The sequence below is a fragment of the Rhinopithecus roxellana genome, chromosome 12, assembly GCF_007565055.1.
Source record: "Rhinopithecus roxellana isolate Shanxi Qingling chromosome 12, ASM756505v1, whole genome shotgun sequence".
NCBI lineage: Eukaryota > Metazoa > Chordata > Mammalia > Primates > Cercopithecidae > Rhinopithecus > Rhinopithecus roxellana.
In genome coordinates this window covers 103,504,439-103,575,071 of record NC_044560.1, presented here as the reverse complement: position 1 = coordinate 103,575,071, position 70,633 = coordinate 103,504,439, and the positions used below count along the sequence as shown (strand labels likewise).

Genomic DNA, 70,633 nt, shown 5'->3' with positions numbered 1-70,633 from the left:
TGGGCCCATTCCACGAGTTGCTAAATTAGGAAGATGTGAGGCAGGAGCCCTTGGAGTCAAGACATGGAGAGGAGCCTGCCTTGCAGCCAGGTCAGCCCAAGGAAGGCAGAACCAAGAGACGGAGGGAGAATTTGTCCTGATAATGCTTGCACCCTGGGTCCAGCCACGACTGCACTTTGCGGTCACATGAGTTGTTTTTCTGTTACTCGCGATTGAACCAGTCCTGACCACGCTGCTGAATTGAGGAGGAGGGGTTATTTAGGCAAGGGTCAGGGATGCCGAATTCTCTTCTCAGAAGTTGCTTCCCTAATGAGGGTTGCAAGCTACTTTGCAAGCGTGGATGCCCAGAAGAAGACTCTTGGCTCCGGAGCCAGGTCTACATCCAAGATTAACCTCTGTGAAGACCACAGGCACGTTCTGAGTACCAATTCTGGCTCTGGATAGTGTTGGGAAACTTGCTTTTCCAGAAGGCAGCTGTGCAGAGGGTGGGCCAAAACATAGGGTACAGTGGCCGTGTGAAGTGCTGAGTACCTGATGCATGGCTGTATTGCTTCTGCATTGACAGGATTCCCTGTGGAAGGCGGTCCCCGGAACACAGTGCCATGTGGCCCCCCAGACACCCAGATGCCTGTTTCTGAGGCTCTGAGTAAAGGGACATATGGACCTCCACTATCTGGCAGCCTCATGGCAGGCACTGTAGCATTCAGTTTGTAGGGTCACTGGTAGGATGGTGCTGCTGCCCTAAATGGTCCCTGACCCATGCCTGGGGTGCCTTGTGCAGAGACCTTGGCCACCTGCTGACTAATAGCTAGAAGGGAAGGTCTGTGAAGGGCCACATTGGCTGCAGCCACGAAGAGCAGTTGGAATAGGGAAGGCTGGTACCTGTGGCAATCGAGACCACAAACAGGACGGGACAAGAGCAGATGGAGACCAGGGAGGGGAAGGCACAGTATCATGGGTGCAGATCAGGGTCCCTGAAGATCAGGACCCATCTTGAAAGAAGCCAGGAGACACCACGACTGCAGGGGGTGAGATTTATAGGAGGCTGGGGGCCCAGGGTAAACAGCCGAGGACTCTGGGGACTGGGCAAGTGGGACAGATGACAGACCACTTTGACGTGGCCAGTTGATGTGGTCGAGGCAAAAGTGCCGTGTCCAGATGTAGAATTGCCATTTATAATTTATCAGTGATGTTCCCATCACCATCCCTGGCAGATGATGGGGTGAGGCTTAGGGCTGGGGTCTGATTTGATCTGATTTGCTCACTACTTGGTGAAAGTAATTGCTTGACTGAACATTTAATGGTTTGGTTTGTAGGCTGTGTTAAATGTCCCTGTGTAAAAAAATCCTCATCAAAATGTCAGTGACAACTCACCCCTTATCATATCTCAACAAGCAAGAAGGCTTCCTTTTAATCTTGCAGTTAAGCAAACAGGTTTCTCTCATTGGAAGGAAGGAGGGGTGGGTGGCTTCCTTGGTGAGATGAAGAGGGGTGAGTATGTCCTCCTTACCCAATCTGGAATGCTCTGCTACTCAACGTATGGGTCCTGTACAGCCACATCAGCAGCCCCTGCGAGTTTTCTAGAAATGCAGACCCTCAGGCCTTACCCCAGGCCCAGTGAAGCAAGACCGGAGTTTTAATAAGGTCTTCCTGTGATTCATATGCATGGAGACTGTTGAAAAGTGCTGCTGTGGCGAACATCCTTTAGAGCATCTTCCCAGATCCCGGTGGCACTCTGTTCCCTCCAGCTGCAGTGGTGAGGCTGGTAGTCCTAGGGGTTGGGGCTGGCAGTCCTAGGGGTTGTGGTGGGCAGTCCTCGTGCATCCAACTGCAGTTGGATGACTCCTGGAGGGTCCCACAAGTGAATGTCTGCATCTTGCTGTTCCCAGGCAGGTCCTTCTGGAAGGCATTGTGCCTGCTCCTCAGTGTACAGCCACACCCCTGTTGCCCAAGCAGTGAGCTCCACAGCACATCCTTTCTTGGCTTTTTCTTCTTCCAGACTCACACTCTCTGCTCCTTCTCTCCCACTTTTTAGACTGACCCCCAAATAAATGACTTCCCCCTCTGTCCTTGCCCCAGGCTCTAATGAGAACACAGACTGTGCAGCTGTGTGATGCCAGCATCCATTTCCCTCACTGGGGCATAGACTGGGTGTTTCCTTGGGGAATTACCATGGTCCTCGTACCTTGTCATCGTTGGCTGAATGAATTAGGACTGCTTGTCTGACCCAAGCTGTGCCAATCTGAGTGTTTCTCTGGGAATTTGAATTAGGACTCTCTCTCTCTCTGTCTCTCTCTCTCTCTGTGTGTGTGTATGCATGAGAGAAAGAGAGAGAGAGAGAGAGAAATGGAGGGGGAAAGGAAGGGAGGGAGAGAGGGACAGAGGGAGGAGGAGAGAGAGAGAAAGAGAGAGAAAGTGGGAGAAAGGTGAACATCCTTTCTTTGGGTAGCTGCATATATCACGAATATTCGGGAGTGGGTCATTTTTCACCAGCTGCAAGGCCCTGAGTGAAGGAAGCCAGTAGGTAGAGAGAGGAGCATGAAGCAGATGTGTTAGACACTGGGTAGTGATGGTGTCTTAGTCCATCCAGGCTGTTATAACAAAATCCCATAGGCTGGATGCCTTATAAACAACAGAAATTTATTTCTCACCATTCTGGAGGCTGGGAAGTCCAAGATGGAGGCACCAGCAGATTTGGTGTCTGGTGAGGGCTTCCTGGTTCACAGACAGTGCTTTGTTTTTGTGTCCTTGGTGGAAGGAGTGAGGGTCCCTCTGGGGTCTCTTTTATAAGGACATTAATCCCATAGAGGCTTCATGACGTAATGACCTCCCAAAGGCCCTCACTTTCTTGAACCATCATTTTGAGGGTTAGGATTTCAACATATGAATATTGGGAGGACATAATCATTCAGATCATAACCCCACCCTTATGCGCAGGTGAATTCCACTCTTGGGTTCCGTGAGGCTCCCCATATCCTGACACACTACCCTGGCTAGCCTAGGCTGGCTTGAGCTGGCTCTGTCACTGCAGCTAACCATGTCAGCTGGGGATCTGGGCGGCACCCACAGAACCTGCCCTGTTCCCTTCCACTGGGGAGAATCTCTAGGTGGTGGTAGTGGAAAGGGGTGTCAGGAGATCAGGGGAGGTAGGTGGCACCAAGGGAGCTGGGTGGACCAGGAAGGAGAAGCCACAGCCAGGGCCATACAACAGGGACAGTTCAGCAAACCAAGCCCTTGCTCCTGGGGACCGGCAGCGAGCTGTTCCCCTCACCCATGCTCCCCTCCAGGGGAACTCGGTGGCTCAGGCATGAGTCAGTGCTTGTCCCAGAGGCGGCCTCGGGGATGGGGAAGCGAGCATCTGGCCACTTTGGTTCCCTCCTGGATCTGCCTCCCCCAAATCTGTGCACACCAAGGGCATGGTAATTCCCCAAGGAAACACCCAGTCTATGCCCCAGTGAGGGAAATGGATGTTGGCATCACACAGCTGCACAGTCTGTGTTCTCATTAGAGCCTGGGGCAAGGACAGAGGGGGAAGTCATTTATTTGGAGGTCAGTCTAGAAAGTGGGAGAGAAGGAGCAGAGAGTGTGAGTTTGGAAGAAGAAAAAGCCAAGAAAGGATGTGCTGTGGAGCTCACTGCTTGGGCAACAGGGGTGTGGCTGTACACTGAGGAGCAGGCACAATGCCTTCCAGAAGGACCTGCCTGGGAACAGCAAGATGCAGACATTCACCTGTGGGACCCTCCGGGAGCCATCCAACTGCATTGTGCTTCCGCAGAGCCGGCTCTTCAGCCAAACAGGCTATATGGCTTAGAGGAAGCCCCGGAAAGAAAATCAGAGAGGTGCGGGGTTCCCCCTTGAGTATCCCTTTTTCCTCTACAGGAGCCTGGGTCTGTCCTGGAAGCTTCCAGCCCAGCTGGGGCTGAAGTCGGAGAGGGCCGAGGGAATGTCGTGCACGGCACAAAACGATTCTGCTATCAGGATACAGCTAAAGGTCATATCTCTAGCCCTGAGTGCCTGAATAAGCCAGGTTGTGGGAATAGTAGACGTCCCCACACTGGAGTGGCTGAATCATTATCTGAGGGTCATTTGCATATGATCTTATAGCGAAAATTCCCCTTTTCATCTTTACCAGTGACATACATTGGGAAACCAAGAACTTCATAGCAACAAGCAGGGACAAAATCTCAACTTTCTCTCTGGTTTTTATGGATTTCTATTTTGTAGAAAATATACCTTGTAGCATGCCAAACTCTGTACACCTCTCTAATAAATGAAAACCAATTGCTAAAATATTTCCTGCTTTGATGGATCATTTTCTTAGTCCCCGCCTCAGAAAATTTAGGGGGGAAATGGCAAATTTCTCATTTATTTGAGTGATTTTAGCTTTCCACAGGGTCAAAAAATGTATCCTGTGGCTCTCTCTGACTATTCATTTGCAAAACGTCCACCCAGCCCTGTTTCTGTTGTCTCGGGTGAGTCTCTGTGCATGGAGAAGCCTGGCTTTGGCAAGGATAAGAGCTGACGTTTCTCTAGTTTCATTTGCCCAGAGTTTTCCTTGTTATTTTTGATTTGTGGTGTGACTGACTTACCCCACATCTGTCTCCATCATGACAGGTGCCCTCTGACTCACGCAGTGCAGCCACTCTCTCCCAGGCACCGCCTCCTGGAGTTGCTCATGCTGTACCACTCTCCAGGGCTGACTCAACCTGCCGCATATGCTGCCTGCCACAACCCTGTCCTGAGATTTATCCATGCTCTTGAGTGAGCTCCGAGACTCCCACATGGGCTGCCTCTGTCTCAGATGCCTCAAGACTCACTGGCTCTTGTTTCCACATCTCAACACGCCCCAGAAAGAGATGCAATGAGGCTGCCGTGTCTGGTGACAGCCGCTGGTGCGAAAGGATTTACTTTTGCCCAAACGACAGTGGCTCTGGTTGTAGGGGAGATCCAGCTGTCTGTGTCTAATAAGACTCTCCGAGCATCAAGGAGGGATGAGGAGGCCTCTTAAGACCCAGCTCAAACGCCACTTGAGCTCATTTCCATAAACATTTGATAAGTCCTTGCTAACTCCTCCACCCCCACCCATCACAATGAACTGTTTCCCTTCCTGAGTCCCTTGCTAAGCTCCCTACTGTGGGTTTCACAGTCCAGCTTGAATTCCGCTTAGCTGTGGAGGCGTTGATTCCTCTTACCAGACCACCAGCTCCCTTACCGGGGGTTAGGGGGTGAGCCTTGCATAGTTCATCTCTTTCTCCTGTACAGGACTGTTTATGGAGTAGTTATCAATGTATATTTGTTGAATAAATAAATGCAGTTAATGTCCAGGCGCTGCAGAGCTTTTGGGGTCCATGGTTCCAGAGGCATCCCACATTTCCAGTCTCTCCTTCCCCTGAGTCCTGGTTGCCACCAGGACAACTCTTGGTGAGCCATCTCTTCGTGTAGTGGGTGTGGTCGGGGATCACCCACCCAGAGGTGCCTCAAGCTCCCCACCCAAGTGATGTGATCAGAGCCTCCACGCTCAGTTACCGAGGAACGAGGACTAAACAGCATGTTCCTGGAGAGCCTCTTTTTACACAGCAAATGTTCTTTTGAAAACAGGTGGAGAGTTACATCTTTATAAATGGAATCTTACATTTTTGGGGGGTGGAATTGTCTTTTGTTAAATTAAAAATATTTTACTGCTTTTATCTTATTACAGAAGTAATAAATGTTCATCACAGAGAAGCCAGACCTCAGTCAAGCATTAAAGTACGTACAATCCCACTTAGACAGAAACATAAACTTTTAACACCTTGGTGTCTAACCTTCTAAATCATTATTCATGTGTGTGTGTGTGCTTCTCTTTCTCTGTATAATAAAATTGGGATTCAGATCCTATTTTAAACATGCTACAGGAGCTTGCTATTTAAAGGCATTCTGAAGTGAATCCTTTTGAAATGTGAATAATTCATTGGGGATTTATTTGTGCTGTTGGTTCAGGCAAAATCCAGAAGTCATAAACTGTTTATGGGTGGGGGGTAAGGGATGTTTGATAATCTGAACATTTGTCTCTCTCTGCCTCTATATCCATTTATCCATCCATCCATTTGTCCATCCATCCATCCATCCATCCATCCATCCATCCATCCATCCATCCATCTATCCATCCATCCATCCATCCATTCATCCATCCATCCTCTATTAGCCTATCATATATTTCCTAATTGAGCATTGAGAGATTGACATACAGACAGGCAGGAAAGCCAGGGCTGGGTTGATTGAGTACCCTCCGCAGGGAGCCTCACATGCGCAGCACCACATATTTATGGCATTCCCCAAGGACTGGATTACACGGCAAAAGATTAACATCCCTGCTGCACAAATTAAAAATGTTCTATTATTTGCAGCATGGAGCGGACTAGCTGAAGATCAGCATCTTCTCTTTGAGCAACGTAATTGAATGTCTCTCAGCCTGAACCCCTTGCTGTATTGATTTGAATTAATTTTTTGTGCATTTGTAATCTCCTGGTTTCCCCAGCCCAAGAGTGCCCCACATTGCAAGGCTGCATGGCTGCCTCCTCCCAAGCCGTCATTCCTAGTCTAGAAGTCTTTGACAGTTCTAAGGACAATTAATCAGTCAAACGGAATCAGTTTTTGCTGATAAAGGAGAGCCTTCCTTGTAAAACTGACATCCCATTTTATGGGAATTAACGTTTTGAAAAGTGACCGTGGTCTGTCTTAGTTAAAAGCACCAATTCGTTAGGGCACAGTTTGGAGAAACCATGGCAGATGGAGGTGGAGGGGAGCAAAATTTTACCATTGAAGGGCTTAGAAATGAGTCTGTGAAGGAGGCTGAAACAATAATGGCCACGTCTTTTGGTATTTAGGGAGCAGGAAGATGTCTGGTTGCAAACAGGGAGTTAATCGGTTATGCAGAGAAGAGTATGTTAGTAGGTTGTGTTTTAGACACACGCAGACCTTCTTTCAAAGCAAAACCAGAACATTCTGTATATATAATTTACCAAAATAAAAAAGCACAGAAAAATCTTGCACAGAAAAAGAAAACGCAGGTTATCTGCAATCTAATTTAACTTCTTTGCTGTGTTCTTAAATCGAAAACTGGATACATGTTATTCGAAAACATCAATTACCTGCTTCAGGAATGGGATTCTGGTTAACCCTAAAACTCCTTTTGCTTCAGTTCTCTTTGAGAAACACTCTGAATGGTGACAATGTTCTCCAGCCCTGTGATGCCAGTACAGTGACCACAGTTGGCCGAGGCTGCAGAGGGTAAAGGCAGGGTAGAGCCAGCGGAAGGACCTCCTGGAGTATCATGGGAACAGCTGTTACTTGGCACCCACCAGTTGTCACCACGTAGGAATATGGGCCCCATGTGGCTACATATTATATTTTTTTCAGGAGAAGCCAGAAATTTGGGTTTTTAAAACAAATTTCAAGTATATGTGTGTATTTGTTACATAGGCATATAGCATAATGGTTGGTATTGAGCTTCTAGCAAACCCATCTCCCAAATAGTGAACACTGTACCTGATAGGTAATTTTTCAACCTTCACTACCCCCTACTCTCCTGGCTTTTATAGTCCCCAGTGTCTGTTGTTCTCATCATGTCCATATGTATGTACCCACTGTTTAACTCTCACTCATCAGTGAGAACATGTGGTATTTGATTTTCTGTTTCTGAATTAGTTCACTTAGAATAATGGTCCCTAGCTCCATCCATGTTGCTGCAAAGGACAGGAGAAATTTGGATGTTTACACGAGACTTTCTGATATTGTAAAATAACAAGAAACATCCCTGCGAACGTCAAACGCAGCATGTCTGCAGCCAGATGCAGCCTGGCAAATGCCAGTTTGCAACCTCTGGGTGGGAGATTGAGTTAGATGTGAATTTGTCTTGGGGACTGTGGAAAAGAAAAGCTGTTACTTTGTTTTTGTTTTAATATAAATCCTGGATAGGACTCTATCATTTTTTCCTCCCCCCTCCCCTTTTTTTTTTTTTTTTTTTTTTTGAGACAGAGTTTCGCTCTTGGCCCCCCCAGCTGCAGTGGAATGGAGTGGTCTTGGCTCACTGTAACCCCTGCCTCCTGGGTTCAAGTGATTCTCCCACCTCAGCCTTCTGAGTAGCTGGGATTATAGGCACCTGCCACCATGCCCACAGGTGGGATTATAGGCACCTGCCACCACGCCCACAGGGTTTCAACATGTTGGCTAAGCAGGTCTCAAACTCCTGGCCTCAAGTGATCCACCCACCTCAGCCTCTCAAAGCGCTGGGATTACAGGAGTGAGCCACCACACCTGGCCATTCATTCATTTTTGATAACACAAGATGTACCCTAACCCATCATTCAGTTTGAAAACAAAGAGTTTGATGACAACCTTCATCCACTTGTGGCTCCTCACACCTCTGCTTCCCCACACCAAGGTAACCATGGTCCTGTATCCATCTTCATCTTTTCATTGCTTTCCTTTGAAGACAGTTTTATCTTAGCTACGTGTTTTCTTAAGAAGACTATCTGTCCATCCATCATCCATCCAACCATCCTCTATCTGTTGGTTTTAGTTTGGATTTAACTTTATGACAACGGTATTATATTGTAGGTAATCTTCAGGACTTTTTTGTTTTGTTTTGTTTTGTTTTTGAGACAGGGTCTCACTAGTTTGCTCAGGCTGGAGTGTAGTGGTGCTATCAAGTCAAAGCTCACCGCAGCCTTGACTTCCCTGGCTTAAGTGATCCTCCCACCTCAGCCTCCCACGTGCTACCATGCCCGGCTACATTTTAAAAATTTTTAATAGAGACAGAGTCTCACTATGTTGCCCAGGCTGATCTTGAACTCCTGGGCTCAAGCGATCCTCTCACCTCAGCCTCCTAAAGTGCTGGGATTACAGACGTAAGAGATGGCACCCTGCCCTGTTTGGGGGTTTTCCCCACCAATAGATGCTAAGACTCAGTGTTTTGTTGCATGTTCCTTGCAGTGCATTCACGCTGACCCTTGATGGAGTAGTTGATGTCGTGTTCATATCATCATGAGAACTTTCTACAGCATTGCCATCCTCTCTCCTCTCTCCTGTAGATGGGAACTCATCTGTTTCCAGGGTGTTGAATGGGGTTGCCTTGAAGTTTTTTTTTTTTTTTTTTTTTTTTTTTTAATGTTCCCCAGAGCACAAGAGAAAGAGATTTTGCCACTAAAGATTGGAATCTCTGGGTCACAGTATGTGAACGTTCACTTTTAACAGTTAGTGCCAAAGTGTTTTCCAGTGAGGTTGTATCAATTTACACTCCCACAGTCAATGCCTAGGCGATCTTGGAAATGCACATTTTCTCTAACACTTGGTTTATCAGACTATTATTATTTTTACTCTTTTTTTTTTTTTGAGGTGGAGTCTCACTCTGTCACCCAGACTGGAGTGCAGTGACGCGATCTCGGCTCACTGCAAGCTCCGCCTCCCGGGTTCACGCCATTCTCCTGCCTCAGCCTCCCAAGTAGCTGGGACTACAGGTGCCCACCACCGCGCCTGGCTAATTTCTTGTATTTTTTAGTAGAGATGGGGTTTCACCGTGTTAGCCAGGATGGTCTCAATCTCCTGACCTTGTGATCTGCCCGCCTCAGCCTCCCAAAGTGCAGGGATTACAGGTGTGAGCCACCGCACCTTGCCTATTTTTACTTTTTTAGAGATACGGTCTAACTCTGTCACTCTGGCTGGAGTGCAGTGGTGTGACCACAGCTCACTGCTACCTTGAACTCCCGGGCTCAAGCGATCCTCCTGTCTCATCTTCCTGAGTAGCTGGGACTATAGGCTTGCCATCATGCAACTGTATCTTTAATTATTAATTTTTTTTTTTTTGCAAAGACAGTAATATGGTTTGGATGTTGGTCCCCTCCAAATCTCATGTTGAAATGTGATCCCCAGTGTTGGAGGTGGGGCCCAGTGGGAAGTGTTTGGGTCATGGGGCGGATCCCTCATGAGTGGTTTCGTGCCATCCCTTTGGTGATGAGTGAGCTCTCCTTCAGTTAGTTCACTTGAGATCTGGTTGTTTTAAGAGTGTAGCACCCATCCCCTCCTTGTCTCTCTCCTCACGACTCTCCCGTCTTCGGCTCTCACTTCACTTTCCACCACAAGTGAAATCTTCCTGAGACCTCACCAGAAGCCAAGCAGATGCCAGAATCATGCTTCCTGTAAGGCTTGCAGAACCATGAGCCAAATAAACCTCTTTGCTTTGTAAATTACCCAGTCTCAGGTATTTCTTTACAGCAATGCAGTAACAATGGACTAACATAGATGAGGTCTTGCTCTTGTGCCCAGACAGGGTCTGGAACTCCTGACTTCAAGTGATCTTCCTGTCTTGGTCTCCCACAGTGCTGAGATTACAGGCATGAACCACTGTACCTGGCCTTTGTCAGACTTAAATCTTTGGTAATTAAGTGGGCATAATCATTGTGGCCTTGAATTGCATTTCTCTCATATCTATTGAGGCTGAAAACCTTTTATATTTTTTTCTGGCCATATTTTCTCTTCCATGATATGGTGGTTCACATCCTTTGTCCATCTTCCCATTGTATTGTTTGAGCATTTTTTTTTTTTTTTTTTTTTTTTTTAATGGCGTCAACTTGCTCTGTCGCCCAGGCTGGAGTGCAGTGGCACGATCTTGGCTCACTGTAACCTCTGTCTCCTGAGTTCAAGTGATTCTCCTGCCTCAGCCTCCCAAGTAGCTGGGATTACAGGCATGTGCCACCGGGCCTGGCTAATTTTTGTATTTTTAGTAAAGAAGGGGTTTCACCATCTTTGCCAGGATGGTCTTGAACTCCTGACCTGAGGTGATCCACCTGCCTTGCCTATCGGAGCCACTGTGTCCAGCCCATTTGTGCTTTTTTTTTACTGATTTCTAAGAATTCTTTGTACATGTTTGATAGTAATCCTTTCTTAGGTGTATTTTGTAAGTCTCTTTTCACTTTCTTTGTGATGGTTTTTGATAAACAAATGCTCTTTGTTATAATGTAGTCAAAATTGTCCATATTTTCTTTCTTTCTTTTTCTTTTTCTTTCTTTCTTTTTTTTTTTTGAGACAGTTTTGCTCTGTCACCCAGGCCGGAGTGCAGAGGTGTAGTCTCAGCTCACCGCAACCTCTGCCTTCTGGGTTCAAGCAGTTCTCTGGCCTCAGCCTCTGGAATAGCTGGGACTACAGGCATGCGCCACCACTCTGGGCTAATTTTTGTATTTTCAGTAGAGACAGGGTTTTACCATGTAGGCCAGGCTGGTCTTGAACTCCTGACCTCGTGATCCACCTGCCTTGGCCTCCCAAAGTGCTAGGATTACAGGCATGAGCCACCACGCCTGGTGCATATTTTCTAATCACTGCTTTTTCGGTCTCATTTAAAAAATCATTTCTAACTCCAAATCTAAAAGAGACCACATATACTTTCTACTAAAAGTCCACTTACCATTTCTCCCTTTTAAACAATCAGGTGGAGGGAACACATGTGATCTTTATTGGGTCTTTTCTAGTTGGTGGAAAGTTAGACTTGGTGTGAAGTCATGTTTTCTGTGACTTGAAATATATTTTTGGTGCTCCTTGGGTCTTTGTCATTTAAAAGGGGCCACCTCTGGTGGTGTTTCCAGACTCTACCTCATGTTGTGTCTGCAGCCACAAAGTGGGGCAGGTCCCTCATAAAGATCGTGGGATTTCCATGTGTTTCTAGGGCCCCTGGCATGAGGTAAAAGGTGGATTTATGCTCTGATGGGGTGTGCAGGTTCTTCTTGGTTGATGAAGGTAGGGAGCCCTGAGAGGCAGCAGCTCCATTGTGGGGAGATCGGGTACCCAGTTGGCTGAAGTTTCCCCAGTGCTGGGCCATTCCTGCTGCTGCAGCCTTGGCGGGAAGGAAAGAAATTGTGTCCTAAAGCAGCAGGCTGCTACACACAGGTGTGTGCATGCATGGGGGGCAAACGCACCAAAGCCTCTGGCCACCTGTCCCCCAGAAAAGTGGGAGTTGTATCTTCTGAAATGCAGGCAAAATGAATGCCCAGTGTCGCCCAAAGTGGGGATGGGCCCGCTGGAAGAAGCGGTGCAAAAATAGGCAAGAACTCTCTGGGCGCAGTGGCTCACACCTGTAATTCCAGCTCTTTGGGAGGCCGAGGCGGGTGGATTACCTGAGGCAGGAGTTCGAGACCAGCCTGGCCAACATGGTGAAACACTGTCTCTACTAAAAATACAAAAAAAAAAAAAAAAAAAAAAAAAAAAAAAATTAGCTGGGTGTGGTGGCAGGTGCCTGTAGTCCAGTTACTTGGGAGGCCGAGGCAGGAGAATTGTTTGAATCCAGAGGCAGAGATTGCAGTGAGCTGAGATCACACTACTGCACTCCAACCTGGGCGACAGAGTGGGACTCCATCTCAAAAAAACAAACAAACAAACAAACAAACAAACAAACAAAAAAACCAAAAGATAGACCGGAGAGTTAAAGTCAAAAAAAAAAAAAAAAAAAAAAAAAAAAAGTTAGACTGTATCCCTGGCTGGCAAAAGCAGAAGCCCCTTTAGTCACGAGCTCAGCAGCTCACAAATGGCTGTTTGCTGTATTCCAACCAAGGGCAATCTTGGATCAGACAGAGCTGTTGTTTTCTGAGCCAGAGCTGTAACCAGGAATGTGGTGTTGAGAGAGAACTGAAAAAGAATGCTGCAGCCTCTGCCCACACCACCTCTGGTCAAATTCTGGGAATTCCTATCCTTCCTTTCAGGCTATGCCCCCAAATACTGGATGCTGCCTGGAGGGCACAGGTGGGTCAGCATCACATGAGAGGCTAGAGTCAGGGACAATCCTCATCACCAGGCAGAGCAGGGCTCCTCCACGGAGGTCTGGGCGTGGCTTGGTCTCCTCTACCCCCCAGCCTGGCTGCACTCGTTCCTTTCCCTGCTGTCACTCAGCCCCGGGCTGGAGAGGAGTTTGTACTCCCTCTGGACTCCTGTCCCTCACTTTGGAGTTAGTTGCTATATAGACCCACAGCTCCACAGTCCCTTTAAGCAGGCGGGGGCACTCTCTGGCTGCACCCAAGCTCCCGAGGCTGCCCACCATGCATTTTTCCCAAACCAAAATAGATCGTCTTGTTCTCCAACCCCAGCCCATGTCTGCCAAGGCTGAAAGCAAACTCCAAAGGGAAAGGCAGTTTTGGGAGTCAGCACCATGCCACAATTTTTGTTTCTGGAGGGTGCTTCTCTCTTCTGGTTTGTATGCATTCCATAAAACACAGTGCAGGCCCAGTGTTCTTTGTCCTCATTTTCGGAGTGCATGAGACCCCAGAAAGCATGAGCCCAGGTCTCGTGGATCGGCACTGTGGATTCTTAGGGGTGCACTTAACTTCTTCTTTCTTTGTGTCCAGGGTCCTGGACCAGCGGGACTGCTGGCAGCCGCTCCTTGGGAGCCTGGGTCCAGAGATTGGCCTTGCCTTCCAGCCCGGCAACAGCTCCAGTCTCAGTTCCATTAACTTCTGCTGGAGGCCAGGTTCAGCCTCCCCTTCAGGGAACTTGCTCAGCCTCATGCTCGGCTTCCCACCTAGAAGTGCTCTGTTCCCAGGAGGCAGACATGAGGAATAATTTTCTGTGTTTGAGGGGAAGCCTCTTTGTGCAGAAAAGGCTGGTTTCTCCAAAGCACACCTGCTCCTCTCACTAGGGCCCATCACCCCAGCCCCTCCCCTGTGCCCATCACACCTGCCCCTCCCCTGTGCCCATCACAGCAGTCCCTCCCCTGTGCATATCATGCTAAAGGTTGGGAGCTTCCAGGCCGGGACCTGACCACCCGTGTTTGTACAGAAGCATCTGGTTTTGATAACGGGGAATGAATCCCCAGCCCTTCATCCCCTGGAACGATCTGGCACAACGTCACCCTTACTGACACATTGTCCCCGTTCCACTGGTATCCGGGAAGTACGGTTTGCTCTCCAGCACACTGGGCCAGTATTTAACGTGACATTAGCTGCCGCAGTATTGAGTTAACTATAAAAGGAGATGATCCTTCTGGACAGAATCACTATCCGCCAGACAGAGTGATTAAATTTACAGCTCGATTGGTGCTGATCAATATAAAGGAATTGTGAAACAAGTTAATGTACCCATCAGAAACAGCCGTCCCGACCGTTCTCTCCACACAGGCCTCCCCGGACATCAGCTCCACCCGGGGGTCTCTGTACACGTGGGACTGTCCAAATGCACAATTTCTCTTCCCCTGAGCTAAATACAGTCAATCAACTACACACTGAGCCAATCAGGACAGACTGGGTATGCTGCGATAACGTCCGAAGATGAGTGGGTGAAGCGGCAGGGCGGACTCCTCACGGGGCTGCACGATCCAGCGCTGGCCACAGGGAAGGCTGTGTTCATCGCAGTCACTCAGGGACCTAGACTGGCAGAACACTTGCTGATGTGAATGCTGCGAGTCGTCACGTTAGAGGACAAGTGCTTTGGAGGGCCTCACACTAGCAATCCTGTGCCTTGGACTAGGAGCAATGCGTGCCCCTTCTGTTCCCAGCTCATGCGCCAGAGCTGCGGCCCCACCCGCCACAGGAGGCCAGGAAGTGCCATCCTGCTGCGTGCCTGACCAGCGGAGAACGGAAGTATTTAGCGAACGACATCAATGACAACCACACTTATTGAAACTGCAGGTGTTAAAATCTGGCTGGGTTTGAAACAAATCCATGGGCTCCAGCTATCTAATGAGATGCTGTCATAGAATGAAGTAGACATAGTAGCCCCCACGCAGGGCGTGCCCGTTGCCTTAGGACATGTGTAACCTGCCCCAAACCCATGAGTTTCAGAGTCTCAAAGCAATCTTTAGATGCATGGGAAGGAGTGCGGCAAGCCCTACCTTCTCCCCAAATTCCCCCTTCAAACTAGCAGCAAAGCTAACCACAGTAAATACACCTTGACATACAATCTCCAAGTGGGCGAATGCATTGCATGATTCATTGAAACCAAGTGGGAAGCAGTGATTCTTGACTTATTTCACACCTCCTCCTGGTGATCTCCTTTCCTTCAGGACCCAGGCTGGGGGCTGGTCTCACTGCCGCCTCCATGAGGTGCCCTGTCCCTAAGGGAGGCTGGGCAGGTGCTCCCATCTGCTCAGCATGGTCTCAGCCAGGTGCCCTGGGCTGTCCTCCATGTCGGGTGACACCCAGCCAAAAGTGCAGCTGGCGTCAGAGCACAGGAGGGGACGGCAGGCAGCCAAGCTGCAGTGGGCACCAACGCTTGACATTCATACATGGCTGTAAAAAGGTTATTTCAAAGTTGTTTTTTATTCAACTGTTCTTCAGCAATATACAATACAATTTATAAACAAGTGCATGACCTTGTTTCCAATCTTTATTTAAAAATAAATATTATTGACAGTGAATTTTAATTATGATAAGATGTCTTTTTTAATCAAAATGCCTTAAAAGAAATAATTTAATAAAAAAGAAAAGCCCCCAAAGAAAAAAAGTAAATAAAAAAAAATCCTAAACACAATAATCTACTAAAAATATTTCGCTTTGTCAAAAGGCTTTGACCCCAACATTTGTACATATTATCCTAAAGATAACTGCTCAATAGTTCGTGCAAAATGAAGACTTGGAGGGAAAGTGTAGAAAATAAAACTACATTGAAGTAGAGAAATCATCGATTCCCATGCAGACTGCATGGGCCAAACTCCAAATTATTTGGAAACTAGATGCATTATTTTAGGTGTTCTACATTTGTGTAACTTCCCCAAAAATATGATTTATTTATTTTCCATGTGGACTTTTTCATGCGCCTCTCAGTCTCTCTGTGTCCATTCAGCGACGTGGTCCTCACCGAGGGCCCTGGGCAGGTCATGTGTGGCCTCTGAGATGCTCGGGTTGGCCCTGTCTGTCAATGTCCCACCAGCAGGTGCAGGAACTTATGCAGAGCTAACAGAAGCAGGGACAAGAGCGGGTCTGTGGTGGAGCTACGGCCGGTGCCTGCAGGGGATGAGAAAACAGGCAAGGTTAACAGCTGAGTCACAAGAACCTAGGAGCTTACAGCAGACCAGGGACAGTGAGGCTTCCCCAGGCCAGGGCGGCTCACACTCAGCACCCAGCTGGAGGCTGGTGCCTGTGGCTGCTTTGGTTTAATGATAAAGCATTTTGTTGCTGCACTTTGTAATTTACAGACCATACACTTTAGGATCCTAGTGAGATCAGACACAAGCGCCTGGCCTGAAGTGGGGTGTGAGAGCTCTAATGTCCAAGTCATTACCTTATTTTAACAAAAAGATGATATGAGCTGGGCATGGTGGCTTATGCCTGTAATCCCAACACTTTGGGAGGCTGAGGCTGGAGGATCACTTGAGCCCAGGAGCTTGAGACCAGCCTGGGCAACATAGTGAGACCCCATCACAACAAAAAATAAAAAATTAGCTCTGTGTGATGGCATGCACCTGTATTCCCAGCTGCTTGGAAGGCTGGATTGCTTGAGCCAAAGAGTTGGAGGCTGCAGAGAGCTGTGATCGCACCATTGCACTCTAGCCTGGGAGACAGAGTGAGACTCTATCTCAAAAAAAAAAAAGAAAAAAAAAAGACAATATGCTTCCTTCTCCCCAAATACACGCTGCAAAATGTCCTCATAATTTCCAGCCCTGCTTGTCCTCCTCCTCCATACAGGCTACATGATTGCACACAATTCCGTCCCTTGTGCATCCCAGCGTCCCCTCCACACCCCTGCCTAAACTGCACAGCTTTGCACTCCCATGCACCCTGTCTCGGGCATCCTGCTGCTGCTGTGTATAAGTCTTTTTTCCACAGCAACCTTGTCTGTTCACTCTTTGGGTTGCAGCGTGGAGCTGAGAAACCGCAGGTTGGTGGAGATGAGTGGGCTGGGGTCTTTGAGGAACGACCCCAGCAACATCTGGGTCACTTCCACCTGTCTCTCCAATATGATCATAACCTGGCCCCTGGCCTGCCATGGAGGCCGTAACACCTGTGCCTCACCCTGCTTCACCTGGGTTCCCCGCCTGGCTCCCCGTCGGTCTTTAGGGTCTTCATCTGTTGTAAGGCCTCCTGTGCAAATGGGGAAAGCCCACCCATAAACCCTGGGCTTCTCACCTGGAAAGTGGGATGCTCCCTCCAGGGTTATGAGAGGAGCAAGTGTGCAAGCACCCTACATGCTCCTTGGTGCTGCCGAAACCACAGGGGCACGCCATTGCTACTTGCTTAGTCAGCGGCATGAGTGGATGTGGTTTCCAGCCCTGCCCTGCTCACTTGCACCATCTGGAGGCCTGTCTCCTCCCTTCTCTTGACCTCACCAGCTGGGCTGCAGCCCGGTGCCTGTGAGGAGGGGTGCAGGAGACCCTACCCTGTGTCAATTTTCAGTAGGGCGGAAGGCTCAGCTGCTTTCACTCCACCACTGCAGCCAAGACGGCTGGTTCCCTCCAGCCTTAATAAACAGAGACTTGAGGCTTCCCTGACAAGGCTGGGCCTGAATGCACAGCTCTCCTCTCTCCAGGTAGCAGCACCCTTAGTCCTTCCTATCCAAGGTGTCTCCTGCTCATTAATTCTCCCTGCTCTGGCCATAGCTGTTTGTGTCATGGAGTTCATGTCCGGGCCCCCATCATCCTCTTTTTGCGGAAAGAGGAGGCTGCACAAATCATCTGGCCTGAAACTCCGGGATTCCACCTGACCACTGCAGGAAACACAGGCTGTGTTCAAACATCTGAATGCAAAGTGGGTGGTGCTGTCCGAGGGGCAGGTGAATTGTCCACAGACCATCGCTCCTGCACACAGTTCTGGGGCCTGGGTGAGAAGTATTAGAACACCAAAACTCCAGGTGCGCAGACCTTCCTCTACAGATCTTTATGCTGCAGGCAGACGTCCCTCCTGGCCCTCCTGCAGCACAGCTCAGGCTGGTGTTCTGCCTCTGGGCCCCTTTAGTGGGAAGAATCATCCTGTGGTTGTCGCTACGAAGACTCCAATCTGCTCTCATTCCTTGCTGTTAGGCATCACTGGGAAGGACGAGGGGTGGAAGCGGTGATGGATGAGTTGATGGATGCCCAGGTGACTGGGTGGAGTTCACCGAGGCTCGGGTGTTTGGAAAGTGGGGATCCAGCCAGGAGATCAGGGTACTGCCTCCTGGGTACTTCACCCACAGCCAGACTGCGCCCACGGGCCTCACAGATCTCCTGGCTCTGATTTAATTTATTAATTAATTAAGATGGAGTTTTGCTCTTGTTGCCCAGGCTGGAGTGCAATGGTGTAGTTTCAGCTCACTGCAACCTCCACCTCCTGGGTTCAAGCAATTATCCTGCCTCAGCCTCCCGAGTAGCTGGGATTACAGGTGCCCCATACCATGCCCAGCTAATTTTTTGTATTTTTAGTAGACACGGGGTTTCACCACGTTGGCCAGGCTTGCCTCGAACTCCTGACCTCAGGTGATCCACCTGCCTCAGACTCCCAAAGTGCTGGGATTACAGGCGTGAGCCACCATGCCTGGGCTTTTTAATTTTTATTTTTTTTAATTTTTTTGAGATAGAGTTTCACTCTGTCACCCAAGTTGGAGTGCAGTGGCATGACCTCGGCTCACTGCAACCTCTGCCTCCCAGGTTCAAGTGATGCTCCCGCCTCAGCCTCTCGAGCAGCTGGGATTACAGGTGCCTGCCACCATACTTGGCTAATTTTTGTATTTTTAGTAGAGATGGAATTTCATCATGTTGCCCAGGCTGGTCTCAAACTTCTGACCTCAAGTGATCTGCCCACTTCGACCTCCCAAAATTCTGGGATTATAGGCATGAGCCACCACGCCCGGCCCCTGGCTCTGATCTTTAGGCTTCTGTAAATCCTGACACGAAGGCAGGTGCAGGTGAGACAGAAATAATCCGCAAGAGGTGTTTAAAGGTGGATGCACCAGTGCATGGAACTCCAGACACTCAGGATATGCAGCAGCAGGGGAAATGGCTAATGGGAGGGTGAGCCTGGCAACATTAACCTTGCCTGGTGCCTCATGGGACTGTTGGCATGGAGATTTCAGGAGACATTTAAGATTGCCTCTAAGTACTCCCAACTAGTCATTGGCACTATCACAGCCTCACCTACTCATGTTTAAAAGGTTTTAAATTGCAAGGTTTTCAAAACACCGTTGATTGAAATAACCAGCCTGCCACTCTGTGCTGGGCCAGGGTGGAGGCTGCAGTGGCAGTGGGGCTGCAGTGTTGGCTCTTGGAGGCTGATGCCTGGGGAGGGTTCACCCAGGGCCTGCTGTGTGTCTGCTGGTAGATGTCTGCATGGTGGCCAGGGTTTGGCTCCTGGATGACACTTCATTGTCTCCCTGGCCCGGCACTGATGTTGGGGTGGGAGGGAACCAAGAGAAGTGGGATGGTGCAGTGGGCTGGCACTGGAGAGATGGGCTTCCAAGCCTAGTCCTGTTTCCAGCTTGCTATGTGACCCTGGGCAACATTCTTCATCTCATAAAATGGGATGTGCATAGCTCCATAAATTAATATGTGCATGGCATGTCTCACTGGGCAGGGGTCCAGATTAAGCAATATCATAGTGGTTGATTGCAAAAATGGCTACAAGTCCCCCTTCCCCATCCCAGCATCCCTATCATAGTGCCCTCCCACACTGACTCTGGGCTTGGCCACATGACTTGCTTTTGCTGATGGAACATTATCGGGTGTGAAGTGAGCAAAGGCCTGAAAAGTGCTTGTGCACTGAGGTTTGCCCTCTCTCTTGTGGCTCCTGGAACCCATTGTCACATGAACAAGCCTGGGCCAGCCTGCTGCAGGATAAGAGCCATGAGAAGTCCTAGCGGACGTCCCTCTAAACGAACCAGGCCTCAACTGAATTAGCAGCTGATTATAGGTGCATGATTGAGCCCAACAGACCAGCAGAAGAACTGCCCAACCGAGCCCAGCCCAAATTGCTGGGCCAGAATCCTGAGCTAAAAACGGCTGTGGTGTTCTGCCAAAGCCACTGAGTTTTGGGGTCCTTCATTATGTATCAAAAGCTAACAATACAAGCATGTAAACAACAGCACCTCAAACAGAGTCAAGTGCCATGCAAAGAGAGGTTACAGAAAAGGGTGACATAGCTTCTTCTCTAAAAGGATTGGAGAATAATCTTTCTCAGGTTGTAGATTTCCTTCTCTCAAGAAGAAAATTTTCCAAGCTAGAACCAGCAGGGCAAATTATCTCCTCAATCACCTACTTATTTATTTATTTATTTGTTTAAAATATTATTATACTTTAGATTCTGGGATACATGTGCAGAATGTGCAATTTTGTTGCATAGATATACATGTACCATGGTGGTTTGCTGCACCCATCAACCTGTCACCTACATTAGGTGTTTATACTAATGTTATCCCTTTCCTAGCCTCTCAACCCCCAACAGGCCCCAGTGTGTGATGTTCCCCTCCCTGTGTCCATGTGTTCTCATTGTTCAACTCCCACTTATGAATGAGAACATGCAGTGTTTGGTTTTCTGTTTCTGTGTTAGTTTGCTGAGAATGATGATTTCCAGCTTAATCCATGTCCCTGCAAAGGACATGAACTCATCCTTTTTATGGCTGCATAGTATTCCATGGTATATATGTGCCACATTTTCTTTTTCTTTTTTTTTGAGATGGAGTCTTGCTCTGTCACCCAGGCTGGAGTGCCATGGCGCAATCTTGGCTCACTGAAAGCTCTGGCTCCCGGGTTCACACCATTCTCCTGCCTCAGCCTCCCAAGAAGCTTGGACTACAGGTGCCTGCCACCATGCCTGGCTAATTTTCTGTATTTTTTTTAGTAGAGACAGGGTTTCACCATGTTAGCCAGGATGGTCTCGATCTCCTGACCTCGTGATCCACCTGCCTTGGCCTCCCAAAGTGCCGGGATTACAGGCGTGAGCCACCGTGCCCGACCTGCCACATTTTCTTTATACAGTTTATCATTGATGGGGATTTGGGTTGGTTCCAAGTCTTTGTTATTGTGGACAGTGCTGCAATACACGTATGTGTGCATGTGTCTTTATAGTAGAATGATTTATAATCCTTTGGGTATATACCCAGTAATGAGATTGCTGGGCCAAATGGTATTTCTGGTTCTACATCCTTGAGGAATTGCCACACTGTCTTTCACAATGGTTGAGCTAATTTACACTCCCATCAACGGTGTAAAAGCGTTCCTATTTCTCCACATCCTCTCCAGCATCTGTTGTTTCCTGACTTTTTAATGATCGCCATTGTAACTGGCATGAGATGGTATCTCATTGTGGTTTTATTTTTATGTTTCTTTTTTAAACATTTTTATTTTATTCCAAGTTCTGGGACACTTGTGCACAATGTGCAGGTTTATTACATAGGTAAACGTGTGCCATGGTGGTTTGCTGCACCTATCAACTCATCACCTAGGTACTAAGCCCCACATGCATTAGCTATTTATCCTGATGCTTTCTCTCCCAACCTCCCCACCGACAGGCCCCAGTGTGTGTTGTTCCTCTCCCTGTGTCCATGTGTTCTCATTGTTCAGCTCCTACTTATTAGTGAGAACATGTGGTGTTTGGTTTTCTGTTCTTGTATTAGTTTCCTGAGGATAATGGCTTCCAGCTCCATCCATGTCCCTGTAAAGGACATGATCTCATTCCTTTTTATGGGTGCATAGTATTCCATGGTGTATACATACCACATTTTCTTTATCCAGTCTATGATTGATGGGCGTTTGGGTTGATTCCATGTCTTTGCTATTGTGAATAGTACTGCAGTGAACACATGTGTGCATGTATCTTTATAGTAGAATGATTTATATTCCTTTGGGTAAATACCCAGTAATGGGATTGCTGGGTCAAATGATATTTCTTGTTCTAGGTCTTTGAGGAATCACCACACTGTCTTTCAAAATGGTTGAACTAATTTATGTTCCCACCAACACTGTAAAAACATTCCTATTTCCCCACAGCCTTTCCAGCATCTGTTGTTTCTTGACTTTTTAATAATCATCATTCTGACTGGCGTGAGATGGTATCTCATTGTGGTTTTGATTTGCATTTCTCTAATGATCAGTGATGTTGAGCTTTATATATATATATATATATATATATATAAATATATATATATAAATGAAAATATATATATATTTATACACACACACACACACACACATACATGTTTGTTGGCTGCATAAATGTTTGCTTTTGAGAAGTGTCTGTTCATGTCCTTTGCCCACTCTTTAATTAGATTTTTTCTCATAAATTTGTTTAAGTTCCTTGTAGTTTCTGGATATCAGACCTTTGTCAGATGGATAGATTGCAAAAATTTTCTCCCATTCTATAGGTTGTCTGTTCACTCTGACAATAGTTTCTTTTGCTGTGCAGAAGCTCTTTAGTTTAATTAGATCCCATTTGTGAATTTTTGCTTTTGTTGCAATTGCTTTTGACGCTTTCATCATGAAATCTTTGCCTGTGTCTATGTCCCAAATGGTATTGCCTAGATTTTCTTCTAGGGTTTTTATAGTTTTGGGTTTTACATTTAAGTCTTTTTTTTTTTCTTTTTTTCTTTAGATGGAGTTTTGCTCTTGTTGCCCAGGCTGGAGTGCAATGGCACCATCTCAGCTCACTGCAACCTCTGCCTTCTGGGTTCAAGCAATTCTCCTGCCTCAGTGCCCTGAGTAGCTGGGATTACAGGCATCCACCACCACACCCGGCTAATTTTTTGTATTTTGAGGAGAGACAGGGTTTCACCATGTTGGCCAGGTTGGTCTCAAACTCCTGACCTCAGGTGATCCACACACCTCGGCCTCCCAAAGTGCTGGATTACAGGCATAAGCCACTGCACCCACCTTACATTTAAGTCTTTAATCCATCTTGAGTTAATTATTGTATAAGGTATAAGGAAGAGGTCCAGTTTCAGTTTTCTGCATATGGTTAGCCAGTTTTCCCAGCACTATTTATTAAATAGGGAATCCTTTCCCCATGGCTTGTTTTTGTCAGGTTTGTCAAAGATCAGATGGTTGCAGATGTGCGTCTTATTTATTTCTGAGTTCTCTATTCTGTTCCATTGGTCTACGTGGCTGTTTTTGTGCCATGCTGCTTGGTTACCATAGCCCTGTAGTATAGTTTGAAGTCAGGTAGCATGATGCCTCCAGCTTTGTTCTTTTTGCTTAGGATTGTCTTGGCTATATGGACTCTTTTTGGGTTCCATATGAATTTTAAAACAGTTTTTTTATAATTCTGTGAAGATGTCAATGGTAGTTTAATGGGAATGGCACTGAATCTATAAATTGCTTTGGGTAGTAAGGCCATTTTCACAACACTGATTCTTCCTATCCATGAGCATAGAGTGTTTTTCCATTTGTTTGTGTTCTCTCTGATTTCCTTGAGCAGTGGTTTGTAGTTCTCTTTGAAGAGATCCTTCACTTCCCTTGTCAGCTGTATTCCTAGGTATTTGATTCTCTTTGAAGCAATTGTGAACAGGAGTTCATTCATGATTTGGCTCTCTTTTTGTCTACTGTTGCTTGTGTATCACAGGAATACTTGTGATTTTTGCACAGTGATTTTGTATCCTGAGACTGCTAAAATTGCTTATCAGCTTAAGTAGCTTTTTGGCTGAGACAATGGGGTTTTCTAGATATAGAATCATGTCATCTGCAAACAGAGACAGTTCAATTTCCTCTTTTCCTGTTTGAATACGCTTTATTTCTTTCTCTTCCCTGATTGTCCTGGCCAGAACTTTCAATACTATGTTGAATAGGAGTGGTGAGAGGGCATCCTTTTCTTGTGCTGGTTTTCAAGGGGAATGAATACTTTCAGCTTTTGCCCATTCTGTAGATATTGGCTGTAGGTTTGTCATAAATGGCTTTCATTATTTTGAGGTATGTTCCATTAATACCTAGTTAATTGAGAGTTTTTTAACATGAAGTGCTGTTGAATTTTATCGAAGGCCTTTTCTATGTCTATTGAGATAATCATGTGGTTTTTGTCTTTCGTTCTGTTTAGAATTGTGTTTCTTGCATCCCAGGGATGAAGCTGACTTGATTGTGGTGAATAAGCTTTTTGATGTGCTGCTAAATTCGGTCTGCCAGTATTTTATTGAGTATTTTTGCATTGATGTTCATCAGTGATATTGGCTTAAAGTTTTCTTTTTCTTTTTTTGCATCTCTGCCAGATTTTGGTATCAGGATGACACTGGCCTCATAAAATGAGTTAGGGAGAAGTCCTTCCTTTTCAATTGTTTGGAATAGTTTCAGAAGAAATGGTAACAGCTCCTCTTTGTACCTCTGGTAAAATTCAGCTGGTCCCAGGCTTTTGTTGGTTGGTAGGCTATTTATTACTGCCTCAATTTCAAAACTTATTACTGGTCTACTCAGGGATTCAACTTCTTTCTGGTTCAGTCTTGGGAGGTTATACATATCCAGGAATTTTTTCGTTTCTTCTAGAGTTTTTAGTTTATTTGCATAGAGGTGTTTACAGTATTCTCTGATTGTTGTTTGTATTTCTGTGGGGTCAGTAGTGATATCCCCTTTATCATTTTTTATTGTTTCTATTTGATTCTTCTTTCTTTTCATCTTTATTAGTCTAGCTAGCAGTCTATCTATTTTATTAATTTTTTCAAAAAACCAGCTCCTGGATTCATTAATTTTTTGAAAGATTTTTCATGTCTCTATTTCCTTTAGTTCCACTCTGATTTTGGTTAACTGTTTCTTTTCTTTTACTAGCTTTGGAGTTTGTCTGATCTTGGTTCTCTAGTTCTTTTAGTTGTGATGCTAGGGTGTCAATTTGAGATCTTTCTAGCTTTTTGATGTGGGCATTTAGTGCTATAATTTTCCCTCTTAACACTGCTTCAGTTGCATCCCAGAAATTTTGGTACATTGTCCCTGTTCTCATTGATTTCAGATAACTTCTTGATTTCTGCCTTAATTTCATTATCTACTCAGGAGTCATTCAGGAGCAAGTTGTTCAATTTCCATATAGTTATGTGGGTTTGAGTTTCTTAATTTTGAGTTCTAATTAGATTGCACTGTAGTCTGAGAGAATGTTGTAATCTCAGTTCTTTTGCATTTGCTGAGGAGTGTTTTACTTCCAATTTTGTGATCAATTTTAGAGTAAGTGCCATGTGTCACGAAGAAGAATGTATATTCTGTTGTTTTTGGGTGGAGACTTCTGTAGCTATGTATCAGGTCCACTTAATTCAGAGCTGAGTTCAAGTCCTAAATAGCCTTGTTAATTTTCTGTCTCAATGGTCTAATATTGACAATGAGGTGTTAAAGTCTCCCACTACTATTGTGTGGGAGTCTAAGTCTCTTTGTAGGTCTCTAAGAACTCGTTTTATGAGTCTGGGTTGTCCTGTATTGGGTGCACATATATTTACGATAGTTAGCTCTTCTTGTTGAATTGATCCTTTTATCATTATATATGCTTTTCTTTGTCTTTTTTGATCTTTGTTGGCTTAAAGTCTGTTTTGTCAGAAACTAGAGTTGCAACCTCTGCTTTTTTCTGCTTTCCATTTGCTTGGTAAATTTTCCTCTATACCTTTATTTTGAGCTTATGTGTGTCTTCACATGTGAGATGGGTCTCTTGAATACAGCACACCAATGGGTCCTGACGCCTTATCAGCTTGCCATTCTGTGTCTTTTCATTGGGGCATTTAGAGCTTTTACATTTAAGGTTAATATTGTTATGTGCACATTTGATCCTGTCATCATGACGCTAGTTGGTTATTTTGCAGACTTGTTGACGTAGTTGCTTCATAGTGTCATTGGTCTTTGTACTTCAGTGTGTTTTTGCAGTGGCTGACAACAGTTTTTCCTTTCCATATTTAGTGCTTCCTTCAGGAGCTCTTGCAAAGCAGGCCTGGTGGTGACAAATTCCCTTAGCATTTGCTTGTCTGAAAAGGATTTTATTTCTTCTTTGCTTATAAAGTTTAGTTTGGCTGGATATGACATTCTGTGTTGGAAATTCTTTTAGGAATGTTGAATATTGGCCCCAATTTCTTCTGGCTTGTAGGGTTTCTGCTGACAGGTCTGCCATTAGTATAATGGGCTTCACTTTGTAGGTGATCTGGCCTATCTCTCCGACTGCCCTTAACATTTTTTCCTTCATTTCAACCTTGGAGAATCTGATGATTATGTGTCTTGGGGTTGATCTTCTCATGGAGTATATTTCTGGGGTTCTCTGGGTTTCCTGAATTTGAATGTTGGCCTGTCTTGCTAGGTTGGGGAAGTTCTCCTGAATGATATGGTGAAGTGTGCTTTCCAACTTGGTTCTGTTCTCCCCATCTCTTTCAGGCACTTCAGTCAGTTGTAGGTTTGGTCTTTCTACATAATCCCATAGTTCTTGGAGGTTTTGTTCATTTCTTTTCAGTCTTTTCTCTCTAATCTGGTCTGCCTGTCTTATTTCAGTGAGATAGTCTTCAAGCTCTGAAATTCTTTCCCCCCTTGGTCAATTCAGCGATTGATATTTGTGATTGTATTGTCAAGTTCTTGTGTTGTGTTTCTCAGCTCTGTCAGGTCATTTCTGTTCCTCTCTAAACTGGTTATTCTGGTTAACAGCTCCTGTAATGTTTTCTCATGTTTCTTAGTGCAGCAAAGTTTGTTATTACCCACCTTCTGAAGCCTACTTCTGTCCATTCAACAATCTCAGCCTCTGCCCCATTCTGTGCTCTTGTTGGAGAGGTGTTGAGATGATTGGGAGGAGAAGAAGCACTCTGGCTTTCTGAGTTTTCAGTGTATTTCCATTGATTCTCATCTTTGTGAGTTTATGTAGCTTCAATCTTTGAGGCTGCTGGCCTTTGGATGGGGTTTTCTTGCTGGGACTTTTTTTTGTTGATGCTGTTGTTGTTGTTGCTGCTTTCTGTTTGTTTGTTTTTGTTTTAACAGTCAGGCCCCGCTTCTGTAGGGCTTCTGTGATTTGCTGGGGGTCCACTCCAGACCCTGTTCACCTGTGTTTCTCCCACACCTGGAGGTGTCACCAGTGGAGGGTGCAGAACAGCAGAGATGGCTGCCTGTTCCTTCCTCTGGGATCTCCATCCCAGAGGGGCACCAACCTGATGCCAGCATGAATGCTCCTGTATGAAGTGTCTGGTGACCCCTGTTGTGGGGGGGTCTCGGTCAGCAGGCATGGGATCTGGTACTGCTTAATGAAACACTTTGGCTACCCCTTGGCAGAGGGGGTGCGCTATGCTGGGGGAGGGGATCCCACTTGTCCAGACTACCCAGATTCCTCAGCCAGCAGGGGAAAAGACTAAGTCTGCTGATCTGTGGAGACTGCGGCCGCCCCTCCCCCTAGGGGCTCAGTCCCAGGGAGATCAGAGCTCTGTCAGTATAGCCCTGGCTGTAGCTGCTGAAATTCCTACAGGGAGGCCCCACCCGATGAGGAGGGATGGGTCAGGGTCGGGCCTAAAGGGGCAGTCTGACCGTGATCTGCCACAGCCACTGTGCTTCACTGTGGGGAATTCCTCCTGGGTCCAAACCACCTAGTCTCCCCAGCATTGGGATGAGAAAAACAGCAGACTGGAACTGCAGCGATGGCTGCCGCCCTTCCCCCTGGGACCTCAGCCATCTTAGGCAGCAGGCAGCCTCAGTGATGACAGCTGCCTCCTCCCCCAATAACTCAGTAGTCTTAGGCAGTCTCTAGCTGAGTGCCGTGCTTGGGACCCAAGGCCCTGGTGGCATGGGCTCACGAGGGAGATCTCCTGATCCACGGGTTGCAGAGATCTGTGGAAATAGCATGGTTTTCTGGGTACGGTAGCATGATCACTCACTGCCTCCCTTGGCTGGGGGTAGGTGCTCCCCTTGCCTCATATGGCTCCCAGGTGGTCCACTGCACCACCCTGTTTTTCCTTGCTTTCCACGGGTCCTGCCAATGACCTAGTCAGTCCCAGTGAGAGAACCCGGATACCCCAGTTGCTGGTGCAGGATTCCTCAACCACTTATTTTGAGACATCCCTGGATCTTTGGCAGAAGAAAGACCTAGGATTTGCAACATTTTACTACCTGATTCATCAGACATATAAACAATTTAGGTTTCCCAAATGAATCGAGGCACACCAAGGAAGACTGGCTTCCAGGCTGGCCCTGAGTAAGTGAGGTCTGTACATCAGCAATGGTTCAGAGCTCTGGAGTCTTGCAGCCCTGTGTCCACCTGCTCCCCAGGCATTGCCTCCCTTTCCAAATGTGACACAAGACCCAAAGAGGTGAACGATGTTGCCCAGGGTCACATTGTCTGTTCCATTGTCTAGCACTTGGCCTCTGCTGTCCATTGCTGTCCAGAATGGCAGGTCCCAGGCCCAAATCGACCCTCCAAGGCAGGGCCCAGAGGGTGCGTTCTGCTCAGCTGAGGTAGGATCTCATTCCTATCCCTGTAGCCTCTTTTTTAACACGGTGTGGAGACATCTGTGTTCCTGGGGGCCGTGTGCTGAGCAGGCTGGCTGGCATGCAGGCTGATGCATTGATTGGATGCTAATGGCTTCTTTATCTATTCCCTCCTGTCCTAGGGAGTACCAGGAATAGCGCTGGAGCATGTGGAACTTTATTTGTCATGATTAAGCTGCAAAATCAGGCTGCTTGAGAGGTGAGGGAAGCCCTCTGATGGAACAGTAGCTGATTCATTCCTTATATTAAGCAAGTATCATCATTTTGCTAATCATTCTTCTTAAAGAAACCAAAGCTTCTTTGGCTCAAGATTAAGATATCAATTAAGACATTAATTTTTATCATTCAGATAGTGAGCAGGATAAGAGACACGCTGGAGCCATTTGAAAGAGATGCTTAAAGAACACAACAGGCATCTTTACTTCCCCCTGCCCCCCACCCCATCATAAGCACACTAAAAGTGCCAGCCCAGCAGCTTCTGTTTGGGAAATTCCTCATTTCAATTTATCAAGCAAAAGCAGAATTCCAAATCCCTGCCAGAAAGTTGTATGACAGCTCTCAAGTCATTTTAAGCCTTGTGATAAAAGTAAAGGTGAAGGTTCCTCCAGGCTGTCGTCTGACACAAACTCTGCCCAAGCCTGTGAGTTAGCTTCCTGGAGAGTGGGGAGAAGGGCTGGTAATCCCCATATTGACTGGGACTTCCACAGGCATGGAGTATCTGGTCTATGCTGTGGAACGGAGTGCAGAGGGGGCCACTCCTCCCCTGTGGGCATTGGGATCATGGTGGGGGGCTCCCAGCTTACCAGTCTGCACAGCTAGCCAGGGCAGCCACTGCTGTCCATGTTTCTAGAAGTACGGATGGCTTCCCTCTGCTTTTGGGGTCATATGGGCCCCGGCTGTGGTCTGTGGCCCTTGTCCTGTGGCTGTGGCTTAGAAGAGAGCTGCAGCCCTCTCCACTGGAACTGAGAGTCTTTGGGCCTGGCTAGGTCCTTTGCCCCTGCAAACCTGCTGGTGGCCTGGGAGCTGCAGCTGGGCTCAGGGGTTTGCAAACAGTGCTGTTTTTTTTTGTTGTTGTTGTTGTTTGTTTTTTGTTTTTTGTTTTTTTTTCAGGTTTGAGAAGAGTAAGTAAAATGAAGACACATTTGAGGCCTGGCTCTACACACAAAAATGGACAACAGGCTGGTCTGGCTCTTGCAGCCTAGCTAAGTGGAGGCTCATTTCATAGGCTGATGCTGTAATGCTTCTCCTGTCTTTCACTTGCTCTGTCCAGTAGTGCACAGAATATTCACACATTGAGTACAGGCAGCCACTAGAGAAGAGCTAGTTGAAGGGAAGACATTGTCATCTTCAGACAAAGCCATTCCAACAGTAAGCTTGGATATTCTACCATGAGGACAACCATGGAGGTCTGACGGACAGGCCACTCCTCTGTCAAGCAGATCAAGGCCACTCGCATCTGTTCTGCATTTTGTGCCGTCATAGCACATTGATTGATTGACTGATTGACTGACAGGGTCTCGTTCTGTCACCCAGGCGGCAGTACAGTAGTGCAATCATAGCTCACTGCAGCCTCCAACTCCCAGGCTCAAGTGATCCTCCTGTCTCAAGTGAGCCTCTTGAGTAGCTGGGACTACAGGCACATGCCACCATGCCCAGCTAATTTGAAATTTTTTTTGGTAACAATGGAGTCTTGCTATGTTGCCCAGGCTGCTCTTAAACTCCTGGCCTCAAATGATACTCCCACCTTGGCCTCCCAAAGTGTTGGGATTATAGGTGAGAACCACCACTCATGGCTTATAACAGATCTTTAATCAGAACAAGGGCTTCTTGGCTAGAAAGGTTAGAGAACCAAGCTGAGGGTCCTGGATAGGGGCCCCTGAAACAAGAGGGCTGTCCCCAAGGGGCAATAATGGCCTTGATGGGCTGGACTTGAACATCCATTTAGCCATGGGGACACTAGCCTGTCTGCCTGGGGCAGCTGGGAACAGACCTGCTCTTCCCGATTCCCCATCACCTGCTCTGGGGCCCACTCAGGAGTGCAACAGAAGGCCATGCCCCAGCTGAAGGAGGAGGCTCCGTCTCTGAGTTTCCTGGGGGCAGGGTACAACTAGTTTCTCTGGGTTTGCAGGGGCTTGTGGAATGAGAGTAGGAGAGGGCATTTAGTAGCCATCCTGGCTACAGTCAAACCCCATCCTTTTCCATCTGGGGAGATGTATATGATCCAGATGCCAAGGTCAGGGTCAGGGCCAGCATTAGGGCCAGCATCAGGGGTCTCCTCGGGCAGCACTGGGGCCAGTGTCAGGGGTCTCCTGGGATAGCACTGGGGCCAGTGTCAGGGGTCTCCTGGGGCAGCATTAGGGTAGCGTTAGGGTTCTCCTGGGGCAGCACTGGAGCCAGCGTCAGAAGTCTCCTGGGACAGCACTGGGGCCAGTGTCAGGGGTCTATTGGGGCAGCACTGGGGCCAGTGTCTGGGGGTCTCCTGGGGCAGCCTTGGGGCCAGCATCAGGGTTCTCCTGAGGCAGCCTTGGGGCCAGCGTCAGGGGTCTCCTGGGACAGCATTGGGGCAAGTGTCAGGGTTCTCCTGGGGCAGCACTGGGGCCAGTGTCAGGGGTCTCCTGGGGCAGCACTGGAGCCAGGATCAGGTGTTTCCTGGGACAGCATTGAGGCAGCGTCAGGGGTCTCCTGGGGCAGCACTGGGGCCAGCATCAGGGTTCTCCTGGGGCAGCACTGGGGCCAGCATCAGGGTTCTCCTGGGGCAGCACTGGGGCCAGCATCAGGGTTCTCCTGGGGCAGCACTGGGGCCAGCGTCGGGGCTCTGCTGGGGCAGCCTTGGGGCCAGCATCAGGGTTCTCCTGGGGCAGCACTGGGGCCAGTGTCGGGGCTCTGCTGGGGCAGCATTGCGGGCAGTGTTGGGGGTCTGCTGGGGCAGCACTGGGGGCAGCATCGGGGGTCTGCTGTGGCAGCACTGGGGGCAGCGTCAGGGGTCCGCTGGGGCAACATTGGGGGGCAGCGTTGGGGGCAGCGTCGGGGCTCCCCCAGAGACTAGCCTTTCACTCTTCTTCTCTATTTCCCTGCCTGCCCCACTCCCTGATTTCCTGGTTACAAAACACTGTATTCTACAGAGTCCGGGGACAAGGTGAAGGCACCAAGTGGCCACCTGAGGGCTGTGTGGTTTGCAGAAGGGTCGAGTTTGGTGCACGCAGAGTCTTACAAATTGTAAATTATAATCTGGCATGTACAAATTGGGAGACTTCTACATAAAAGCAGAGATTCAGGTATTTCCTAGAAAGGCCCCAGAACCAGCAACCCCGGGCCTGCTTTTCCACCAAGCTACAGGACGCTGGGGCGGGCAGGGGCTGGCTGCTCCTCCCAGCAGAAATCCTTCCCCTCATCCCTCCCTGCTAGCCCCTAGCCTGGGCCCAGGGTGAGCTGCCAGTCCCATCCCCGCCTCCTGTGCAGTGGGCCCCTTTTGCTCAGCCAACCTGGCCCTTCGTGGGTGCCTGAATTCGCATTCTATGTGCCAGGCCTGGTGCAGGACCCAGGAGGCTTGGCTTGCATCCTATCTTTGTCCCTATGCAGTTGTGTGGCCAGGCATGCCCCTTCCTTCATGTCGGGGGCTGTCTTTCCTAGCTCCCACATTCCCAGCTTCCTGATGGGGCCCCTGAGCCTGTCCCACCCTGGGAGCGTCTGGTGGGATCTCCCAGGCCCTGCTGAGAACCTGACTCCCAGCTCTTCCCTGGATGCAGCACTGGCCCAGCCCGCTGCAGGGTGAGAACCTCTGCCACCTTGCAAGGACGCTGCCTCCCTTGTTGACATTTTATGAAAGCCTCTTCATGGATATTTATTCAAAGGGAGTCAGTGAGGAATAATTGAGCACTAACAGAGTTCGGATAGAATCAGTTTCTGCCATAAAATTAATGTGTACTGTAACTGGGGCAGAAACGAGGGGTCACTGATACAGTTGGGCTTTAAAGGAAATCGAGATATTTTAAAGAAAAGTCCAGTCTGGGGTGCAGACCTGCGAGAGCAGACAAGATGTGCACCTGTCCTCCTGCCCTGTCCCTCGCTCCCAGGCCCTGGGCAGTCAGCACTGGGTTTGCAGACAAGCTGTTCTCCTGGGGGTGACGTCATATCCCCTGGGGATGATGCCCAGATGGCTGCCTCCGTGTCCAGGCCGTGGAAGGAGCCGGAGCACTCCTGGGCGAATGTGGCCGGACTGCTTGTTCCCTGCCTGTTTTAGCCATTCCCTGCTGTGCCCTCTCTCCCCTGCCATAGCCCCAGTTGAGGCCTCCACCATGCCCAATGACAGCAGTGGCCCCTAAAGCACTCTCTTACTTTCGTAAACACCCATGCCCCACTCCGTCCTTCAGAAGCACCTGGATACTCTCCCTGTGGTGCAGAACCTTTGATGACTGCCCTCTGCCCACGGGAGAAAGAGCCACTGCCTGAGTGCCACAGTTGGGGTTTCTCCATAACCCTCCATCCCCCCACTTCACTCTGGCCACTCCCCTGCTGCAGCCATGTGCTCTGGTTCCCTGCAAGCATCTCCAGGCTGACCCTGCAGAACGACTAGCCCCCTACTTTTCCTTTGTCCGGATGCTGCCTCCTCCAGGCAGCCCTCCCTGAGCACCCAGACACAGAGGGCTTGGCACAAATGTCTGTGCTATTTGTTTAGGTGCCCTTTGCCTCTGCCTTCTTCTCTTCCACTACCCCATAGGTGCCTTCCTCACATGTCCTACCTCTGTTCGTGGAGGAAGCCCATGCGTGAGAGGGCTGGCCTAGGGCCTCCCTCTCTCCTCAGCCCTCAGCAAGCAGCCCCACCCACAGCCAGGACATGGCAATTGCCTGGTGTTGCAACTGACGACCTCCAGCTGAGAGCAGAGGGCAGGGACCAGACCAGTCAAGCAGACAGAACCTAGCACCTTTAGGATAATGAGGCAAAGGTTGCCAGCACTTATTAGGGCCAGGTACTGCAGCAAGTACGTGACCTACGTTAAATTCTATCCTTGTAACGGCAGGAGTTACTTTTACCCCTATTTTATAGTTGGGAAAACAGGTCCAGGGAGATGAAGTGATTTACCCCAGGCCTGGGGTTGCCAGATAAAAAACAGGACACTCCATTGAATTTGAATTTCAGAAAAACAGTGGATACTTTTTCGTACAAGTATGTCCCAAATATTGCATGGAACATACTTACGTTAAGATGTTACTGGTGGTTTATCTGAAATTCAAATTTAACGGGGTGTCCTATATTTTTATTTGCTAAATCTGGCAGCCCAACCAAGGCCACACTGAGATAAACAGCAGGACTGGGACTCGCTGTGCACACTCTGGCCCCTGTGCACACCTAACCACTGCCACATACACCACCTCTCCAGCCCAAAGAGCCGAACTCTCCTTCCCTAAGAATGCCTCAGCCCAACCCCGGCCCATGGCTACTTGCAAGGGAAGGAGAATGGGGATGATATTTTTTCCTGAATGTTAACATTCATGGTGGCTTTTAAATGTGGCCAACTTTGTCGCCACCTCCTCTCCAGTTTTCCACCTCTTTTGAGCTAGTATCTTGCCCCTAATGGCCCTTTAATGACGTCACTTAAAGTGGATGGCAAGCAGGCCTTTTCTCTGTGGTTGGGCAGCTGCTGTCAGAGGGGGCCACTGGCGGGCCCGACTGCAGTGAGCCCCGGGGAGCTCCCCATCAGGGACGGTGAGGCTGCCTCCCTCAGCGTGGGGCCCATTCCTCACCTGGAGGCCCTTGCCCCATCTGGATTGCTAACCTTCAAGGCTGTGGGATGCTAACAGGCACACAATTCTCAGTGCCCCCAGCAGTACTTGGCCCCTGCAAGAGAATTTTCCCCTTTATCCCTCTCAGCGGCCTTAGGAGGTAGAAGCCACTTTCCCCTTTTATAGGTGAGGTCCAGAGAGTTTGAGTGACTTGCCTAAGGTCACACAGTGGGTAGGTGGTAGAAGGTTATCTCCAGTGACTCCCTGGTACCTGTGAATGAGTCCAGGTTCCTTAGCTAGCTGGAAGCCCTTTCACCCAGTGGACAGTGCTGCCTTGCCTGTCTCCACACTCTTTTGAGTGCCTTGAGCTCCAGGTAAACAGGACTCCCACGCTGGGGGCTGCATGCACCCAGGCTCTCCTGCCTTCAGGCCTTTGCTCAGTCTGTTCCCTTTGCTAGACTCCCTTCCCGATCCTCTCCGGCTCTCTCGAGCTCACCCATCCTCTCTGGCTCATCCCAGAGGCCCCCACAAGGGGACTCCAACACAGCTCTGAATCCATCTACTTCCTGACCCTGCCATTACTCCATACCCACCCTGCCCTGGCCCTCCAACCCTCCCCTTTACCGCATCAGCTCTCACCTGGGCGGGGGCAGCAGCTCCCGACAGGCCGCCCTGCATCCACTGACCCCCCGCAAGCCAGTCACCGACACCCCAGCACTCTAATGTGACTGCCCGGAATGCCCTTTTCTGTTCTCTTTTTTAACTTTTATTTTAGAATCAGGGGGTACATGTGCAGGTTGGTTCTACCAAAAAGACACCTGCACCTGTTAGTTCATCACAGCAGTCACTATTCACAATAGCAAAGACATGGGACCAACCCAGGTGCCCATCAATGGCGGGTTGGATAAAGAAAATGTGGTGCATACGTATCATGGAATACTATGCAGCCAGAAAAAAGAGCCAAATCATGTCCTTTGCAGCAACAGAGTGCTCTTTTCTTTTGTTTTTTGAGATAGAGTTTCACTCTTGTCGCCCAGGCTGGAGTGCAATGGCCTGATTTTGGCTCACTGCAACCTCTGCCTCCCCGGTTCAAGTGATTCTCCTGCCTCAGCCTCCTGAGTAGCTGGGGTTACAGTCATGCGCCACCACGCCCAGCTAATTTTTGTATTTTTAGTAGAGACGGGGTTTCACCATGTTGTCCAGGCTGGTCTTGAACTCCTGACCTCAGGTGATCTATCTGCCTCAGCCTCCCAAAGTGCTGGGATTGCAGGCGTGAACTACCACGCTGGACCCACAGTGCTCTTTGCAAATGCAAAGCACAAATTTCTCCTGCTCCCCAAGTTCCCAGGAGTGTCTGTCTCAGGTTGAAGACCTAACTCCTCTCGCCTGGCTACCCCTCTGCCTGCACCCCTGCCTGCCTCCCAGTGCCATCATGAATCCACCCTGCCGACCCCCAGGGATCTCCCATTCACCCATTTCCGTCCTTCTCAGACCATGGGTCTCCTTCAGACAGCAGGCCCTCCCTGACCCAGTCTGGAGGCTCCCTTTGTCCTACAGGCTGCAAGCCAAGCTCCATTTCTTCGGGGCTACATGTTGATGGCCGTAGTGTGTTACCATCTGACCCCTGTCTTCTCTGCTAGAGGGTGTGCCTGAGAGAGTGGAGACCATGGCTGTCTCAGCTGCATATGTCCTCGTCACCCGGCACACTGCCCGTACCCTGAGAGGCTCATAAAATATTTGTTGAATGAATGAATGAATGAAAGTCTTTCTTAGACATCCCAGCTGGTCTAACCATCCATAATGCACCAGACATTGGGCCAGGTCCTTCAAAGGTGGCCTTGTATTTTTAACCTTCAGATACAAGGTGGGGCTGAGAGGCCTGTCTCAAGTTCCCTCTGGGGAGCCCAGGGCTGCCACAGTGACCTTGACCTGACCTTCCAGCTGCCCAACACTGCCAGCACACATGTCTTTGTCTAACTTTTTCTCAAGACCATTTCACAAATTCACCTTCATTTTCCTTTTATACCAATTTGTTCATTAAAAACTCTTCATTCTATTATGCCGCATTCAGTTTTACAAGCCACTTCAAATTCTTCCCTTAGAAGGTAGCATATATGTGAAAACTATTTGTATATTTAATATAATGTACATACATATTGGTATATATATACCCACGTGAGAACTATATGAGCTGCTTTTAAATCTTTTAAAGCAGTAGAACCCTATTTTCAACTAATGGCTGCATGGGACCCCAATATGTAAAACCATTAGAAGCAGAATGGCTCTGGTTGAAGTTGGGGTGGGGCTCCTGGGGTTCCAAGGAGCACAGTTTGGGAATCACTCACCCTAGGCTCTCTAAAAGCCCCTTCAAGATCTAAAACTCTGGGACTTGTGAATGCTGGAGTGCTGGTGTGCCCATTATGCAGATGGCAGAGCTGGGGGATCTGTCCATATTTTGAATGAGTGGAGCCCGCCCCTCCTTGAAGTCTCCTATACTGGCCTCATTTAAACCCCAGTTGTCTGGGGGTACCTCACCTCCCTGCTACAATCTTCCCAACCTTGGAGCCAGGGTGTACCTTGGATCTCCTGGGTCCGGCAAATAGTGGGTAGTCAATTAATGCCTGCTCAAGGAAGGCTGCTCACTGTATGGGTCCAGGCTTCAGCTCCTTGTCCTGCACAGTGGAACTTGGCCTGGCTGGGCAAAGGCAGGGATGGTGGAGCATGGCTTGAGGTCGGGGAGGAGGCTGTAGGTCCCTCCAGCCAGCACACACAGGACCTAACCACAGTCCTTTCCCATTGCAATCCGCCTTTGGGTTCCACCTCAGTGACACCTGGATATTTCTTTCTGTTTCACAGTGAGGACTTTTCTTTAGAAACGCAATTTAACCAAAAAGGTTAACATATTTTAATTGCCCAGGGATAGTGCTCTGAAAATTCTATAACATGTGCTCATTAAATGAAATTAGCACAGAGGAGCTGCCCGGGATATGTCACGCATTAAAATATGACGCTATAGAATAGAATGCATTATGAATTATTGCCTGGTGTATTTTTGTTACATTAGTCTTTAATGTGAATACAGTTGTTTATCTGCCCACCTGGAGATGAGATTTTTTAAATGCCTGAAAAAACATATCTACATTAATTTGTCCATGTACAAGAATCAGCAAATCTGGGCCAGGCTGCATCCGCCAGAGTACCCAGTGCCCAGCAGAGGGAGGAGGTCTGCTGCTCCCGTCCCTGAAGACTGAGGGGTTAGGGGAGCTGAAGCAGGCTGTGGTTGGCTGTGTCCACTCACTCTGCCCATCCTTCCTGTCTGTGTTCAATGGCCTAGGAACTGTAGGCAGAAGCATGGAATGGCATGGAATTCTGGGCCCTACCACCCCCTGGATACTTTTTTCCTATGGCCTCCTTCCTGGAAGACATGACTTGAGTGTGCGGTGTTCAGTTGCGGGAAACTCCAACCTTAGGCATGCCTGCAATCCCAATCCCACCCATCCTGCAAGCTTCAACTTGTATCCCAATTCTACCCATCTTTCCATCCATGTTTTGCATATTTATCCATTTCTCCTACTTTCTACTCTCCATTTACCCATCCACCCACTCACATCTTCTTTCCACCCATTCATCAGCTATTTATTTTTCCACCCATCCCCAATTCACTCATCCATCCATCCATCCATCCATCCATCAATCCATCCATCCATTCTCCCATCCATTCACCCATCTATCCACCCACTCATCATCTCTCTACCCACCCATTCATTTTCCCATCCATCCACCCATCTATCTATCCACTCATCATACTTCTACCCACCCATTCGTTCTCCCATCCATCCACCTTTCTACCCATCTACTCATCATTCTTCTGTCCATCCATTCATTCTCCCATCCACCCACCCATTCACACATTGATTCACCCTTCTTCTTACCCACCCATTCATTCTCTCATCCATCCACCCATTCACACATTAATTCATCCTTCTTCTTACCCACCTATTCATTCTCCCATCCATCCACCCATCTACCCATCCACTCATCATACTTCTACCCACCCATTCATTCTCCCATCCATCCACCCCCATCTACCCATCTACTCATCATTCTTCTATCCATCCATTCATTCTCCCATCCATCCACCCATTGACACATTGATTCACCCTTCTTCTTACCCACCCATTCATTCTCCCATCCATCCACCCATTCATACATTAATTCATCCTTCTTCTTACCCACCTATTCATTCTCTCATCCATCCACCCATCTACCCATCTGCTCATAATCCTTGTATCTATGCATTAATTCTCCCATCCAATCACCCATCTTTACATCTACTTATCATTCTTCTATCCAACCACTCATTCTCCCATCCATCCACCCATCTACCCATCTACTCATCATCCTTCTGCCCACCCTTTCATTCTCCCATCCATTCACCCATCTACCATCTACTCATCATCCTTCTACCCATCCATTTGTTCTCCCATCCATTTGCCCATCTACCATCTACTCACCATCCTTCTACCTATTCATTAATTCTCCCATCCAGCCACCCATCTACCCATCCACTCATCATCCTTGTATCCATCCATTCATTCTTCCATATGCCCACCCATCTACCCATCCACTCATTCTCCTTCTACTCATCCATTCATTCTCCCACTCATTCACCCATTCCCTTATCCTTCCTTCCACCCATCCAATAATTCTCTCACCATCCACCCCTCTATCTATTCACTCATCCTTCCTTCTACCCATCCATCCACCCATCTACCCATCAACTTATCATCCTTCTACCCACCCATTTGTTCTCCCTTCTATCTATCCATCTACCTATCCACTCATTTTCCTTCTACCCATCCATTTATTATCCCATCCATTCATCCTTCCTTCCACCCATCTATTAATTCTCCAATTCATCCACTCACCCACTCATTCTTCCTTCTACCCATCCATTCATTCTTCCATCATCCACCCATCTATTCATCCTTCCTCCCACCCATCCTTCATCATTTCACACATCCTTCCCTCCACTCACCCACCAGCTACTTGTTTCTCCACCCATTCACCCCAGCACCCATCCAGACAGCCATCAACCCATCCATCCAATGAGTCCAAGCCCCATCATCTCTTGACTGAATCACTGCCTCCAAAGTGGTCTCCCCCATCCATCAAATTCATCCCACCTCTCCAATCTCCACACTGCAACTAGAGTGACCATTTCTGAAAGCATCATGTCCTAGCCACTCAAACCCCATCCCACTGCCCTTAGGATAAAGCCAAAGCTTCCTGATATCTTCAAAAGGCCTTACAGTTTAACCCTGTTTGACCAGTAAACTCTAACTCTTGACTTAATTTCCCCTTTGCTTCCCCATCTTGCTTTCTCTGCACCCACCACAGTAAGCTTCTGTGTGGCCTTTGCATTTCCCCAGATCCCTATTGCCACAGGACCTTTGCATATGTGAGTCCCTCTTCCTGGAAAGCTCTACCCTCTCTCTTTACCTGGCCAACTCGTAACTTTCTTCCTGATTATGGCTCAAATGTCACTTTCTTGGTGAGCCTTCCCTGACTGGGTCAAATCTCCCTATTTTAGCTCCCATAGCCCATGGGCCTTTCCTTTAGAGTACCAGCCATGGCTGCTAATTTCCACTTGCTATGTGACTATTTGATCAATGTCTGTCTCTTCCTCTGTCACTTTCTCAGGACCTCATTAGTCTTAATCACATTGCACCCTCGGTGACTAGAAAAATTCTTGCACATAAAAAAATGCTCCATGGACATTTGCTGGATGAATGATTGAATGAATGAATGAACTAGTACAAAGTCTGATGAATATAGGACAGTGGGGAAACAACAGTGAGAATGAACCAGGCCTGCTCTCCATGGGCATCAGTCTGAATGGGGCACTCAGCCAGGTGTTGGCTGCAGAACAGGGCAGGAACTTCTGGGAGCCCTGAGGCAGCAGCAAGGCACATCTAGGTGCTCAGAATGAAAGAAACTTCTTTGGCTGCAGGGTCAGGAAGTCTTCTCCCAACTACCAGCCCACCCTGGCCCCACCTTTCTGAGTTCTTCCCAACTACAAATCCATCCTGGTAACCCACCTCTCTTGTGCCTGAGCTGAGCCCTGAGTTCATCCTCCATCCTGCATGGCCACCATAACTACACCATGAGATCCTCCCTGGGGCAGGGGCTAGGTCTGCCTGATGCTCTGGGTAGCCCCCTGCCCCTTCGCCTGGGCCAGACCAGATACAGCAGACCAGGAATCCCCACCCCGCCTCAGACTGAGCCTGCTGTAATGTCAGCTCTCCCTTCTATTGGTTTATTAAAGATTCTTCCTCTGGGCGTTTGTACGAGAATCAGTTGTAATAAAAGTCACTCTAAGGGGACTGACACTGCAGTTGGGCTTTCCTGGCTTAAAGAAAACTGTGCCTTCCTCCCTGAGGGTAGCTCATGGGCAGCAGGCCAGGGCCAGCAGATGGAGGGCTCTCTGTCTCTAGAGCTATCCGATTACAGGTGGGTGGGCCTCCAGCAGGAGTCTGCAGTGGGCTGTCTGTGCTGGGCAGGAGGCAGGCTCACATGGCGTGAAGGGTGGAGACAGGCAGAAGGGGTCCTGGCTTCCTGGCCCAGACTGCAGCCTGCTCACACTCCCAGCACATCCCAGAGGTGGCATCTCTGTCCTGCATTCATCTCACTAGCCTGGGTGCCAAGTGGCACCTTTATTGGCAATCTCTGGGCACAGTGAGCCACAGCAAGGGAAGCTGGGGTTGATGTGAATATGAAAAGCAAAATGCAGGAACACAATTGGAAGAACCAGTACACATCCTGAGCCTGTAATGCTGACCTGAGTTACGTCACCCAAAAGGCCCATCCCTGTGGGGCACTCCCTGACACAGGCGGCTCTTCCTCTCTCTCTCACTCTGTCTCTGTAAAGGCCCCAGTGACGGGGACTCCGGGCACCTCCTCTCAGTCTAAACCTACCCCAGGAGGCTCTCTGGCTATATGACATGGTGAAAGAGTTTTCTACCTTCTCCCTACTTCTCCCATGGAGACACAACTGTCCAATGCTGCAAACACCAGCCTCTCCTCTGAGCTTTTCCTTGTCACCCAAAAGGCCCTAGCCCCTCCCATCACAATGCTCCTGCCACTGGCAGCAGCCTATATGTCAAAGGAGCATGACCAGGCATGACATGGAGCAGCTTTCCCCAGGAGCCCTGTTAGCACAGCCAGGCCTCGGGCATGCGGGCAAACCCGGAGGTTTGATTTGCTGGTGGACCATACGAAACCATGATGAAGCTGTCCTTGTTCACCAAGGAGCTCCTGACTCAGAGCAAATAGCCCCAACCAGGCTAGGATGAGGATGTGGCACCATCCCCATTTTTCTACCTTCCGCAACTTGAAATGGCGCAGCCAGAGAATGTACAAAAACAGCAACTCTCCGAGCCATTTGCAATCTGATGGCCCTTTCTGTTTCTGAGCTCCATCAGCCCCATCACTGAGATGGTCTGGATGTTCATCCCCTCCAACCTTATGTTGAAATGTGATCCCCAGTGTTGGAGGTGGGGCCTGGTGGGAGGTAACTGGGTCATGGGAGTGGATTCCCCCACGAATGGCCTGGTGCCTTCCTCATGGTAATGAGGCAATGGGTGAGTTCCTACTCTATTAGTTCACATGAGAGCTGGTTGTTTAAGGAGCCTGGCACATCCTCCCTCTCTCTCTTGCTTCCTCTCTCACCATGTGACACGCCTACTCCCCCACCTTGAGTTAAAGCTTCTTGAAGCGTCACCAGAAGCCAAGTAGATGCTGGTGCCTTGCTCATACAGCCTGCAGAACTGTGAGCCAAATAAACCTCTTTTCTCTATAAATGACCAGACTCAGGTATTCCCTGATAGCAATGCAAAATCACCATTAGCTCCATCATGCCCATGGCATGTGCAGGAGGGAGGGCAGTCTCATGAAGGAAGTCTCAGATCAGAGCACCCTGTCCAGCTTAGTAAGCTATCCTGGATGGTTAACACAATTCCCATGAATAACGCTGGTTACCAAAGCCAACATCCACTGAGTGTATTCTAGGTGCCAGGCCCTGTGCTAAGCTGACATCTTTCCATGGATTATCCCCCAGATCCTGCCAACCGCTCTCTGGCATAGGAATCAGTGTCGTGCTAATGATAACAGATGACGGAACTCGCACACAGGGAGTGGGAAGTGATGAACTCAAGAATCCAATCAAGCGGTTGGATGTATCTGGAAAACAAGTATAATACTCTCAGGGTATGAAGGGCAAGAGTGAGAAGCACATGCTGTGACTTTTGCAGGGCCAGAGCCCTGTAAAGGCCCAGAAATGTGGTAAATTTCTTGGCATTCAAATCCTGGCTTACCTGTGAGCCAGCCAGCTGAACAGTGAGGAACATTTGAAATGTCAGGAAAGAATGCAATGGTTGGAAGTGGTGGTGAGTGTAACTCCCTCCAGAACCATGTTCAGTCTCCACTGGGTGATGCTTTGGTTCTCCCACCAGCATGGGCAGCCGTAGGGAGGACTGACCTGCCTAAGTAATTTTCCTGGCCTCAGTCTCTAACGGGCATCAGATGCTCAACTGGGACTCTGAGGGGGTGCCCTGTCCCTCTCAGCGGCCCTTCTGGCAAGCTGGTTACTTCTGAGCTGGACGGAGCAGAGCCCATGGGTGCAGGACAGTAGGTGGGTGCAGGAGAGTAGGTGGGTGCAGGGGATGGGTGGGTGTGGGGAAAAGCTTCCGAAATGTCCACTTTGACTCCTTATTTCATGCCAACACCAGGACCCCTCAACATTCCTCTTGAACTGCAAAAACCAGAGCGAACTGAAGCCTCTCCAAAGTAGCTTTGATATTCCAGCCTGGAGAGCAGTAACAACAGAACAGAACAACCAATAACTTCCAGAAACAGGATTGCTGGCAGGGACAGGCTTTGCACAAGGTGTGTCTCTCAAGGGCCATCCTGTGGAGGATGCACGCAGGAGAAGGGGCCTGGGCTATGCTCATACTTTGCGGTCACTGAGGGTACTGCTGTCTGTAAGCAGCCCCCCAGCCACCTCCACCATTGACTGCTTGACAGCAGCTACACCCTAACCCACAGGAGGCCAGATGGGATCCTCCATCTTGGTATTCATAGCACATCTTCCGTGAGAGCACCAAAGCCACGGACAAGCAGGCTAATTTTGCTAGAAGCACCAGCCCGGGGAAGGAGGTGTGTCAGCCTTCATCAGGAATAGGCAGGAATCGGGAGTTACAGGGGCTGAGCCTGTTGACTTCTCATCTCAAACTTCCCTGCAGCTCTTACATAAGGCAAAGTGAAACCTTCTCACCGCTCTGGATACAAGTTTCCAAGAGATGCCTGGTGATAGTCAGCAAAGCTTGGGGGAATAAAAAAGATAATGCTTTTATTTTTCTCCTGTGCTGCAAAAATGTCTTAAAACCATACTGGCGTCTCCCAGAAAGCTCAGGGGTTTAGACCACAGCCAAGGCCTTGCTCTGTCCACACAGAGCAGAACTAATCAATATCATATTACAAAAGCACTTGACCTCATTTATCCCCACGGATGCTTGGGGAATGCTTAATATTCAGAGCTTTAAGGATATGCACCTGGCGTGTTTAATGAGCAGTTCCTTGTTGGGGGGTTAGCTCCCGGTGACATTTAATAAGGCTGGCTCCCAGGTCTTTTCTTGGGGGCTGCCACTCCACCTGGGGAGAGAGTCTGGGCTCTGGCTAAGAGCACAGAGAGAGCGCTGTGTCTTCTGGGGGATGGACTGAAGCAGGAGGCATTAGGGAGAACTGCAGGAAGGAGGAAAGCTGGTGAGAGGAGAGCGTGGCACATAGTAAGTGCTCAGTAAAAGGCAAATATTATTATTTATCATTAGTATAATCCAAAAGCAGCTGTTTTATCCTGAATTTAGGATCTTGCTGATGCTGAGAGGATGGTTGCCCAGTGAGCTGACTGCTATACAAAGGTCATTCCATTCGGTGTGGCCTTCTCCATCCTTCGGAAGCAGAGAGAGGGCATCTGAAAGCTTTTCCAGGTCTGACCTAAGGTGGGAGACTTCAGCCCCAGGTGCTTCTTTCAAGTCATAAGTCACACACTACATACAGGAAGCCTCTCTTCTGATTGCCTCAGCTGGATTAGTGCTGGCACAGCACAGACTGCTTTGCCCTGGAATTACCTGGGTGCCCTGGCTCCTCTGTTTGGGTCCACGCTGCGATCTCTGGTTCCCCTTCATGGCAAGCGTGGGGCTGGGCCCAGCAGACTCCCAGTGACTGGCTGCTGGGGGAGAGGACGGCATGTTGCTGATGATGGTGTAAGATTGCTGCTGTCAGGGATGATGCAGGCATCGCTTGCCAGCTGTGAGGCTCAGCCATTTCCTTTATGAAATCCTCTAATTTTCTCTTTCAGGATGCTCAGAGAGCCTCGCCTTCTCTTCTCTGGGACATCTCTTGCCAGATTTATTTTCTTCTTAATTATAATTCTCATGTCACATCAGAGCTTGGGGGAAGAATGGATTGTTCATTTAAGGCGAGAGCCTTTGGGTCCTCTTCGGTCCGGGGAGATGGGAAAACCAGGTGGCCGCCTCCATGGCCTGCTCAGGGCCCACAGGTCCCGGGCCTGCTGGTGCTGTTGGTGACTCCGCTGCATCACGATTCTCCTGGGTCATGTGTGTGCCATTCCTTCAGCTCTATCATCACGAGGGTATGGGTCGAGATGTAGTGACTGTCTCCACCTTGCCCACGGCCCACTTCGGTCACGGTTTACGGTTGCCATGGCGACATCCAAGGATGCTCCCCCGTGACGGCTCCCAGCAGCCACAGCCTCTCTACAGCCGTCATACCCATGGCCTTGGCTGTCTTTCTCTCATTGTTAATTGAAATATTGAGAGCCAGTTCTCTGTGTGGGCACCCAGCAGCAGCTTGCCACATCCAGCCGGCTCTCTGTGGGGGCCATGGTGCCTTCCTTTGGAGCCAGAGCCCTGAGGCTAATTAGAGGTTCACATGCCACCGCTCTGATCCCAAGGTCCCTGCAGAGGGGAACTTCTGGCCAATACGACAGCCATTCGGTTGCAAACTGGATTATTTTGAGGCCACGCTAGATTTCACTGCAGTGCCTTTTCCATTTAGAAGTGTTTGTCTGGAAGATATTCTGTTTGGTCTCTCTCTCTCTCTTTTCTAGAAATGGTAACCAGCAACAAAGTGTTCACGAAAAATGGGTCAGTGTTCAGATTAATTAGGAGCCAGATTTACGAACACAGCTAAGATGGGGCCCGGCCTCCTGCGCCTGCTCTGCTCTGCTAATCCAGTCCATGTTTATTTTTAAGCACAAATACCAAAATGTCTCTTGACAAATGAGACGTGAAATGAATGAGTTTTTGCACATCAACTTTTAGTGCAAATATGTATTTGGCTGTATTGGGTACACATGCAGCACGGGAAGGGCTTTCTTGCCTGGCTGTGCAGTAGCTAATGGATGAGGGCTGGAGGAAGTCCCCCCTCTCTCCTTCCTGGCATTACCAAAGTGGCTTATGTAAAAAATAGGGACTTTTTTTTCTGACTTCCTTCCAGGAACCATCGCTTAATGGGGGCGATTGGGGACATGTGCTGGGACCGCCTCTGCAGTCGCCAATCTGAAACGGCCAGTGTCCTGAGCCTCTTTTCCCTCCCTCCCTTCCTTCTTTCCCTCCTTCCTTCCCTCCTTCCTTCCTTCCTTCCTTCCTTCCTTCCTTCCTTCCTTCTTTCCTTCCTTCCTTCCTGCCTTCCTTCCTTCCTTCTTTCCTTCCTTCCCTCCCTCCCTCCCTCCCTCCTTCCTTCTTTTTCTGAGACAGAGTTTCGCTGGAGTGCAATGGCGTGATTTTGGCTCCCTTCAACCTCCGCCTCCCGGGTTCAAGTCATTATCGTGCCTCAGTCTCCCAAGTATCTGGGATTACAGGTGCCTGCCACCACACCCAACTAATTTTTTGCATTTTTAGTAGAGACGGGGTCTCGTCACGTTGGCCAGGCTGGTCTCAAACTTCTGTCCTCAGGTGATCCACCTGCCTCGGCCTTCTGAAGTGCTGGGATTACAGGTGTGAGCCACTGCACCCAGCACATGAGCCACTGTGCCTGGCCCTGAGTCTCTTCAGTGCCCCAGGTCCTCAGCCCACCTTTCTCAACTCTGCTGTGAGCCCCTGAGGGCTGACCTCTATAGCTTGCGCCACCTGGGTGCCTCTGCCCTCAGATTCCAGAAGGGTTTGGCCAATGGGAGGCCCGGACAGGGAACGGAGGGCGGGAGGAGAGCGAGATCCTTGCTGGGTGACTGTGGGTTGGCTCTGTGCCTCCCCTCTTACTCTCTGTGTGCCACCAGCAGCCCCCATCCTGGCTAGGTCTGCTGATGGCTCCCACTGATGGCAGCCCTGGGCACCTGCACCCATCCTTTGTTGGCTGCCTTAACCCTGTCCACACCTTGATACATACGCTCTTTCCATTCCCCCCAGTGACCCTGTTTGAATGTGCCATGTGCCTCTGCCAGCACCCTGGTTGATACCCTCTGCAAACACTCTAGACTATTAACCAAGAGGCAGCCGTCCTTTTTGGACCGCTCCCCATCAAGCTGCTTAGAATTGCAAGACTGGGAGGCCAGGCCCAAGGTCATCTGCCCCGAGCTCCCTCTGCAGCTCAGGCTGCTGTGGTTCTGAGCAAAGTGGCTGGCTTGTTGCCTCTCGGGGCACTCAGCAGGACCTGGTGCCAGCAACCGAGCTCGGGGCACTGGCTGGTGATGTAGCCCTACAGAAAGGTTACTAATGCCCATCCTCCAAAACACAGTCTGCAGGCTTCACATTGACAGCACACAGCTTGGGTGGCCTTGGGTGACCCGGGCGAGGTAGGACACAAGCCTGAGCATGGCTCCCTCCTTGGCATCAAGGCTGTTCGGGTGTGTTTGTGAATGACAGGTATTGCCATCCACTTTTCCATGCCCAGAGTGGGACACAGAGTGCCTGCAGCAGAACGACTCTCATAAGAGATTCACCTGGAGAGTGGGGGATATAGGTTTTCTGACCTCCCAGCTGAAGGCCCACCTTCTGGCCACCCCAAAGGAGGCTTGGAGAGAGACTGGAGGTTCTTTCTGAGATGTGTCTACACAGTTCCTGGCCTGTTTAGGAGCTGGCAAGGGTTAGAGGGTGATGGAGACCTCAGAGGCCACTGTACTTCTATCCCAGGAGCACTGCTGTCAGGCCCGCTGGGAGCCAGGCAAGCTGTGCTTTCTGGCTGTGGACACCAGCCCCTGCAGAGAAGGCAGAGTGACCCACATGGGCATTGACATATGGCCCTGTGGCTTGTGGATGCTCAAGGCCCTATCTGCTGGGATGGCGCTGGGCACTGTGCCATCAGCATCGAGCTGACCTGAGGACCGCCATATCTGCTGTCCAGCCCACCTTCTCCAGATGATATGTCCTGGAGCATCTTCACTCTCTCATTCAGCCTTCATGGCCAGCACAGAGACTGGAGATCGGACTAGCTATGGCAGGCAGTCAGGTCATCTGTGGCTGGGCCTGCGACTCAGGCTGAAGGCCAGGGGAAGAGGGAGATTCAAGCAGGAGTGTGTTCTTGACCTTGGTCTCATTACCATTTTGTGAGCACAACTAAGTTCACTCTCAAAGATCTCTTTCACATGGTCTTGACCAAAGTCTTTAACCAATGGCCGGTTCTACTTGGCATTCAAGGCCCTCCATAGCCTGGCTTCCAACTGCCAACCTTTTAGCTTTATCTGCTCATCCCCTCCTCTCCACTAGTGCAGCTAATGACCGGGGTGATAATAATGAACATATATGTGCTGCAGTTTCCATACCAAGCTCCCTCTGAGGTCAGAGAGATTATCCTGTTCATTTTACAGATGAGTCAGAGGTGGTAAGCCACTTGCCTAAAATCACACAGCCAGTAAGTGGTGGAGACACAACCCACATCTGGACTTCTGCCTTTCAAATCCTCCAGGAATATCCTTAGAGGTACGTACCAGCTTGTAATGCACACATTTCCTTGCTAAGGCCCAAAGGGAGGGGGAAGAAGGACATTCTCTTCACCAACCAGCATCAGTTAAGCCAATGGCTCTATAAATCAATAGGCGCTCTCCCTGAGCACTGCCTGTATGCTGAACAGAGACGGCTAACTCCTCAAGGAGTCACGCTCCCCTTGCACTATGAAGAGATGAAGCCTGAAAGCAGCCACTACGCCAAGAACTACATTTCCCAGCAGGCACTACATCTGTGTTGGACCATGTGACTGAGTTCTGGCCGATGGAAGAGGGTAGAAGTAATATTTACCACTTCTAGACCTGGCCCTTAAAAAACAACTTGCCATTTTTCCAAACCAGCTTTTCTCTGAGAGAGTTAAGTGCTGCCAGAATGATTTGAGTGGCTATTTTCTCAATCTCCCCAAAACGATACATACTTAGAGTGATCCTAAAGGCATATGAAACAAGTTGATTCATTATACACAATGCATGCCTGAGAGCATTAGGGCTTCATTCTCTTAGGGCAGTGAGGTGACAAGGGCTGCTTCTGTCTCTCCTCCCTGGTCTGCTAGCTCTATGTCATGCCCAGAGTGACTCTGGAAGCCTCTTGCTGAGGCTGGTAGTCTCAGCCTGGGTCCTTGAATGACTGCATGGAACAGAGCCACCACATGCCCTGGGGCACTCCAGGGCAGGACGTGATATGAACGAGGAATATTACATTTGAATTGTGTCAAGCCACTGGCCTTTTGGGGTTTATTTGTCACAGCATCAGTGATATCTTAGTGCAGAGGGTGGAAAGTTCCCAGCTGGGCTGTGAAGGCCCTCTGCAGGTCCCTACCTTCCCCAATAGGCTGAGGGACAGTCTTGTGGGGCCCTGTGTAGCATCCAAGAGGGATGAGGCCTTTGGATCAAGCCAATAGCCTGAGACACACTGAGGAGGCTGCCACAGTAGGTAGAGCTGAATGAGAAACAGAACTGAACTGATGTGCCAGGCAGACTGCAGGCTCAACTGTCAGAGGGCTTGAGAGTTAGCTAGGGAGGCAGGATGAGATGGTGACATGAAGGACATGAAGACCCGCCCCCGTGGATTCTGCAGGTAGTCCAGGAGACTGCAGGTAGACCACCCTTTGAGAACTAACATTGTAGGGTTGTGACAATGTCTTCTGTCACATCTGGGAGGTTTCACATGCACCTGTCCCCAAAGTCAGGCTCCCAGGGCTGTGTGGCCAGGAGAGATGCTCCCTGTGGGACTCTGTATCAAACAAGACTGAGGAGAGGGGCTGAGGGAGGGAGCAACCTGCTCACAGTCAGGCACTGGGGTGGGCTCTGAGGCCCAGCTTAGAGCAGGGGGAGAGGGTGGGGGATACCTTGGGAGGAGGGGCACATTGGACAAGCCTTTCTACTCTCCATAACCACCCCCCACCACCCCGCCTCTGCCAGTGGCTCCTACCACCCCAGAGGTGCCTACCAGGGGGTAGTCAAGCCATCACTTTCTCCTCCTCCTGCCTTCCCACATCCCACCCCCATTCCCAGTCCCCTCTTCCAGCCTCTCAGCTCCCTAAGAAAGCAAGCCTTCCCCTCTGGGTGCCTTCCTAACAGTGGCTTAGGGCTCAGTCCTTACTGTCCCCACCCCAAAGCCAAAGGGAGGGGAGCTGCGATTTACAGTAAAGTGCAGAGCTGGTGCCTAGTGCCATCCTGCATTTAGCTGAAGAGAGTGTAAGCTACACAGCCAGGCCCCTCCACGCCCTTGGACACAGTCGGTTCAATCGAGCACACAGAATAGAAACCAACACAACCCAAGTTTTAACCGCCTTCCGCTCTCCAGCAGGTGCCAGTGCCCCCACCTGGGGATAGCTTATTTCCACCATCGGTGCTGGCAGAGTGCTGGCCCCTTGCCACCATCGGAGCTCACCCCTCAGGGTTCAGTTCTCCAAACCCAAAAGAGGTCGCCTCCCCACACTACAGCCTCCAGCGTACCCTGAGGTCGCTGGCAGCGCAGTCCCCTCCCCCGTTCATAAATGCACATCATAAATGCTTCCAGAGGCCAGGAGTAAAGACAGAGAAACGCCGGGAAGAAGTCCCTAGGGGAGGGCGCTCCCGATCTAACTAGGAAGAAGTGTGCATATACAAATGAGCCAAGGGGGCGGGTCCTGGGTCAGGAGTTCCTTTGGTCGTCCCCGCGCAGCCCCAGCACTGAGCCATCACCGCGCGTGCGCCCCCTCTCCGCGCGCCCTTACCCGAGCCGTGCCTCTGGCGCAGCAGGACCGCCTGTCCCGATGGCGGCGACGCTGACGAAGCAGCAGCAGCTGCCGCGACGGTGGTGGTGGCCGTGTGGGCCGCAGACGCTGCCGCGGCCTCGGGGACTGCGGGATCGATGGCGGCTGGAGGGCTCCCGGGCGGCGGGCTCTTGTCGCCGCGGATGGGCTCGGAGGTGGTGCGGCCCGCGGGGCCTGCGTTGTTGGCGTTGGAGGCGCTGGCGGGGCCGTGGCGACGCGGGCCGCTGCTCTGGATGTGGGACACAGCCTCGGCGGCCTGCATGTTGGGCGGCGCGAAGCGCGAGAGCACGCGCAGCAGCGCCTGGGCCTTGTGCTCCTGCGTGTCGTCGTCGCTGTAGTCCGACACGCGGCATTCGTACACGCCCTCGTCTTGCAGTCGCACGGCGGACAACCGAAGCCGGTGTGAGATGTCATTGCCCTGGACGCGCACGGTCTGCAAGAGAGCAGGGTTAGAGGCCGGGCTGGGCAGCTCCCAAACCTGCTCTTCTGGCCGCCCTGGCCGTCGCGCCCCCTTGTCCGCGCACCCCAACACTTTCGGGATCCCGGTTTGCCCACCATCACGATCTGGCTTCCCTTTCACCCGCGTCTACTCCGTGGCATAGGGCTTCCAACTCTGCGTGGACGCCAGGCAGCCAGCTCTTTGGACAGTGTCCCCACGCCCCCATCATGTTAACCAAACGCTCACCATGCATTTGCCCCGCCCATAAAAACCAACCCTGCTTGTCTTCCCGTAGCTGGCCCTTCAGAAGGGCAGAGCCCACCTCTCCTTCTTCAGGAAATCCCAGGCTGGACTCCCAGTTCTGGAGTGCGCAGAAACCCCAGGCTGGACTGCCCCACGTCTTTCCCGCCGCGACGCGCGCCAACCCACAGTCCCGCCCCAGCCGGCCCTCCACACCTCCCGGCGCAAGGAAGGCCTGCCTGAATCGCGTCCTAAGGAAAGCCACCCTGTCACCGGACCCCGCCCTTCACAGCTAACACTCCGCTCTCCCAAGGAGGCAAGCAACGGTGTGGCTGCTGCTCGGCTCCCTGGCCACCTGCTACCAACCTGCCTTTCCGCGGGATCTCCAGAAGCCCCTCAGCGAAGTGCTCCTCCCCTGCGCCCCGGTGGGGACTTCGGGAAGGAACTGCTCTATGACTCTCACCAAACACCCAGGGAGCCCTCACCTCTGAACCGAGCCCACGAGAAGGCTTCATCATCTCCAGACCCTTCTACGCTCCAGCTGGGAAGCTTGGGCGCATCTCCTCCCAGAGTTACCAACCCCATGACCCGGGCCCCTCGCAGCCTGGCACGAACCACCCCCTATCTTGTCCCCCGCAAGCCTGTAACACCTCGCACCCAAACCCGCAATCCAGGCGGAAGATAAAGGGTTGCAGCGGAGGGCGCAGAGCGGATGCTCAGGGCGGGGCGGAGGGGGCGGGAAGCTGGCGCCACGGTCGCGGGGAGGGCGCGCTCCCGGTGCTGGGAGGAATGCCCGCAGAGCGGAGGCGAGCAGGCGCGAGAGGGCCTAAGCGCGCGGTCCTGACTAAGGGGAGTTTTACAGGTGAGCGCCGAGCCGAATTAGGGGACTCAAGCCTTGGACCCTTGATTTACACAAAAGAGAACCCGACCCTGCAACCGGCGACAGATGGCGCCCGGACAAGCCAAAAAGTCACCAATGCAAGGCTGCGATCGCAGCCCTACTTGCGCGGCCCCACATGCGCGGCTGCCGCGGCTTGCTAAGGGGAGGGAACTGCGGGATGCGAGGCGGCCAGAAGGGGTCTCCCGCGGCCCGCGCTGGGCTCCACACTTACGCTGATTTTAGTTGCATCCTTATTTGTTACCTAAAATGCAAAGAGGGAGAGAGAGAGAGAGAGAGAGACATGAGGCTCGTGGCCTTCTGACTGGGGAAACTCGGATCCGCCTCTAGGCAAGGGCACCCTCCTCCGGCAGGCTAGGACCGAAACCGCCCGGGCGGTGAGGGTTGAGGGCACAGAGGACGTCCGGCTTTCCAGGAGTTTCCCAGGAGGAAGCGGGCTTTGGAGCTAGCATGGTGCCTGACCAACGGGTGGCTGCTCTGGTGTACACCTGCCGGCTGAACTGGGGAGACTGGATGGACACCAGAGTGGGAAGGAAAGCCCCTCTCCTTCCCTCTGGGCATCCTTAGGCCCTGCCCCCTGGCTCAAAATCCTCCCCCAGCTCATTGGGAGTCGTGAATAACTGGAGGGAGGGGCCTGTGTCTGGACGGTACCCAGCAGGAGGCTCAGTGGCAGTAACTCTGGGTGGGACCCTGGGATAATGTAGGTGTGTGTGTGCACGCGTGCACGCTAGAGTGTGTAAGAGAGTGTGGGTTTTGAGGCAGACAGGCAGCTTGGGCCTGTTTTCGGCTACAGGGAAGTCGCCCCTCGGTTCCCCTGAGGGCTGGAGGTCCTGCTGGCTTCCCGGTACTCGGTTTTCTGCTGGCCTCAGGAACGCAGCCACGGAGAGCCCTGGGGTCCTCAAAGTGGCAGAGGGCGGGGAGAGCCTGATGGGACCAAGGGGGCTTCCTTCACTACCCACCACCCATCAGAGGGCTGCAGTCAGCAAGCACGAGCAAACGACCTGGCTGAGGTGTGGCTTTTCAGGGGCTGGGCGTGAATGGAGTTCCAGGAGGTGGCGGGAACAGCGATGCTGTCAAAATAATTGACAGGTTTGGGGGTAACCACTGCTGACTTTGAAGACGCTTTGGGATGCGAAGGTGGGAGATGGGCTGCGCCACAGGGCGGCGCCCTGCGCTAGCGAAGCCGGCTGCTTCCCTCCCCGGGTTAGCCCTCGCCGCCCCGGAGGCGCGCGGGTATCGCGTGGGCGGCGGGTTACCTTGCTCCGGGCGCCTGGCACGCTGAGCGCCAGCTCGTGCAGCAGCTCCCGGGGTGGCTCCTTGAGGTACCACCACTGAATCTCCAGCGAATACGAGGTGGCTCCGCTGGCCCGGAATGCGCAGGGCATTTCGATGTCGTCTCCCTCCCGTACTGTCACATCTTTGGGGACTTCTGTGAATGTAGCTGGGGGTGGGGAGAGAGAGAGGCGTGACCAGCTGTAGGGCGGGGGCCTGGGGCAACCCAAAGCGAGGCGGTCGGTCTCTGGCTCGCTGGCCTTGTGCCCCCCACCCGGCAGCTGCTCCGTGGCGCACGGCCGGAGGGGCTAGCAAAGTTCGGTGAAGAAGCTGCAGGGCCGCGGCAGGGACCGGTCACAGACTGCCTGCTGCTTCCCTCCGGATGGGGCGGGGCGGCAGGGGCGGCTCGTGCTTCTCCCCCGCGCCTGGCCGCACCGCCAGAGCCTGAATGGGGCGCGCCAACTCCCGCACCCCGCAGGCCTCCTTTCCGCAGCCGGGGACCCGGCGGGACTAGGAACGACTCGGGCGCGGCGCTGCTGCTGCGGCGACCCTTCGCCGCTCGCCTCCCCCTACCCCTCCGGGCCCGGGCTGCACAGCGGGATTGCTGGAGACCGCGAAGCTTCCCCGTTCGTTCTCTTTCTCCTTCTTCTCGGTGGCGGCCCCAGCAAAGACCCCCGAGCCCACCGCGGCAGCAAAGTTCCCGCGCTCACCGTCGGCCACGAAGAGCAGCAGGGCATGCAGCAGCAGAGGCGGCAGGTATCCGAGGGCACCGAGCCGGTTCCGCTGTTCCATCTCCCGCGGGGGACGCGGTGGCGGCGGGGGCCCGGGAGCGTAGAGGCGGAGGCCGCGTGGGCTCGGATCGGCTCCGGCTCGGGCTAGGACGCCTCCGAGCCTGCCATGGCCCCGCGCGGCGCCCCCTCCCCTGGCCGCCGGCGGCCGCCAATCAGCCCCGCTCCCTCGCCGGCTTGCCCGGCGCGGCTCCGGCGGGGGGCGCTGCGCCGGGTGTGCGGGAGACGCGGTCCCACCGGGAGGCTGCTGGTGATCGGTCAGTGCCTCTCTCTGTCCGGTTGTCCACAGGACTGTGGGGATCCGCGGTTCAGTCTCTGCCCCCCGGGCCAGGCAGGGGTTGGGCCGCGCCGGGACCCATCCCTGGCCGAGGGAGTGCGCGCCACGGAACCGCGAGCTTCTGCCTCCCTGTCTCCTTCTGGTTCTGCTCCCGACTGCCACCTCCTTCGGCTCCCGCCGCCGCCCCCGCCGGTTCTTCCGCGGCTCTTTCCGTAGGGCGAGTGGGCGCTCAGCCGCGGCGCGCAGACCTGGCGTCCGACCCAGCGCAGCGCGGGGAGAGCGGGTCCGGCGTGGCGGACCCGGAGCAGGAGAGAGGCGGGGAGAGGGGGAGGGGAGGGGAAGGGAGGGGGCGGTCAGTGGCTAGGCGCCAAGCCGCCTCCGCCGCTGCATCGCCCCCGCCCTCCCCTCTCCTGCCACAGCCCGCCCCGCCCCCGCCCCAGAGCGTGCCCCCTCTCTCCTCGGGGGTCGCTCAGAGGGACCACCGTCTTTCTGGTTGAAGTACAGCTCCACCCCGCACCCGCTTGGGTTGGGAGTCCTCCCACCTAAACTCTCCCTGGCTTCTTCCCAGTCTCCACCGCTCGAGACGGCCGCTCATCCCTGCTCCCCGTGTGTCCCGCGGTCCTCTCCGCAGCTCCTAGCCCTCAACTCCTTACCCCAGTTTGGGCAACCAGCTGCCCGGCTGTTTGGCCCAGGCCTGGGCCATGGCGGGTGGGTGGGCGCCCGGGGCCGCGAGAAGGGCGGAACGCTGTGCCCAGCCTGAGACTAGGCTGGGTGGCGGCGGCAGCGCCGGGAGTCTGCAGTGCGCGAGGGAGAAGTGAGCGCACAGCGCCCAGCGAGCAGGTGCCTGTGGCGCGGAGAGCGCACCCGCGAGCTAGCCGGCAGCGGCCGTGAGTGACGGCAGGGGCGGCGGGGGTGGGGTGGGGAGAGCCGGGCACGACTCAGGGCCCGGGAGGTTTCCGGGCGGGGGCGGGGTTGCTGCCCCTGGATCGCGGTTGCCTGCGTCTCCACCCCCTCTTCATCGGTCGTAGCCCCTTCTTTACCCGGTGCAAAGCGAGATACCGAGGCGCCAGGAGACCGGAACCCATCCCCCGCCTGCTCTGGCGCACCCGGCATCCCGGTACCTCCCCCAGCCTTCACCCGGAGGGAGCCTGCCCCCTCCCCAGCCATCTGAGGGAGCATGGTCTGGTCCCCGAAGGGAAACGCGGGGTGGACATGTGGTTAGGACGCAGCGCGTAGTCATAGTCATAGAGGCGAGTCCTAAGGCTTGTCTCAGGTCTCTCCTCTCTCCTTCCCCCTGGAGTCCCCAGCTAGTGCATTTCAGCACCTCTGCCCCTACCCCGGCCTCTATGCCTCAGCTCTGACCTCAGGTTGGAGTGGGGCAGTCCGGTGGATTCACGTGCCTGATTCCCCGGCTACTAGCCTCCCGGAGGCACCGCCAGAGGATTCCCTGGGAGCCAAGGAGAAGGAAACCCAGAGGGAAAACACTCTCCAGCAGCCACACTGGTGCAGGCGGCCCGCACAGCAGAGCTCAGAGGGGAGGAGCTGCTGGCCCCCTCCAAGGCTGTCCTTGCTAGCGGGTGCCCCGGGCCAGCCCTTTATGCCTCCAGTGCCTGCCTTTCAGTTTCCTCGTCTATGGCCCAGGAGTCACTCACACCCGCTGGCTCACTGTGGCTCATCTATCAAGTCCTTGTTTTCTAAGGTCTTCTGCTGGGGGCAGAGGGAAAAAGGGGGTCCTGTAGGACTTCCCTCCTTTCCCTCAAGTTCCTCTCCAGGGGCTCCACAGATTCAGTTGCCAGCTCCTTCTGTCATGGCAGGGGCTTTTCCTAGGAAATCCCATGTGCCCTTAGAAACCACTTTGGACCCCCAAATGTAAGACCCTGCCAGGCCCCATTGCTGTCCTCAGCTTCTGAAGGGAGAGGGCAGACTTGCACCGCGCTATGCAGATTCAGGACCATGGTGGGGTTCCAGGAAAGCAGGCTCACTTGGGGACTGATTCCAAGCAGGGTTCTGAAGAAAGAGCTAGCCCACTGTGCAGTAGCCTACCTGGAGAGGCAGCAGTCTCCTTTCCTGATGCCAGATCCAAGCAGAGGCTAATGCTAGAGATCAGCGATGCCCGTGGGAGAATCCCTGTAGCTAGAGGGAATTATCTGGAAGTAATTTATCCCTGTACCTCCATGTGGGGTTGGGTGTTTCTTGCCCACTGCATGAGTTGGTATTGCTCTAAGAGCGACAGATACATGTTTTCACATGCTTTCCATGTACTAGACACTTCCCAGGCATGAGTTCTCAACATGACAAAGAGCTCCTTCTCACAGAGAAATCAGATCTCTCTTCCACTGCTGAAACCCCGCAGTGGCTCCCATTTCACTTGGCATAAACACCAGTGGCCTTGCAGTGGCTACCAAGGTCAAGCCATCTGCCTTTCTGCTTCCTGCTCACCACCTTCCTTCATCTCCTCATCTTTTCTGTCTTCTCCATAGCTCACACTCCCCTAGCCACACTGTTCTCCTTCCTACAATGCGGCACGCTGGGCATGCTTCTACCCCAGGGCCCTTGCACCAGCCGTGCCATCTGGCTGACATGCTTCTCCCACAAGTACCTGCTTGGCTAACTCCATTGTGCTCTGGTTTTTGTCAAGCAGTCACTTTCTCCATGAAGCCCGCCTGGATCACCATATTTTACGCTGCAGTCTACACTGCCTCTCCTTCCACCACCCAGCACTCCCAGGCCCTCACTCTGCTTCCTTTATTTTTTCCATTTCACCAGCCATCTTCCAACACATGGGACCACATCCTTATTTATTGAGTTCCTTGTTGAATGTCTCTAAGACTCTGCCTGCTTTGTTCACTGATGTATCTCTAGCACCTAGAACAGGATCTGGCACAGAGTAGGAGCTCAGTAAATACTTATGGAATGAATGAATGAGCTCATTTTATCTCAATCACAACTCCAAGGGTAGACATTGTGATTTTACCCCATTTTATGGATGAAGCTCAGAAGTTTATGGAACTTGCCCAAGGTCACATAGTTAGTAAGTGGCTGAGTGGCGCATCAACCCAAAGTCTGTCTTACTCTGGGGTCCTAGATATTAACCAAAACACTAAGCTCTTCCCTGCTCCAGGTAAGACTGTGTCCTGATGCCTTCAGTTGGTGTGAAGAGCAAGGCCCTGCCCTTGACTGATGGGGGCAAGGAGCAGCCTGAGCTACACTTGTAGTCTCTTTCCTATCTGTTCAGCTTCATCTATTTGTTTTTTGCCTTGCCTTGTAGACTGTGATGACAGCAGCTGACCCACCTTCGCTGTTTTTTTTTTTTTTTCCCCCACAGGGTCTTGTTCTGTTGTCCAGACTGGAGTGCAGTGGCACAATCTTAGCTCACTGCACCTCAACATCCTGAGCTCAAGCACCTCAGCCTCCAGAGTAATCATGCTGACACCAGGAGGATTAGCCCACCATGCCTTGCTAATGTATGTATTTTTTTTTTTTGTAGAGATGGGATGTTGCTATGTTGCCTGGGCTGGTCTTGAACCCCTGGGCTCAAGCGATCCTTCTGCTTCAGCCTTCCAAGTAGCTAGGACTACAGGCATGCACCACCACACTTGGCTAATTGTATGTTTAAACTTTTTGTAGAGGTGAGGTCTTGCTATGTTGCCCAGGTTGGTCTTGAACCCCAGGGCTCAAGCCATCTTCCTGTCTCAGCCTTCTAAGTAGCTAGGACTACAGGCATGCACCACCACACCCAGCTAATTTTTTATTTTTAATATTTTTTTGTAGAAATTGGGTCTTGCTGTGTTGTGCAGGCTGGTCTCAAACTCCTGGCCTCAAACAGTCCTCCTGCCTCTGCCTCCCAAAACCCTAGGATTATAGGAGTGAGCCAACACACTGGCTTTCTCTGTGTCTTTAACTGCCAGCTGGGCCTGACCCGTAGTTACAGCCTAGTAAATGTTCGGACTGGAAACCCTGCTAGGATCATTGGGGAAGGGGACATTGCCTCCCCTTTGCTGTGGGTTTTCCATGGGCAGGGCAGGGACTTTTGTCTCTTCAACTTAGCCCTTTGGCTAGTTGGAGGATTAGTGAGCTAAGACCAGACTGCAGCTCCTGCCATTCAGAAGGCACTGGGTTCCTTCCCTGCCAGTCTCTGCCAAGCCTGGCTTCCCGCTCCCGGCAGGGGAGCCAGTTCCTTCTTACTATGTCCTGGTGGGATGTGGTCTGTCAGTTGGAGACTCTAAAGAAGGTGGCTGGGATGGAGCATGCGGGTCACTTCTCCCAAAGGGACACTAAGCTCTGGGGACACAGCCATTCAGCTCTACCTACTGTGGTATCTCTCGGGCTCCTAAAAAGGATGACCTGTTTGCAGTGAATCGTGGTTATGTGAAGCGATGGACTTGAGAGCGTTTCGTGATCATTTTGTTTCTAGTCCTGATTAGTCATCAATGGGAACTAACATGGTTTTCCCCTCCCTCCACCCACAGCTATAAAATGCCTGTGGAGTCGCTGTGCACAGGGACCTGGAGGTGGATCCTCTTGTAATGTGGTTGATGGGGCCACGGGTTGGCTGCCCTGCCCAGTTGGCTGTGCCCAGGGGACTTGCTTCTGCCAGGGCCTGGATACTGTGTGCCCAGCCTTGGAGCTCTCACTCATTACCTGTTATGAGCTGTTATTATAGGGCTGAGAGCTGGGGTGCTTGTCAATACCATTTTGTGGATGGATTCACTGGACTCTCAGAGGCACTTTAAAAAACGCTATTTAAAAAGACTGCCCAGCCTCTTGTGAAAGCACCCTTAAATTACAGCCCTAAGTGAGTGTTTTTCCTGGAACTCACTTTCAAAATTTATTTATTTTAATGCTCAGGTCCTCTTGGAGTTGGGGTTTCAGTATTCTTGTCTCGACTGACCTTTCCTGTCCTTCCTGTACCATGTACGGCAACATTGATTTTGGGTAATGTATTTTGATTTTAAGATGCAGCCCATCCATAAACTTTTCTATCAATAATCCCAGCACACTCTGTGTACCCGACAGCTTATAGGAAAATAGCAGATTTATGGGGGCTTTTATTTTTGGCCATTTTAGTCATTCACACGCCACCAGTGTCAGGGATAAAGCCTGAAGTCTGGTCCCAGGAAGACGCCTCTCCAAGGGTACACATCAGGCCATCGAGGGGTGGAGGCCTGGCCCTGCTTGCACCCTCACAGGGACTGCTGGGCACTGCTGGAGAGGGAAGCAGTGATTGATGCCCCTAAGATGGAAGGAGGGGCAAGTGAAATGGCTCATATTTTGGGTTCCTGTGGCCCTTACCTGCCCCACGTCCTCACCAACTTGGAGTGCTGAATTCCAGGAGAAGGGTAGCAGGTGCCAGCCCCTGCATTGCCTGGAGACAAGAGAGGGCCCCCTGCTGTCACCAGGGCCATCAGGGAGGCAGCCTGCCCTTTCCCATGTGAGCTTGCACTCGGCAAAGCAAGCCTGCTCGTGGTCAGCCAGGGGTTGGCCAGCAGCAGCAACAGGACTCACAGCTGCCAGGCCCCAGGGTCTGGCCTGACATCACTGCGTCAGTGCCACCACACTGCATCTTCAGAGCCTTAGGCTGTTTGCTTCCTTGTCACAGGCAGGATCAGCTGGGTTTGGGGATGGTCTAGAGAAGGGGAACACAATGGGAGAAACTCCAGGCAGGGCCTGTTTCACCCCAGACATTTTTCCAGCCAACGTGTCCTGAAGGCTGATCATTTATCTAGCGCGTGTCCCACGATATGCCGGTGCAGGGGATGCTGCCATAAGCAAGACAGATGGGCTCCTGCCTGCAGGGAATTTGCATTTGTACCCGGGAGCGGGTGGAGACAGACCCCCAGAGAATAAACAAAAACTAAGTCTGATATTTTACCCAGCGCTGGGTAACGTGCGGCGCACACCCGCACGTAGCAGGAATTTTGGTGGTGGGGGAAGGTCTGGGGATGTCAGCCAAGCAGACCTGGGGAAGGAAGAATGCTTCTGGCAGAAGACACACAAGCACCAAGTCCATGGGAGGGGACTTGGGGGTAGAGCGTGGCATGTGAGCGAGGGGGGCTCGGTGGGATAGGAAGCAGGGCAAGGGGCGCTTGGGCTTTGCAGCCACATCAAAGATTCCTGTGCCCAGAATAGTGGGGCTCAGAGCTAAACAAGACGTGGCCCTGGCTATGAGGCTCAGAGCCTCATGGGGAATCAAGCTAAGCACATAGTAATCCCAGCCCTGGCAGGCCCCCCCCCCCCCCGAAGAGGTGAGCGGTGAGTCCTGCCTGGGGAGGCTTCCTGAGCTCCGCCTAAGTGCAGAGTAGAATCTGGCTGAGATAGGTGGGACGGGGTTGAGGTGCATCGGCATCCCAGACAAGTAGGTGCCATGCAAGGGGGTGGAGGCAGGAGATCTGGGAAATTCGCTGAGACAAAGAGAAAACTCCAAGATAACAGGATCAGCAGCAGTGGTGTTTGGGGACAGGACAGGGTAAGGCTTTGGGCTTGGTGACAAGGAGGAGTTCTGACCCTGATGGCAGCGTAGAGGGGCGGTGGGAGATTGGAAACTGCCATCCCCTAGAGGGGCGGTGACTGGGAGCTGAGTGCAGAAGCCAGGTGGTTGCCATGGACCCCTCCTTATTGGGTCCTGGCTCTGAGGAGAGACCATTCGACGTGTCCTCACTTCCCACCTTCCTCTGCTGGCCACCCCCTTTGCCTGCAGAGCTGGCCCCAGCAAACAGCAGTGCATCTGGCGCAGTGAAGATGGGAAGGTTTCAGAGCGGGCTCCCGTGCCCAAGTCCCGAGGCCAGCCTGCCTCGCCCCACCCTTCCCGGTTCCTCTGCCCTCCCTGGGGTGCCAGCCTCTGGATTCCACAGGGAAAGCCCAGATGCTGTCTTTGATGAGTGTTAGCAAAGCAAGATCCTGCCTCATGGCCTGAGCCGTGTGTAGCCAAATGGACAATTAAGTAAAAAGCAAAACAAAGCAAAGCAGAACGAAACAGAGTGAGGTCCAGGGCTGTGGAGTCTGATGGGCGTTGTCTCAGATCCTGGCCTTGCCTTGGCCTTTCAGAGCCTCGTTTTTCTCACCTGTAAAATGGGTGTACTGGCGTTGCTGCCTGCAGTGGGTGAATGGGAGGATTGGTTTTGAGAGCTGGTCATTCAGCACCTGGGGTGTGGCCCTAACAGCAACAGTCTGCATGTTGATGCACACGCCTTGCTAGCTTTGGTGTTGTGATGATGCAGCATGGGATATTTGAGGGCATTGCCCAGCCACTCTTGAACTCAGGTGCTTGGCAGGAGTGGTGTTACTAAGCGGAGAGGAGTGGCCAGAACTTGGAGGTGACCGGTGGAGCTGAGCACCCCCAAATTGATTTTATTACAGCCTCTGTGTGTGTGTGTTATTTAATCATTTGCCAAGATAAATCTTATAGACTCATGGAGAGTTTATTTTTTTATTTTTAATATTCTCAATACACTTGGGGTTTTATTTCCCACTAGATCTATTAGTTTAATTTAGTAGAGGACAGACTGTATACTTAACCAAAAATTGCTTTGACATTATGGAGAATTAAGAGGCTGGGGCCAGACGGATATCAGCAGATTGATCTGTTGGAAATAAACTGTTATTTCCCCATATGCTTCCTTCACCTTAATGGCAAGGCTGGTGATTAGAAATCATGGAGCCGGCGCGTCATGACCAAGGGTCAGCCGGAGGGTCAGGGCCCTGGCTCCCTTGAGCTCTCCAGACCCACGGAGAGGGTTCCCCGCTGGCAGGATACTGTTTAATGGTTCCAGTGGAGATGCTATGGGGGCCTGGGGCATCTGTGGCGGCCTCCCAGTGCCCGTTCCTGCCAGCCTTGGTCCCCTGTTTCTGACCAGCCTCCCGCAGGGTTGGCTTGATGTCGTCAGGGAAGCAGTGCGAGCTCAGGGCTGGGGGCACGGTGAAATGGAGGCAGCGACAGGGAGGTCGAAGCCTGGATGCAGACACTGCCACTGTCAGATCTGTGCTGAGTCTCTCCAGCACACCGAGCCTCGGCCCCTCTGCCCAGAGGGCACTGGGTTCCTTCCCTGCTCCCAGGGCTGCTGTGAGGTCCACCAGCTGATGCCCAGGAAGTAGCTTTGCAAATTGTCATGGGATGCACTCAGGTCAACGTTCATGTTTCTGGATCCCGAGTGGCTTGGGAAATGCCAGTCACACTAAAGGGTGTCTTCTGCTCCAGAGCCCCAAGGTTCTGGCATCCCTTCTCCATCTTCCTGGACCACCACCTAGAGGCTTCTGACCAGAGCATCCCTGAGAATAGGGCCTGGGGCCAGCTGGTGACACTGTGGCCACAGGAGTTTTCTGGCCCTTGGTGGCTCGCCTCTGTGCCCTAGGGGTGGCTCTGAAGGGTGAGGGAAGCAGAAAGATCCTTCATCCCACCGACACTGTCCTGGGCTGAGTGGACCCTGAAGATCTAGGGCCCCACCCGGGGCTCCACGGTGGGGCACATGATGTGGACTCTGTCCCACTTCGCACCCCCCAGTTGCCAGCCTGGCTTGGTCCTGCACCTGCTCGCCTGCCTGTGCACACAGCTCTCCTGGCCAACTCTGGCCAGCTGCAGTCTCTCCTCTTCCAGGAAGGCTTCCTCCTGCTTGCTTCCTCCTAACATGTTGGACTGCCCTTGTTTTTGTCCCTGCACCACCAAGAACTGCCCTCGTGTCCGGCTTTAGGCTCTTATTTCAGGAAGGCCCCAGACCTGCTTTCATCTCAGGCCAGCTCCCGAAGTCTGAGGCTGCACCTGGACTTAGCAGGAGAGTGTACTGGGTTGCGATGTCTGCTGAGGGCTCGGGGGCTGGGGGAGGTGGCAGGATTCGCCACCTCTAGAGTGGCTTTCTGGGTCTCCTTGAGTACTGGAGGTAGCTAACACCTTCTTGCACTGTCCCTCGAAGGCCAGCACAGGGCTGGCTTTATGTGCATGCAGGTCTGTGGCAGAGTTGATGGACTCTGGGAGGCCCTCTGTCCATGTGAGAGGCGGCGTGCTCTAGGAGGGGGCTGGGCCCCGGCAGGGTCTCATTTCAGCCCACTCCCAGCTTCTGCCCAGGTGGGGTTACCTGGAAATAAAGATGCCTGCTCTGAGCCCTTCCAGGGCAGGAGCTGTGCTCCGGTCATCCTCGTACCTGCCTAGTCACCTTGCCTGGCACATGGCAGGTGTCAGTAGGTGCTGGGCTATGGGAAGCTGAGGGCATTTCACATCTCCTGGTGGGTCCTCAGGCCCAGGATGCTCTCTCAGAGGAGCCTTGGCCTGTCCTGGTCTCATCCTGTGTGGTGGCCTCTCTGCACTGTGGGGCCGATATAGAGTGACGGTAGATTTGTGTTCCTGTCCGAAGTTGACAAAAGGTCACCGTGTCTGGGGAGCTGGGACTGCCTGGCCTCATGTACATGTGGCTGCTGTCTCCCCAGGCTCTGGAGGCAGGCTACACTTCCCGAGAAGCGCAGGGTGGTAGGCACAGTACTGGGGTTTGAGGACAGTCACAAGCTCCAGATTTGACATCATCTTTGGCTTCAGAGGTCAGTTTATTCTCTCACTGTGGAGAGCACATGTGGCAAATGCACGGACTGGGTCCAGAGAGATGGGGTGGTCCTGCGGGGGCTGTGGCCATCTAGGTCCCTTCTCCCCTTGGTGTTGATGTGGGGCCTGGGCGGAACTCCCTGGCACTGCTGTGACCTTCATGCCTGACTTGTCCCCTTGGAGTCCCTCCTGCTGATAGACTGGCAGCTGCCAGCGCTGCGCGGTTTGTGAAATGTCAGTGGTTTAATATTAATTCTGGAGGTTTTATTGCCTTTCCCCCTGTTTTCCGATGGGATTTTGATCCAATCAAGGCCGATATAGAGTGACGGTAGATTTGTGTTCCTGTCCGAAGTTGACAAAAGGTCACCATGTCTGGGGAGCTGGGACTGCCTGGCCTCATGTACATGTGGCTGCTGTCTCCCCAGGCTCTGGAGGCAGGCTACACTTCCTGAGAAGCGCAGGGTCAGGTGGACACAGACTGCTGCCCCGGGACCTGCTGGCCGGGCGAGGGTACCTGCGGGATTAAACTCAGCAATCACCAACCACAGAAAGCCCTGGTTTTATTTGCAAAACATCTTTGATGCTTCAGATCTAACTTAATTTTTCACAGTAATGTTGCAAAATGTCATTTTTCCATTTCAAAAAAAAAAAACCTGTCTGTACTCACCAGCAAGTGCCACTCGCTGTCCAGCTCCTTCCAGGACTGGGGCTGGTGAGAGGGGATAATGGGTCCAAGATTCTTTGTCAGGTTTTGAGCTGGTCCCATGCCATTTTAGACAGGTAGTGTCTAGAGGTCTCACCCAGCTTGGCAAGTCTCTAGGGAGTGCCTGCTGTGTGCACAGAGGTGGGTTGTGGGGAGCACACCTGGATGGAGGACCAGGCCCTGCTGGGCTCAGAGCTCTCTCTTCTTTGCTGTGGAAGGGTTAGTCCCATGTGATAGCAGTGGTGCCATCAGTCTACACTGTGTCTTCCAGAGCCCGTTTGGTTGGGGTATGGGCAGAGGGAGACTAGGGTGACCAGGCTGAGCTGAGTGACAGAGCTGGGGGAGGCCTGGTGAGAAAGGGAGCAGCAAGTGCACCTGGAGTGCACCTGGAGGGTCGGTAGGGGCTAGAGTTCTTCCACACCTGGAGTGTACCTGGAGGGTCGGCAGGGGCTACAGATCCCTCACATCTGGAGTGCACCTGGAGGGCTGGCAGGGGCTATAGTTCCCCTACACCTGGAGTGCTCCTGGAGAGTCGGTAGGGGCTAGAGTTCCTCCACACCTGGAGTGCACCTGGAGGGTCAGCAGGGGCTGCAGTTCCCCCACACCTGGAATGCACCAGAAGGGTTGGTAGGGGCTAGAGTTCCCCCATACCTGGAGTGCACCTGGAGGGTTGGCAGGGGCTACAGTTCCCCCACACCTGGAGTGCATGTGAAGGGCTGGCAGGGGCTATGGTTCCCCTACACCTGGAGTGCACCTGGAGGGTCAGCAGGGGCTATAGTTCTCCCACACCTGTCTCCCTGTCTCTGGGCCTGGGGAGGGTCTCAGCCTCAAGCACCGCCCTTTCCCACGACTGTATGTCCCCTAATCCTTTCTTCCAGGTGCTGGGGTCCCAGCGGTGTGACCTCAGGACACAGCATGTATGCAGAGAGGATGTGTATGTGTGTGCACATACTTGTATGCGGACAGTATACCCATGTGTGGATGGCATGCCTATTGTGTGCAGACAGCGTGTGTGCAGATGGGGTGTCCTCTGTGTGTGTATGTGTGTGTGTGCATGCACGTGCACAAATAATGTCTGCTGGCATAGACGAGTGACAGCTGATGTGAGCAGACGACACAGGTGTGTATAATGACATGCCCAGAGTGTGTGCAGGCGGTATGTGTGTATACAGAACGTGTGTGTATACGCACACAAGCAAGGCATGTTCCAGCCAAGAGGCCGGCAGTCCATGTGGGGCAACAGGAAAGTGGAGACCTTGCTCTTGGAAGAGACCCTCTCCTTCCTCCTCATCCCCACTGTCCTTCCTCCTCATCTTTCCTCTCCTTCCTCCTCATCCCCCCTCCTTCCTCCTCATCCCCTCTCTTCTTCCTCCTCATCCTCCCTCTCCTTCCTCCTCATCCCCCCTCTCCTTCCTCCGAATCCCCTCTCCTTCCTCCTCATCCCCCTCTCCTTCCTCCTCATCCCCCTCTCCTTCCTCCTCATCCCCCCTCCTTCCTCTGCATCTTCCCTCTCCTTCCTCCTCATCCCCCTCTCCTTCCTCCTCATCCTCCCTCTTCTTCCTCCTCATCTTCCTTCTCCTTCCTCCTCTTCTCCCCTCTCCTTCCTCTGCACACCTCCTTCCTCCTCATTCCCCGTCCTTCTTCCTCATCCCCTGTCTCCTTCCTCCTCATCCCTCCTCTCCTTTCTCCTCATCTGCCTCTCTTTCTTCCTCATCCCCCCTCTCCTTTCTCCTTATCCCACCTCTCCTTCCTCCTCATTCCCCTCTCTTTCCTCCTCAACCCCCCTCTCCTTCCTCCTCATCCCCCCTGTCCTTCTTCCTTATCCCCCATCTCCTTCCTCCTCATCCCCCTCTTCTTTCTCCTTATCCCCTTCTTCTTCCTCTTCATCCCTTCTTTTCTTCCTCCTCATCCCCCCTCCTTCCTCCTCATCCTCACTCTCCTTCCTCCTCATCCTCCCTCTCCTTCCTCCTCATCCTCCCTCTCCTTCCTCCTCATCCTCCCTCTCCTTCCTCCTCATCCTTCCTCTCCTTCCTCCTCATCCCCTTCTACTTCCTTTTCATCCCCTGTCCTTCCTCCTCATCCCCCTCCCCTTCCTCCTCATTGCCCCTCCTTCCTCCTCATCCCCCTCCTTTCTCCTCATGCCCCCTCCTTCCTCCTCATCCCCCTACTCCTTCCTCCTCATCCTCCCTCTCCTTCCTCCCCTTCCCCCTCATCCCCTCCTCCTTCCTCCTCATCTCCCTTTCCTTCTTCCTTATCTCCCTTCCTTCCTCCTCATCCTTGCTTTCCTTCCTCCTCATTCCCTATCGTCTGCCTCCTCATCTCCCTCTCCTTCCTCCTCATCCTCCCTCTCCTTCCTCCCCTTCCCCCTCATCCCCCCCTCCTTCCTCCTCATCTCCCTTTCCTTCTTCCTTATCTCCCTTCCTTCCTCCTCATCCTTGCTTTCCTTCCTCCTCATTCCCTATCGTCTGCCTCCTCATCTCCCTCTCCTTCCTCCTCATCCTCCCTCTCCTTCCTCCTCATCCTACCTCTTTCCTCCTCATCCCCCCTCCTTCCTCCTCATCCTCCTCTCTTTCCTCCTCATCCCCCCCTTCTAACTCATCCTCACTCTTCTTCCTCCTCATCCCCTCCTCCTGCCTCTTCATCTCCACTCTTCTTCCCCCTATTTCCCCTCTTCTTCCTCCTCATCCCCCGTCTCCTTTCTCCTCATCCCCACTCTCCTTCCTCCTCATTCTTAGTCTCCTTCTATTTTCCTCCCTCCACCTCCCATGTTTCCTCTCATCTCCTCCTCCTGCTCCTTCCCCTCCCCTCCCCTCCCCTCCCCTCCCCTTCCCTTCCCTTCCCTTCTGGAGTCTCGCTTTGTCACCCAGGCTGGAGTGCAGTGGCATGATCTTGGCTCACTGCAACCTCTTCCTCCTGAGTTCAAGCGATTCTCCTGCCTCAGCCTCCTGAATATCTGGGGTTACAGGCACGTGCCACCATATCCAGTAATTTTTGTATTTTTAGTAGAGACAGGGTTTCACCATGTTGGTCAGGCTGGTCTCGAACTCCTGACCTCAGGTGATCCACTCGCCTCGGCCTCCCAAATTACTGGCATTACAGGTGTGAGCCACTGCACCCTGCCCCATCCTGCTTTCTTCTAAGGCACACTTTCCCTCCTGGGACCACAATTCTGGGCCCAACTTCCCTTTCTGCCTCATTTCTCACAAGAGTCCTCCTTCCCCTGCTGGGCTGCTCTTGGGGGCAGAGTGGATGGTGACCCTTCCCCTCCACGCCAGGCAGGCTTGGGGTGGCCAGAATGACCTGCTCCCCAGGACTTGCCCCAGCCGCAGAAGAGGGGATCCCCCGCCCGTGCAGCCCCAGGGCTTCTTTCCCTCTCCTTCTGCCTGGAAGGTAGCTTCCAAGAGCTCTCAGAGGCCTGGGGCCCAGTATGCGGATTTGCAGTCCATAAGGGGCAGGAGAACAGGCAGGGAAATGGGTGGAGGGGCCTGCAGGGCAGACAGAATGGGGCAGGGGAGGGATGAACCTGAGATGCTGGTGAGTGGCAGGGCCTGGAGCCACATGGCCCTCACGCCTTCCTGGGGTGGGTGCTGCTGGGCTCTGGCCTGTGGCTGCCCCGTGGACAGCAAGCCCGGCGTGGCTGGCTGCCCCAGTGTTTCAGATGAAGTTGGAAACCCAGACATTTACGCAAAATCTGATTGTTATATGTTGGTTCTACTGCAAAAATAAACCCTGCTGGGTCTGCAGGCTGATGTGAGGGCCCAGCTTGCCACCTCTGTTCAGCCTGCGTGGGGCTCCAGGCCTCCTCTGTCCAGCCCCTGCTGTGGCTCCCTGGGCAGGATACTCTGGGTGTGGCATCCAACCAGAGGGCCTGAGCTGGGTCCTTGCCCACTCTCCTCCCAGCCTTATTAAAACCTGTGGTGACAGGCCGAGTGCAGTGGCTGATGTCCATAATCCCAGCACTTTGGGAGGTTAAGGTGGGCAGATTGCTTGAACCCAAGGAGTTGAGACCAGTCTGGGCAACATGGAGAGACCCTGTCTCTACCAAAAAATACAGAAAATTAGCTGGGTATGGTGGCGTGTGCCTGTGGTTCTAGCTACTCAGGAAACTGAGATAAGAGCCTGGGAGGTCGAGGCTGTAGTGAGCTGTGATTGCACCACTGCCTTCCAGCTGGGTGACAGAGTGACACCCTGTCTCAAAAAAACACCTGTGGGGACAGCGATAGAAGATTGGGAAGAATTGGGCACCCTCATGCCAGCTGTGGGGACGCTTGTGAGACTTGAGGTGCCTGTGAGCTATGTCCCCCATGGGTTGGCAAACTCACCTGAGTTTTTAATCTATTTCAAGTTTGGGTGAGGATGTTACCCCTGAATTTGGCCTTTTTTTCAGTCCTGCATCCAAATTTACCCTCTCACCTGTGCCTGGCACTGGGGCATTTGAGCCCAAGGATAATTGCGGATGGTGCTGGTCGCAGGGAAGCATCTGTCAGGTGGTGTTTTCTGCAGGGAGGCGTCTGTGCATTGCTCTGCCTGGGAGGGCTGTGCACCTCTGCAGGTCAGGTTCTGTGCTCTCCTTTCACCCTCATGCCAACACTGTGCCTAGAATTCCTCTCCTTTTTACAGACAAGAAACCGAGCTTGACGCAGGAAGAAGTAGCTGGAGCCCCAGCCCTGAGGTCCCTGCCACTGCCTACTTAGCTCCTCACTCCTGGGCTTGAGGATCCCAGGCTGGGGAGGACAGAGGGCTTCGCCCATTCCCAGGTCTTCCTGCAGAGGCCGACAGGGGCCACCACCCATCTCCCTTCCCTGCACAGCAAGGCCTCCCTGCCTCCTGGACAAGTATGTCCTCTGTGCATGGACTTCCAGGCCACCCTGTCCCAGAAGTGGCTCCCGCTGAGATGCCTCAGTGCCGGCATGTTCTCAAATTCAAGGTGCATATGTTAGTCCTCATCTTGACTTTCTAGCACATTAGGCTGAGCTCTGCTTTCTGAAGCACTGGGTTTCTGTGACCAGATCTCTTGGCTTTCCTCTAGCGACTCTGGCCACACATCTCCGTCTCCTTGTAAGCTCGCTGGTGACCACCTTCGTTAAACCCCAGAGTGTAGGGGTTCCCCACAGCTCAGTGTCATGTCCTCTTCTCTAGCTCCAGATGGTGGTGGTCATTTGTCTTCGTGGGCTTCCATGGAGATATCACAGGGGAACCTCACAGTGTTCATATGAAGCTGGTGATTTTCCTTCACAAGCCAGCCTCTCAGCAGTGGCTTGAGGCTGGTCTACTAAGAGCCTGGTAGTTGCTTTTTTTTTTTTTTTTTTTTTTGGCTTGGTAATTGGCCTGACACCCACATAGCCCAACAGGAGGGATCCCTGATGCCTTTCCCCTCCTCCCCTCTGTGGCCCGTTGCTGAGACCTGGGCTGTTACCTTTGGGACAACTCTCAGATCTGTCTATTTCTCTTCACCGCCTCAGCCTCCAGCCTCGTCCCGGCTCCCGTTGCCTCTATCAAGCCCTGGCACCTGGTGCTGCGCCTCCCCATAGAAGAGGCTCTGTGAACAGTTGGAGGGGCCATCCTGCACTGGAGGACACATCCTTCTGGCTGTGTCCTTCAGGGCTTGGGCTATATCTGCAGACAGATGTCTCTGATTTCTCTGCCTCTGTTGCCATGGTGCCATTCAACTCTGAGATGCCACCCAGACCCAAGAGGTACCCACGGGCTCACTCTGCCAGGATGTCTGTGCCTCCTCCTCCTCAGAGTCATCACTTCCATTTATTTTATTCTTTTAAAATTTATTTCAGATTTGGGGAACACATGCAGGTTTGTCACTTGGGTATATTGAGTGATACTGAGGTTTGGGCTTCTAATGACCCCGTAACCCAAACAGTGAACATAGTACCTGACAGGTGATTTTTCAACACACACTCTCCACCCTCTTGTAGACCCCAGTGTCTGTTGATCCTATCTCCATGTCCATATGTACCTGGTGTTTACCTCCCACTTGTAAGTGTGAGCATGTGGTATTTGGTTTTCTGTTTTGCTGTTAATTCCCTTAGGATAATAGCCTCCAGCTGCACCCACGTTGCTGCCAAGGACACAATTTCATTCTTTTTTATGGCTGCATAGTATTCCATGCACTATCACTTACTGAGTACCTACTGTGTACCTGACAGAGAGGAGGTGTGCAATTAAGTGTT

The 70,633-nt window shown here is 51.7% G+C and overlaps 1 protein-coding gene across 1 annotated transcript; it reads right to left on the bottom strand.

Annotated features, from left to right (window-relative positions):
- Positions 1–15,482: 15,482 nt before the first annotated feature.
- Positions 15,483–53,952, bottom strand: VSTM2B (V-set and transmembrane domain containing 2B). The gene is made up of 5 exons (XM_010355792.2): positions 53,868–53,952; positions 53,142–53,326; positions 52,100–52,129; positions 50,270–50,741; positions 15,483–15,956 (listed from the first exon to the last, which is right to left on the bottom strand). Exons 1-5 carry the CDS (start codon positions 53,947–53,949, stop codon positions 15,868–15,870), a joined length of 858 nt encoding a protein of 285 aa, XP_010354094.2. The 5' UTR covers positions 53,950–53,952; the 3' UTR covers positions 15,483–15,867.
- Positions 53,953–70,633: the final 16,681 nt, after the last annotated feature.

What these genes read in the sequence shown, in the direction of transcription:
- VSTM2B (XM_010355792.2), bottom strand. Translation starts at nt 53,949, where the DNA reads ATGGAACAGCGGAACCGGCTCGGTGCCCTCGGATACCTGCCGCCTCTG. An exon ending in TGCCAGGCGCCCGGAGCAAG is followed by an intron (nt 52,130 to 53,141) that starts GTAACCCGCCGC and finishes TTTGCATTTTAG; the next exon opens with GTAACAAATAAGGATGCAAC. An exon ending in GCGCCAGAGGCACGGCTCGG is followed by an intron (nt 15,957 to 50,269) that starts GTAAGGGCGCGC and finishes CATCCCCTGCAG; the next exon opens with GCACCGGCCGTAGCTCCACC.